The sequence below is a fragment of the Talpa occidentalis genome, unplaced genomic scaffold, assembly GCF_014898055.3.
Source record: "Talpa occidentalis isolate TD23 unplaced genomic scaffold, MPIMG_talOcc4v2.1 talOcc4.12, whole genome shotgun sequence".
Classification (NCBI taxonomy): Eukaryota; Metazoa; Chordata; class Mammalia; order Eulipotyphla; family Talpidae; genus Talpa; species Talpa occidentalis.
This window is the reverse complement of record NW_023601212.1, coordinates 43672533-43744621: the sequence shown is the minus strand read 5'-3', so window position 1 is coordinate 43744621 and position 72089 is coordinate 43672533. Positions and strand designations below refer to the sequence as shown.

Here is a 72089-nt window from a genome sequence, read left to right as displayed (position 1 = left end):
TGTAGCTAAATGTGTTTCCTGGAGAGAGTGAAAGGTTGGGTTTTGTTTCTGAAATCTAGCATGCAACTCTGTGTCTTTTTATTGAAAAGTTTAGTCCATTTACATTTAGAGTTAATATTGATATCTTAGCATCTGTATTTGCCATTGTGTTTGTCTTTCCTTTGATTTTATTTATTCTTTTAATAACTTTTTTTTTTTTGGCCTTCTTTCGCTGTTATTCATCCCTCTGAGGTTCTGGCTTTAGGATTCCTTGTAGTATTTTTTGGAGTGGGGGTTTAGTCGTAATGAAACTCCAGAGTTTCTGTTTGTCTGGAAAGGTCCTTATTCTTTCTTCATAGAGGAAGGAGAGCTTTGCGGGATAGAGTATTCTTGGTTGGCATCTGTTTTCTTCGAGTCTGTTGACTATGTCCCTCTACTTTCTCCTTGCCCGTAGTATTTCTTCAGAGAAGTCTGATGTCAGTCTGATTGGTTTTCCTTTGAATGTTATCTGTTTCTTCCCTCTTGTCAGCTTCATTATTTTTTCCTTGTCCTGGATTCTTGGGAGCTTTACTATTATGTGTCTTGCTCTGTTTTTCCTTTCATCGTGGAAGTTTGGTGTTCTTCTTGCTTCTTGTATATCAATTTTCAGCTCCTTCTTCACATTTGGGAAGTTCTCTTCAATTATCTCTTTGAATATTTTCTCTGTTCCTACATCTCTCTCCTCTCCTTCTGGTATTCCTATAACTCTTATATTTCCTTTCCTCATGGAGTCAGATAGTTCCCGAAGTCTTTCTTCGTTCTTTTTCCTTCGTACTTCTCATTCCTTTTCTGTTTTGGTTCTTTTTATTTTTGTGTCTTCAAGATTACTTATTCATTCTTCCATTTCATCTATTCTGCTTTCATTGCTTTTCCCAGAGTTCTTTAGTTCCTCCATTAATTCTTTGATCTCCTGCGTTTCTTTTGCTTCCCTCTTTAGGGACTCAATTTCATTCTTCTGACCATTGTTTTCCCTCTTTAGGGACTCAATTTCCTTCTTCTGATCATTGTTTTCCTTTATGAGTTCTGTCATTTTTTTAATCACGGCAATTTTAAATTCTCTTTCTGTAAGGCTCAGAAGTTCTTCGATGTTACTGTCATTGCAGTCTGGGGGGTGGTTTTCTTTTTGTGGTGTGATTTTTTCCTGAGGAGTCGTTAGGTTGCATGTGGTTCTTCTACTCCCTACTGTCTGTTTTCTAATTTGTCGTATGCATTGGGACACTGTGTTGCTGGGACTGGCTGGCATCTTGGGTGAGCTTCTCTGCTCTCCTCTGGCTCCTCCAGGGGCCATCTGTCTGTTTCAAGCAGACTTTACTGAAGAAAGGTCCCTGTTCTAAAATGCCGATGTGGGGACACACTCCCCTGTGTGCTTGGTCTGCCCCGGCTGTGGGTTCCCGCTCCCCCTCTGGGTTTGGACTGCAGGCCAGAAGGGCCTGGCGTGGGCTAGCTTCCCCGCTCACCTCTGGCTCCTGAGGGAGCCTTCTGCAGGCAGTCTTTACTGAAGAAATGTCCCTGTTCTAAAATGGCAATGTGGGGCGCACTCCCTGCGTGTCCGGTCTAAGGCACACTCTTCTGCGCGTCCAGTCTGCCCCGGCCGTGGGTGCCCGCTCCCCCTGTGGGCTGAGACTACTGGTCGGAAGGGGCCTGGTGTGGGCTAACTTCCCAACTGGCCACTGGCTCCTGCTGGTTTCAAGTCGCTAGGTGGTGTCAGAGATCTCTCCTAGAGCCCTTGGGGAACTGATTTTTCCACCCCGTGGGACAGGGAATAGAGCTGGAATGCTAGGGTAAACCTCAACAGCTTTGGGGTGCTGTGTCTGCCTTGTGCCCCACCGTCGTGGAGAACCCATGCCCCAAATTTTGTGCCCCGGGTCTCAGTTCCAAAGCCCTCAGGTCCAGGACGTGGGCTGTAGCTCAGTTCAGTGTCCACAAAATGGAGTCTTTTGCACCCAGCTCCCGTGCCTGGTTGCCTGGTTCCTGATTACTCAGTGAGGGGCTTTCACCTCAGTGAGGGTCCCCACGCGTCTCCCAGCAAGCCTAAGTCACAGGAGCGGGGACCTGGGCAGCCGCGATCCAGATCCGCGTTTGCTTTTCAAGCATGCCGTGCTGCTTTTCAGCACAAGTTTACCGGCTGGCCCGGGGCTGTGTGCAGGTCTCCAGAGTCTCTGTTGTTCTCTAATGTCACCCGGAGCTGTTCGTTCACTGCCGCAGTGAATCCTGCAGGGTTCTCCACAGCTCCAGTTCATGGGGTGTGGTGGCTGAGATAGTTCCTTTCCACTCACAGTCCCGCTTGCTGCATAGTTTGTTCTTGTTGGTTGTTTTAGTTTGTTGTTTTCCTCCTTTCTGTTGGTCGCAGAGTGCCACTCTGTGGGTGGGGGAGGGGAGCAGGTTTCTGCACTTTCCTCCCTTCTAGTCCTCTTTTATGGCAACTTTCTTCTTCGGGTAGTTTGCTGGAGTCGTCCGTTTATCTTCCGTGTCCCAGTTCTCACTGGGACCTGCCGCTTTTCCTCCCTATTAACTTTTTTTAATGGGAGATCTTACTCACAGCGCCTCCTCGCAGCCATGTTGCTCCGCCCAACCATTAAGTTTTGAACTAGGTTTTGATTACCAAAATTTTAGATCATAATTTCAAAATTTGGGATTTTTTATTAGAATTTATATAGGCACTATTTATAATTAACCATCTGGAGACATAAGAAAATGATAGACACAGATTTTTTTTTTTTTGAAATTCATCAGAAATCTGAGGTTTGGAATTTAACTGATGAAAGCTGCATTTTTACTCTATACATTTTTAAAAAAAGATTTATTGTTTATGCATACAAGAGCTGGGGTACAGGTCAGAGATGTGGGGGGTGAGAGGATTCACCAGAGACAGAGCTGGAAACAAAACAGGCAGACTGACCTAAGTACACTGCTGAGGGGGCAGCAGGTGAGACAGGAGAGGTCTGCTGTGCCATTTGTGCTGCTTCCTGGCTGGCCTGGGATTGAACTCATGCTGCAGAGGCCATGGACCACCTCACATTGCGGTGCTCAAACACTTTGTGCCACCAGGGAGGTCCTTTACTCTATAGTTTTTAACAGGTTAATTAGTTTTAACTTTTTACAGACCCAATAAATTTAGAAGTTTATTTTCTTCCAACAATTAAGTGTTCAGTATAGTATATTAGCAAGTTCAAAGTAACTTAGCAATTTTTACCTTAAACAGTCAGATTATAAGATTAGGAAAACATAAGAAAATAGAATATTTTACCCACAGAACAGACCAAAACAGTATTGCAAGGTGGACAAAAGAAAGGTCCATTGTTTGTAGAGACCAGAAGCATCTCCCTCACCAGCCAACTGTAGTGGGTATTTTTTTTTTTTAATTGTGGTGAAATATCCTGAAGCCAGACACTATACTGAGCAGGGGTCAGTACTGTTTTGATAAGGACTTTTAATCCCACGCAGTCATTTCATACCCATTTGTTATAGCTTTAACACTTTTTTTTTAAATGAACTTTGAATACCATTGTCAGAAATACTTTTTCTAATTTTTTTAAAAACAGCAAGTGGCAATTTTTTATGTTGGAGATGCTGGCCTCCTCCTTGAATAATATTTTACCCTCTCATTGTCATCTTATTTTTATGAGGGGCTCAAAATTTTCTGGAGATAGCTGAGGAGGGAAAGGAGGATGAGGATGTGTTGGGGCAGAAAGCCCTGGGCCATTTGGATGCGCTATCTTTCTTCCTGAATGGGTCTTGGTGCTAATCGACAGAGTCCATGTGTTAAGGTGAGACACTTTTACAGGTCCAGCTGATCATCTTAGCCATTGCCCTACCTTTTCACAGTCTTCCAGATCTAAACTCCCTTCTTTTGGGTACTGAGGACAGTGTTGTCTAATGATTAGAAGTAATTTATTGAGTAGTCGCCCAGTTACTTTGCATCTTCCCACTTTTAAAAGATTTTGTAATTGTAATTTATACTGTTTCTTTTTTATGTGTCAGTATATTTCCCATAGTTTAAAAGCAAAAGCAAAACTCAATTAAACAAACAGAGAAAAGAAAAAGAAATCTCTAAGCGAAAGTACCTAACTTGGCCTCCCCACAGAAGTGCAAGGCTAGTCCTTTGCCTCCTGTGTTCCTTAACAGAATGAAGTCAGAGTCCTTCCCTTTGGACAGGCTTCCCTTTTGTTGGGGTCGAGCATGGAGAGGTCGTCTCTGTCGCCACACTGGGTTCCTCACACGGGGCACCATAAATAAGTTAATTATGAAACAAAACAAAACCATCCCCAAAAACAATAGCCCAGGACAAGATGGCTTCATAAATGAATTTTACCAAACATTCAGAAATGAACTAGTGCCTATCCTACACAAATTGTTTCAAAGAATTGAGAAGCTTCATTTTAGAAGCCAGTATTACGTTAATACCAACACTGACTAAGGACAACACCAAAACAGAAAACTACAGGACAATCTTTCTAATGAACACTGATGCAAAAATCCTAGCCAACAGTTCCATCAATGCATCAAAAAGATGATTGACCATGACCAGCTGGGAGTTATTGCAGGGGCACAAGGATGGTTCAACATTGGAAATTCAATTAATGCAATCCAGCACATCAACAAAAAGAACAATAAAACCCATATGATCATATCAATAGATACTGAGAAAACATTCAACAAAGTTTAACACCCATTTATGATGAAGACCCTCGAAATTCTTGGGATTCAAGGAACATACCTTAACATGATAAAAAATCATATATTGTGGCAGCTCCTGCCTCCATGGTTGGCAATGCCACTGTTGCCACCATTGCTCGCCAGTAATTGGATGAAATAAAGAGTGGCTATACTGTGGATGCTCACAAATAGAGTACGTAAGACCCTCTTCCCCTGTGCACTGGACTGGACAGTCAATGACGGGTAAGATCGGGGACAGACTAAAGAAGGCACTGGCCAGCCTCATGTCTGTGACTCCTGATGACCTAAGACAGGCACAGTCCCCGAGGGGCTTCATCATAATAAACTTTGGCGTTCAGATCAAACAAGGCCTACAAGCCTATAAGCCCAATCTAGGCAATAAGCCTGCAGTAAAAAACCCCTTCTTTGCTTGAAAACAAGGCTGCTAAGAGCATTGCCTACAAACAAGCCTGATGGAATTACCTACAAAGCAGTTTAACCATTAACCAGTTAATCATTGTTTCTGAATAAGTAGTAACTTAGCAACTTGTCCATAATTAATTTTCTTACCTGACTTTTTCTATATATGTAAAAATCAGTTTCAGGAAATGTAACCACATATGCTTAGCAACTTGTAAACTATTAGCTAGAAAATTGTATTCTATGCCTAGCTAACAAGAAACATTGTTATGCTGGGAAAATAGATTTTGTGTGACCTAATGCCTTTTGAAAATGTATAAATATGCGTAATGATTTGAGCAAATTACACTCAGATTTTCACTCTCCCTTGAGTGTGTCTGTGTGTCATTCTTTCTTGTCCCCCGCCCTAATTCCTTCGACCACCTTTTGCTCGTTCTCACTCAACCATGAGACTGTCTCGATCTCCCGCCACCACTGAGCTGGTCTGCGGCAATATATGACAAACCCATAGCTGATATCATTCTCAATGGTGAAGAGCTGAAATCTTTCCCTTAAGATCTGGACTAATACAAGGATGTCCACTCTCACCACTGCTTTTCAGTATAATACTAGAAGTCCTAGCCAGAGCAATAAAACAAGCAAAAGACATACAAGGAATCAAAATAGGGAAAGAAGAGGTTTTTAAAACTATCACTATTTGCAGATGATATGATAATATACTTGTAGAATGCTAAAATAATGCCACAGAAAATGAATCAAAATAATCAACCATTTTAGTAAAGTAGCAGCATGCAAAATTAACACACAAAAATCAGTAGCCTTCCTATATCCTACAATCAATCTGAAGAAGAAATCAAGAAAACCATCCCTTTTGTAATTGAAACCAAAAAAAAAGCAAATACCTGGGAATAAACCTAACAAAAGAGGTGAAAGACTTATGTAAAGTAAATTTAAAACATTGTTAAAGGAAATGGAAGAAGACAGAAAGAAATGGAGGGACATTCTCTGCTCATGGATTGGAAGAATTAACATTATATAAATGTCCATCCTACCAAAAGCAATATACAGATTCAATGCTTTTCCAATAAAAATGTCAACGACATTCTTCAAAGAAATAGAACAAATATTGATGAAATTCACATGGAATCACAAAAAACCTCGAATAGCCAAAGCATTCCTGACTAAAAAAAAAAAAGGAGAATGGAGGTAACATATGTCCAGACTTCAAACTGTACTACTAAACCATAATAATTAAAACAGGGGGGGCGGAGCAACATGGCGGCGAGGAGACGCTGCGAGTAAGATCTCCCATTAAAAAAAGTTAATAGGGAGGAAAAGCGGCAGGTCCCAGTGAGAAGTGGGACACGGAAGATAAACGGACGACTCCAGCAAACTGCCCAAAGAAGAAAGTTGCCATAAAAGAGGACTAGAAGGGAGGGAAGCGCAGAACCCTGCTCCCCTCCTCCGCCCACAGAGGCGGCACTCTCCGACCTGCAGAGAGGAGGAAAACAACAAACAAAAACGACCAACAAGAACAAACGACACAGCAAGCGGGACTGTGAGTGGAAAGGAACTATTGCAGCCACCACACCCCGTGAACGGGAGCTGTGGAGAACCCTGCATGATTCGCCGCGGCAGTGAGGGAACGGCTCAGGGCGCCATTAGAGAAGAACAAAGACCCCGGGAGACGCGCACACAGCCCGGGCTGCCGGTAAGCTTGCGCGGGAAAGCAGCGCACTTGGCGCGCTTGAAAAACAAAGGCAGACCGGGATCGCGCCTGCCCAGGTCTCCGCGCCTGCGACCTAGGCTTGCGGGGAGATGCGCGGAGACCCTCACGGGGGTGAAAGCCCCTCACTGAGTAAGCAGGAACCAGGCGCCCAGGCACGGGAGCCGGGTGCAAAAGGCGCCATTCCCGCGCCACTGAACTGGGCTACAGCCCGCGTCCTGGACCTGAGGGCTTTGAACTGAGACCCGGGGCACGAAATTCTGGGCATGGGTTCTCCACGACGGTGGGGCACAAGGCAGACACAGCACCCCAAAGCCGTTGAGATTTACCCTACCATTCTCGCTCTCTGTTCCCTGTCTCACGGGGGTGGGGGGGTTGAAAAACAGCCCCCCAAGGACAATAGGAGAGATCTCTGGCGCCACCTAGCGACCAGAAAAAAAGTCACTAACACCCCATTGAACAGGGAAATTTCTTAAGACTTCTTGAAAAGAGCAGAAGGCTCCTGGAGGACCCAGTGGCCAGCTGGGAAGTTAGCCCACGCAAGGCCCCTTCCAACCAGCAGTCTGAGCCCACAGAGGGAGCAGGCACCCACGTCCGGGGCAGACCGGGCACGCAGAAGTGTGTGCCTGAGACCGGATGTGCAGGGACTGCGTCCCGCTTCGCCAGTTTAGAAAAGGGACATTTCTTCAGTAAAGACTTCCTGAAACCAGCAGAAAGCACCCCCAGAAGCCAGAGATGGTTCCTGGAGGAGCCAGAGGGGAGCGGAGAAGTTCACCCAAGATGACGGCCAGTCCGAGCAACACAGTGTCCCAATGCATACGACAAATTAGAAAACAGACAGTAGGGAGTAGAAGAACCACACGCAACCTAACAACTCCTCAGGAAAGAAGCACACCACAAAAAGAAAACCACCCTCCAGATTGCAACGACAGTAACTTGGAAGAACTTCTGAGCCTTCCAGAAAGAGAATTTAAAATTGCCCTGATTAAAAAAGTGGCAGAAGTCATAAAGGAAAACAATGATCAGAAGAAGGAAATTGAGTCCCTAAAGAGGGAAAACAATGATCAGAAGAATGAAATTGAGTCCCTAAAAAGGGAAAACAATGGTCAGAAGAATGAAATTGAGTCCCTAAAGAGGGAAGTAAAAGAAATGCAAGAGATCAAAGAATTAATGGAGGAACTAAAGAACTCTGGGAAAAGCAATGAAAGCAGAATAGATGAATGGAAGAACGAATAAGTACTCTTGAAGACACAGAAATAAAAAGAACGAAAACAGAAAAGGAAAGAGAAGTACGAAGAAAAAAGAACGAAGAAAGACTTCGGGAACTATCTGACTCCATGAGGAAAGGAAATATAAGAGTTATAGGAATTCCAGAAGGAGAGGAGAGAGATGTAGGAACAGAGAAAATATTCCAGGAGATAATTGAAGAGAACTTCCCAAATGCGAAGAAGGAGCTGAAAATTGATATACAAGAAGCAAGAAGAACACCAAACTTCCACGACGAAAGGAAAAACAGAGCAAGACACATAATAGTAAAGCTCCCAAGAATCCAGGACAAGCAAAAATAATGAAGCTGACAAGAGGGAAGAAACAGATAACAGATAAATTGGTTTTCAAAGGAAAACCAATCAGGCTGACATCAGACTTCTCTGAAGAAACACTACGGCAAGGAGAGAGTGGAGGGACATAGTCAACAGACTCCAAGAAAACAGATGCCAACCAAGAATACTCTATCCCGCAAAGCTCTCCTTCCTCTTTGAAGAAAGAATATGGACCTTCCCAGACAAAGAGATACTCCGGAATTTCATTACGACTAAACCCCCACTCCAAAAAATACTACAAGGAATCCTAAAGCCAGAACCTCAGAGGGATGAATAACAACGAAAGAAGACCAAAAAAAAAAAAGATATTAAAAGAATAAATAAATAAAATCAAAGGAAAGACAAACACAATGGCAAATACAGATGCTAACATATCAATATTAACTCTAAATGTAAATGGACTAAACTCTTCAATAAAAAGACACAGAGTTGCAGCCTGGATTAAGAAACAAAACCCAACCTTTTGCTGTCTCCAGGAAACACATTTAGCTACAAAAGATAAAAATAGGCTTAAAGATAAAGGATGGAAAACAATCCTACAAGCAAATGGACCAAAAAAGAAAGCAGGAACAGCTATACTTATATCAGATAAAACAGACTTCAAACTCAAAAAAATAAAAAGAGACCCCAGTGGTCACTACATTATGATCAAGGGGACAATACTTCAAGAAGAAATAACACTCATTAACATATACTCACCAAACGAAGGAGCACCAAAATATATCAGACAACTGTTGTCCTCTTTGAAAACAGACATCAGAGAAAACACATACGTAGTGGGAGACTTCAACACACCACTATCAATAATGGATAGATCAACAACACAAAAAATAAGTAAAGAAACTAAAGCTCTAAATAAGGACCTAGAGCATTTGGGCTTAACAGACATCTATAGAACACTAAACCCAAAAAAAAACGGAGTACACATTTTTCTCAAGCGCACATGGATCATTCTCCAGGATCGATCACATACTGGGCCACAACACAAACATCAACAGATACACCAAGATTGAAATCATACCAACCATTTTTTCTGACCATGAAGGCATCAAACTAGAAATAAACCATAAAAGAAGGCAAGGAAATATCCTACCTCATTGAGATTAAAAACCACACTACTGGAATACCACTGGACTAACGAGGAGATCAAAGAAGAAATTAAAAAATTCTTTGAATTGAATGACAAGGAGGACACTAATATCCTAAATGTATGGGATGCAGCAAAAGCAGTAATAAGAGGAAAATATATAGCAATAGAAGCTCACATCAAAAAACAAGAAAGAACTCAAAGAAACAACCTAATCTCGAAGCTCAGAGATCTAGAAAAAGAACAACAAAAAAACCCCAAAACCAGTAGAAGAAAAGAAATAATAAAAACCGAAGCAGAAATAAATGAAACTGAAACTAAAAAAACAATCCAAAAGATCAATGAAACCAAGAGCTGGTTCTTTGAAAAAATCAATAAAATAGACAAACCCCTAGCCAGGCTCACAAAGGAAAAAAGGGAGAAAGCACAAATAAACAGGATCATAAATGAAAGAGGAGAAATCACAATGGACACAGCAGAAATCAAAAGAATAATCAGTAACTACTATGAACAGTTATATGGAAACAAGTTCAACAATCTAGAGGAGATGGACAAATTCCTACAACTCTACAATCACCCAAAGCTAGATAAAGAAGAAATAGAACACCTAAACAGACCAATTACAAGCAGCAAAATTGAAATGGTAATCAAAAACCTTCCCAAAAACAAAAGCCCAGGACCTGATGGATTTACAAATGAATTCTACCAAAGATTCAGAGACGAATTAGTGCCTATCCTTCACAAACTCTTCCAAAATTGAGAAGGAAGGGACAATACCAAACACGTTCTATGAAGCCAACATTACACTAATACCAAAACCGAATAAGGACAACACAAAAAAGGAAAACTACAGGCCAATCTCCCTAATGAACACTGATGCAAAAATCCTCAATAAAATTTTAGCTATCAGAATCCAACAATGTATCCATAAGATAATTCACCACGACCAAGTAGGATTCATTCCAGGGACACAAGGATGGTTTAACATCCGAAAATCAATCAACGTTATCCAACACATCAACAAAAAGAAATATAAAAACCATATGATAATATCAATAGATGCTGAGAAAGCTTTCGACAAAGTGCAACATCCATTCATGATAAAAGCCCTTGAAATTCTTGGGATACAAGGAACATACCTCAACATCATAAAGGCCATCTATGACAAGCCAACAGCCAGTATCATCCTCAATGGTGAGAAGCTGAAAGCAATTCCATTAAGATCTGGAACAAGACAAGGAAGTCCACTCTCACCACTGCTTTTCAATATAATACTGGAAGTCCTAGCCAGAGCAATAAGACAAGAGAAAGACATCCAAGGAATCCAAATAGGAAAAGAAGAAGTCAAACTATCACTATTTGCAGATGATATGATAATATACATAGAGAACCCCAAAAACTCCACAGAAAAACTAATTCAACTTATCAATCAATTCAGTAAAGTGGCAGGATACAAAACCAACACGCAAAAGTCAGTAGCCTTCCTATACACAAACAATAAATCTGAAGAAGAAGAAATAAAAAAACCCATCCCTTTTATTATCAAAACAAAAAAAATCAAATATTTGGGAATAAATCTAACAAAAGAGGTAAAGGACCTATACAAAGAAAATTATAAAACACTGTTAAAGGAAATAGAAGAAGACACAAAGAAATGGAAAGACATCCCCTGCTCATGGATTGCAAGAATAAACATTATTAAAATGGCCATCCTACCAAAAGCAATATACTGATTCAATGCTATTCCAATCAAAATTTCAATGTCATTCTTCAAAGAAATAGAACAATTACTGATGAAATTCATATGGTATCACCAAAAACCCCGAATAGCCAAAGCTCTACTGAAAAAAAAAGAAGGGAATGGAGGCATCACACTCCCAGACTTCAAACTGTACTACAAAGCCATAATCATCAAAACTGCATGTTATTGGAACAAGAACAGACATACCGACCAATGGAATCAAATAGAAAATCCAGAAATAAACCCACAGATTTATGGTCAACTAATCTTTGACACAGGAGCAACGACTATGCATTGGAGCAAAGAAAGTTTGTTCAATAAATGGTGCTGGGAAAACTGGGTCGCCACATGCAAAAGAATGAAGTTTGACCACTACCTCACACCATACACAAATATCAACTCAAAATGGATTAAAGAACTAGACATAAGACCTGAAACCATAAAATATATAGAAGGAAATATAGGCAAAACACTACGTGATTTGCACATCAAAGACATCTTTACAGACACATCACCCAAAACAGTGATAGTGAAGGCAAAGATAAACAGCTGGGACTACATCAAATTAAAGAGCTTCTGCACAGCAAAAGAGACAATAACAAAAACAAAGAGAAACCCCACCAACTGGGAGAACATTTTTGCACCCAACACTAATGATAAAGGGCTGATCACAAAAATCTGCAAAGAGCTGATGAGACTCAACAACAACAAAGAAAATAATCCAGTCAAAAAATGGGCAGAAGAGCTAAAAATAAACTTCTCTGAAGAGGAAATGCAAATGGCCAACAGGCATATGAAAAAATGTTCAACATCACTTGTCATCAGGGAAATGCAAATCAAAACTACCATGAGATACCATCTTACACCATTGAGAATGGCACATATTAAAAAAACTAGCAACAACAAATGTTGGCGAGGGTGTGGAGAAAAAGGAACTCTTCTGCACTGTTGGTGGGAGTGCAAACTGGTCCAACCTCTGTGGAGAGCTGTGTGGAGATTTCTGGACCTACTAAACATAGAGCTTCCATATGATCCAGCAATTCCACTCCTAGGTATTTACCCAAAGGACACAGAAACATCAATTCCAAAGAACTCCTGCACCCCTATGTTTATAGCAGCACTGTTTACAATAGCTAAGCTATGGAAACAGCCCAAATGCCCAAAAATAGATGACTGGATCAAGAAGATGTGGTCCATATACACCATGGAATATTACTCAGCATTCAAAAAAGATAAACACATGCAATTTGCAGTAACATGGATGGCGCTGGAAGGGATCATGCTCAGCGAAATAAGCCAGAAAGAAAAAGAAAAATACCGGATGGTTTCACTCATAGCAGGAATCTAGAAAACTTAAATAAGGGTCCAGGAAAATGAATAACTATAAGAAAGTGAAAATCAAAATCAACAAAAAACTATGAACCAGAGACATTTTTAGGGGGGCGGGGGCGGGAGGGGAGGGATTGGGGTCAGAATGGGGGGGGGGCTGCAATTGTATGGGGAATATAAAAATAAAATTTATTATTTAAAAAAATATATTAATTAAAACAGTATGGTACTGGAACAAAAACATACAAACTGACACACAGCCAATGGAATTGAATAGAAAATCTAGGAATAAGCCCACATATTTATGGACAACTAATCTTTAATGAAGGATCAAATAATATGCAATGGAAAAAAGGGCAGTTTTTTCAATAAATGGTGCTGGGAAAACTGGACTACTACAGGCAAAATAACAAAGGTAGATTACCTCCTCACACTATGCACAAAAAACAACTCAAAGTGGATAAAAGAATTGGACATAAGATCTGAAACTATAAAATATATAGAGCAAAATACAGGTAAAACATTACATGGCATACATCTCAGTAACATTTTTATTTTTTAATTAAAATCTTTTTTTACATATTTTTTTTCATTTTTCATTTTTCCACAATGTATGCATTTTCATCTTGGTTATAGTCCCCATACAATTCCCACCCCCTTTATTTTGACCGTAATCCTCCTATCCCTTCCCCCATAGTGTGTCTCTGGTTTATAGTTGCTTGTTGCTTTTGATTTTTACTTTATTGTAATTAGTCTTTTTCCTGGTCCCTTATTTAGGTTTTCTAAATTCCTGCTATGAGTGAGACCATCTGGTATTTTTCTTTTTCTTTCTGGCTTATTTTGCTGAGCATGATCCCTTCCAGCTCCATCCATGTTGCTGCAAATGGCATGAATTTATCTTTTTTGATTGTTGAGTAATATTCCACTGTGTATATGCACCACATCTTCTTGATCCAGTCATCTATTTTTGGGCATTTGGGTTGTTTCCATAGCTTAGCTATTGTAAATAGTGCTGCTATAAACATAGGGGTGCAGGTGCCCTTTTGAATTAATGTTTCTGTGTCCATTGGGTAAATTACCAAGGAGTGGAATTGCCAGGTCCTATGGTAGCTCCATTTTTAATAGACTGAGGAACCCCCAGACAGCTTTCCATAGTGGTTGGACCAGTTTGCACTCCCACCAACAGTGCAGGAGAGTTCCTTTCTCTCCACATCCTCGCCAACATTTGTTGTTGCAAGTTTTTTTTCATTTGTGCCATTCTCAGTGGTGTAAGATGATATCTCACTGTAGTTATGAGAGAACACCGGAGAGCCCAGAAAGAGTTAAGAATTCCTGGGGGCTGCTCTCTGGCACTCTCTTGTGGCCTCTACTTCTCTTTGGTTCTCTTTCCGGCACCTTGCCTGTCATATTCCTGGTAAATCCCAATAAGAGCCTGCAAAAGGCACTGAGGGCTCCAGGACTCTTCTTTTACCCCGTCTGCTCGAGTCATAGAAAACCTGCCCTATGGCCTCCTGCCCGTATATGCTGTCTTTGTTACAGGGCAGGGAGAGTGGCACCCCAGACCCCGCAAACCTGCCTGCTGTAAATGGGTTCTGCCATCCACCACGTCAACACAAAACATATGAGACTTTAATAGGAAGGAAATTTAATACAACTAGGAAACAATACAGGAAAAACAAAGAATCTAGGTTCTAAACCAGGCACCCAAAGTTACCTGTCCCCTCGTGGATAAAAGTCCATCCAAACAGGACTGGCCCAGAGCAAAGCCCCAAAGCCTGCCCCAAGTCCAAAGCACCTTCCAGTGGGAACCCACAGAAAAGGGTCAGAAACAACCAGACAAGTCCGGAAGGAAAAGAGCAAAATCAAAATCAAGATAAAAGCTGCCATTGTCCCCTCCCCACACGTCTCTCACCCACATCTGTGTCACCCCGTCCATGAACAAAAGCCAAGCACAGTTTCTCCATGTGCCTCCTCCAGGTCTCTGGCTCCATCCTGCTCCTTCCTTCTCAGTCTCCTCTGCAGCTTCTTGCCCTGCTCAGCTCCACCCACCCTTGGATGGGGCAGGAAACTTGGAAGCTCCCCCTTTCCAGGAGCCCACCCTGTTGCATATTCATGAGTTGGATCCTGGCCTATAGTCTGGCTGCCATGTGCTCTGTCTCCTGTGTCGGGTCAATGCAATGTTGGAAGCATTTGTATTTAGGACTTTAAAACTCTCGACACTGTTTCAGGTGAGGTAAGCGGCCATTTTTGGCCTCAATAAATCTATTTTTTCCTGGTTTGTTAAATCAGTCTTGGAATTGTGCATGTGAGGGTGGAGAACTCAAGACGGTGACCGTTGAGCTATTTGGGCACCATCCTTGGCCAATTTCATGCCCCCTGCTGCCCTGTATCTGTAACACCTACAAAACTGTATCTTCTCCATAGTACATCATTTTGGCAGTTGCTCTAGAAAATATTGGAGTTAGCCTTCATAATTCTTTTTCACTTTCCATATCCAGTCAGCCAGTAAACCCTGCTCTTCCAAACTATATTCAGTGTGGAAATACTCTTCATTGCTTTACCCCTACCAGTTATTTCTTTCAATGAGTGCTGCATAGTTGCTTTGCCTTTGCAAAATCTGTCTTCAACTTGGTGTAGAACTTGGCTGGTTCTTTAATATGAAGTCAGCTGTCATTTCTCTGCTATAATGCAAGCATGCACAGGGCAGCATCACTGTCAATTCGGACAGATGGAAAGGAGAACCCTGGAGCCCTCGATAGACTTTTCAGGCCTTTAATGCGCTCAGGTACACAGGCAGGGAGTCTGGCATGGAAGGAGGCAAGCACAGGCTGGGCAGGGGGCTGGGAGGCAGGAAACTGAGTTTCCCCACTCCCCCAGCTCTTTCTCTGGCCCTCTGTGGTGTTCTTAGTTTGAGCTGCCTCATGGTTTCGCCTCAGAGTGGTCCTCCTGCTGGGCTGCTGCCGTTACTTTATCCCCTTCCTGTAGACACAGACATTTACACATGCATTTACACATGTGCACTTGCTCTTTGGGTCCAGGTGTCCATAATTACAGGTTTGTGCATCCCATCCTCACTCTCCCAAGCACTTTTTGCATAGGCTGCAGCTGGTGGCTGTAGCCGTTAGCCATGGGAAGTGAAAAATAGCCTGACGCTACCATTTACCCTACATCTGCTCAAAACTCTCCAGTAGTTTTTCATTTTGTAATAAAATCCAAAGTTCCTTATAAATCCAAAGTTCCTTACATCATTGGTTCTCAAACTTAGGCATCCTCTAGAGGGCAAGATTACTGGGCCCATGTCGAGTTTTATGATTCAGTAGGTCTGAGGTGGGGCTGGATACTTTGTATCTGTGCCTTTCTAATCAGTTTTAACCAGTTTCCATATGATGTGGATGCACAGGGAACCCCATTTGGAGAATCACACCTCTCCATGTAAAAGGAACAGTGAGTAGCAAACTCTGAGCTAGTGGGTGGAGTCAGCAATTTCTTGACTTGAAGGAAGGTAGAGCATTCTGGACCACACTCCCTATGTGGGGGCTGATGGGAAACCGGGGTGGAGCTGAGTTAACGTAGTTAAGGCTACTTGGGCTTTTGCAGTTGAGCTGCTGGTCTTCTGACAGTTGAACCACAGGTGAGGGGGGCTATCTGTGGAGAAACTTCCAGCTTGCCGCATACAGCTTCAGTTTGGACCTTAGTCTCTGTGAAACTGCAAAGCTGGGGAGGTATTATGTCATGGTTGGTGGGTCCTCACCTGTGTGCTTACAATGGCAATTGCAGGATACGACTCAGGCTTAGGGTACAACAACAGGGTATACTTACAAAGGGAAAAAAAAAGAAATTTGGAAAAAGGAGGGCCTCCCTGGTGGCACAAGGGGTTAAGATGTAACCTATGAAACTATCCACAGCCACTGCAGCATGAGTTTGATCCCTGGCCAGGGAGCTACCCACATGGCACAGCAGAACTCTCCTGACTCGCCCGCTGCACCCCTCAGCAGTGTATTTCAGTCGATATGCCTGTTCTGCTCCCCACTCTGTCTCTGGTGAATCCTGTCACCCCCCACACCTCTGGCCTGTACCCCAGTTCTTATATGCATAAATACATCTTTTTTTTTTACTATTTCTTTTTTTTTCTATTTATTTATTTATACAAGCACTGGGTACAGTCAGAAGCACGGGAGGGTAAGAGAATTCACCAGAGCCAGAGCAGGGAGCAGAGCAGGCAGAAGGACTGAAGTACACTGCTGAGGGGAGCAGCGGGTGGCTGGAGAGGTCTCCACGCCATGTGGGACCCTCCTCCAGTGGCTGGGGAGCAGCCGGGGATCGAACCAGCGCTGCAGAGGCTGCGGGCAGCTTTGCAACCCAGCGCTCAACCGCTGTGCCACTGGGGAGGTCCCTGCATAAAATAAATCTTCAAAAAATATTTGGAGAAAGAGTTAGAGGCAGCGGCAATAGTCAGACAGCAATTTGAAGCAGAGATCAGACACAAAAGTCTTAAAGATCAAAGTTCTGTAAAGGTCTCTGAGAAGGTCTACAGTGGTCTACAGTAGGTGGTACCACAGCAGTCAGTAGCAGGAATCCAAAGCCAGGCTGGGCAGCACTGGATGCTGGACTGGTCAGTGCCAGAGGCAACAGTACCAAATGGGTGGTGCCAGACATTTCAGAGACAGGGACCAATGTTTCAGCTCTTAGAGAGGCTGGCCATAAGCCAATAGTAAACAGTTCTTTAGAGTCACCAAACACATGGCTAATGGTGTCATTCAGCAGGCTATGTTGGAGGCAGAGTAGGAGGTCATATCTTCAAAGGAATGCTGCTAGGGACAGGGGCCAGTATTATAGCTCTAGGAAGGTCTTTCCAAGAGAGAGGCCAGATGAATCTGAATGACTGTTGAAGCTGGCTGGAGACTGACTTATACACCCCATCATGGTTCACACCTTTCCAACCTGATTGGTCCATATTGATTAGCACCCTCGGGAACTCCATTGGATTGGTCTGTTTACGATCCCAGTTTTTTGATGTCGTTCATTTTCAATCCCATGCTGGTTCCGTAATTGCCTGAAACTGCACCAGTGTCAAATCTGACTATACTGAGGTTGGGCTTCAAAATTAAACAGGAGGAGTAGTGAAGGCAATGAGCTTGAGATAAGAAAATTGATGTTCAGATGTGATATTGGGGTACAGAGAGTGGGGTCCTTGAATTACCTCCTTGATAATTTTCCACAGATTCCCTTTCAGTGGACGTGGTGAGTTTACTAAGGAAACGACATTTGCAGAGACTCAAGCAAAATACATGTTTATTAGAAAAAAGGACAAACAAGCCTTGCATAGGCACAGGTGGGCAGAGAGCTGCTGTTGCTGCTGCAGTTTTTGAACGGAACAAATTTGTTAAAAGAGACATCCGTGTAGACACAGGTGGGCAGTCTTAGGAAAAGAACAGTAATTTGCCAGGGCACACAGATTTTGTATAGTGTTCTTTTGGGGAGCTCATTCCTTTGTGGACTGACCTAATTTTTATAGCCGTCTGCACCTGGTATTGGTAGCTTAAAGATCACTTTTGCGACAACTTGTCCTTTTTTTTGTTTTATTTTTTTCATAGAAGATGTGGGATATAGGCCAGAGGTGTGGGGTGAGAGGGTTCACCAAAGACAAGAGTGGGGAGCAAGAAGGCAGATTGCTGACATACACTGCCAAGGGGGAGCAGCATGCCAAACAGGAGAGGTCTGCTGTGCTATATGTGGGATAGCTCCCTGGCGGGGCATTGAACTCAGGCTATAGTGTTGATAGCACTGAAACTTAAACCCTAGACCACCAGAGAGGCCCAGTTTGCCTTTCTTAATAATGATATGGCACACAGCCCAATCATTTGTGCAGCTCAGTAGTTTCCTTGTCTGTTGTGTCTACTTGATGTTTTTGCAGGCTCCTGATGGCCACATTTTCTTAGAAGCCTTCCATCCAGTTTATAAATATGCTCAAGACTTCCTCGTGGCTATTGCTGAGCCAGTGTGCTGACCAACCCATGTGCATGAGTACAAACTAAATGCCTACTCCCTGTAGGCAGCTGTGAGCATTGGGCTGCAAACTAGTGGCATCACTGAGTACCTCAGGAAACTCAGCAAGACAGGAGTCCCTGATGGAATTATGCAGTTTATTAAGGTAAGAGGGATTAAACCCAGGTCTTTTACCCTCCTTGTTAATGTGGTAATAGAGGGGAGCAGGTGTTACGTGTTGTTAACCTGTGGCAGTCCTAAAAGTGCCATTTAGATCTAGTATAGGGAGCATAACTGATTACTCCAACTGCAGCTCCTCTGTATTCCAGCATTGTGTTCTTGCTGAGCACATACCTCTGTCACCTTCTGTTAACCAGTGGTTGCTAACACAGTGGGGGTTCCTAATTCAGGCCTTCTCTGGTCAGGGTTATTTGGGAATGTAGCCCAAAGTGAATGGTGCTGTGAACTGAATTGTGTTCCTTTAAATATCCATGTGTTGAAGCTCTTGCCCCTTTTGTGATTGTATTTGGCATAAGGAAGTTATTAGGGCAGTTGAGAGTGGGACCCTGATCATGTGGGATTGGTTTTCTTATAAGAAGACATACCAGAAAGTGCATGCATGCACTCTTTCTTAGCACATGCACAAGGAAGAGGTCCTGTGATGATACAACAAGAAGGTAGCTTATAAAACTACCTTTATGGGTCACCCCCTGGTGGTGCAGTGGTTGAGCACTGGGCTGTGAAGCTGCCCGCAGCCTCTGCAGCGCCGGTTCGATCTCTGGCCACCGGTGAGGGTCCCACATGGCGCGCTGACCTCTCCTGTTGCGCCCACTGCTCCCCTCAGCAGTGCATTATTTCATCAGTCTGCCTGTTCTGTTCCCCACTCTGGCTCTGGTGAATCTTCTCACCCTCCCGTGCTTCTGACTGTACCCAGTGCTTGTATAAATAAATAAATAAATCTTTAAAAAAAACAAAAAAAAAAACTACCTTTATGGACTTCTAGAAATGTTTCTAGTAAACCACCCAGTTTCTGGTGTGTTTTATGGCTGCTTCAGCAGATTAATGTAGACTAAGTATACTTAACTGAGACCATTAGTCAACAATTTGCATTAGGAACAATCAAAAAGAACTTCAAGTGTTGAAGTGGATGGGGTTCCATATGAAGAGCACTTGGATATGCTTGTGGTTGTTCTGAGGTAGGTGGATGCCATCCCAAAGAGATGGCAGTGGCTTTCATTGGCCTTAGGTGATGGAAAGGGAGTTAGATTCAAACCCCCAAATTTGGAGTGGCAGAAGATGAGTGTCACAGGGATCTAATACAGTAATGCATAAGGTCTCAGAGGAGCTGGTAAGAGCTCTGGGGAGAGTTTTCTTGTGATCTGGAAGGTGGCCTATAGAGAAAAACCTGGCCCTCACTGGAATGAACCTGCATCATACCTGCAGCTCCTTCTTGTCCAGGAGCTGCCTGCAGGGATGAAGGCAGTTTTGCATAGTACAGTGATGGATCTGAAGGGCAGCACTGGGAGTAGACAACAACCAAGAGTTGAGTAGCACATTTTTGTGGCCAGCATACAACCTGTGTTGCCTTCTACTCCCAAGATTCTTGGGAACCTGACAGGATTTAAACTGTACTTCTGAGCTCAGAGCCTTGCTTATGTGACTTAAAAGTGGGGCTTTGTCAACAATCCTCACGTTACATCATATGCCCAACATTCAGGTCAAGAAGCTTATATCAAAGGGGAGTAAAGAACATTGGTGAGGATGCTAGGAAGCTGTGCATTTTAATATGCAGCAAACAATTACTGAAAACTCTGCCATCTTTGTGCTGGGATCTTTAGTAATGCTGATGTGGCAGGATGAACCTCTGGATCAGGAAGGGGCCTGTGGGAATGGCAGAGAAAGAGAGAGGAAAAATTACAAAGTTTTTAAAGCAACATTTTAGATATTAAGTGGTAATACATCAGAATTAACCTGGCAGGAGGTAGGTTTTGCCCTCAAAGGATAGAAGCTAATAGCGACAACTCAATTTAGGCAGATCTAACCCTTTTAGGATTGCACACTGGGTTTTCCTAAAGTAAAATGAACACCTAGCTGGGTGGGTAAGTAGTCAGTGTCCCTGCTAACAGATGTGTCCTGAGTGAGCTGTGTATTGCTGATTTTGCCTTTTTGTTGTCACTTCTTGCAGTTGTGTACTGTCAGCTATGGAAAAGTCAAGCTGGTCTTGAAGCATAACAGGTAAGGGATTCTGTGGCAGGTCCATCCAAGGTACTTTGCCTCCTCTGCACATCAGGTTAGCAAGGATTATGCTCTGCAACAACACCTCCTGAGGGGATGAAAGAAGAAGTGAAGGGAGATAACTAAAACTGGAAATTCCTTCACTGGCCAGTGTTCTGCTGGTGGTGGAGCTGGGGTTCAGTGGCCTGCTTATGTGACTTAAAAGTGGGACTTTGCCCATAATCCTCATGTGTTATGTCATGGCCAGTAGCTCAACACTCAGGTTTTGCAAAGGGTTATGAAGAGAGAATGAGGATAGGCATGCAGCCACAATTTTCAGACCTCTAACTGAATGAGTGATGGAACCTTTTGGAAATGATGTACTGCTCTGTATGCACCTCCTTCCTCCCCTGCTTGTAGGTACTTCGTTGAAAGCTCCCATCCTTATGTCATCTAGCACCTTCTCCAGGATCCTGTGATCCGGGAGTGCCGCCTGAGGAACTCTGAAGGGAAGGCAACTGAGCTTATCACAGAGACTTTCACGAGCAGGTCTGCTGTATGTGGGCTCCTGGTCATTCTGGGGGTAGGATAATTTAGACTTTCAGTTCTCTCAGGTACTGTTAGTCCAGCATTTGCAACCTAGTGGCCCTGCACCTATCTTACAACACTAAATTCCCCCTTGCACTTTGGTGACTGCTTGGTAATAGTAGGGTAATATGTTGCCTGCAGGTCCAGACCCTGCCTTTCTCTTATAGATCGCTAAGACTGCTGAAGGCAGTGGTGGCCCCTCCACTTCCCAGGTAGCAGACACACAGGGTAAATCTGACATCCCCACCCACCTTTTTGACATTTATGAGCAAATGGACAAGGATGAGGAAAAAGAGGAAGAGACACAGAGTATCTTTTGAAGTCAAGCAGGTTAGTGAATGTACCCCCTCCTGGTTTCTTCTCTGAGTTGGTATCAAAACTATTCCAGCCTTTCATCAGTTAACTATCAACAGTGTGAAAAGATGGAATCCTTCTTTTTCTGGTTGGGGGGTGGGGAAGTGGGAACATCAGTTCTCTTAATGGAGTTAACCTGAGTGTCCTATTCCCCAGATTCACAAGTCCCTGGGAAAACAGAGGAAATGGGACCTGAAGGGCATTTTTGGTGGCTGACTGAATTTAATTTTGTCTCTGCCTCTTGGGTTACTTTTCTAACCTTTAACCTAGCTGTTAACAAGCAACATCTGAAATTGCAAACATCTAGATAAATGGCTATATTGGGGGGGGGGGCATCATGCCCTGTGGCGGCTCCTGAGAGCAATGTGACTATTGCCACAATTTCTCATTAAAACAGAGTGGCTGTGCTGTTATGGTACATAAGTCCCTCTTCCCCTGTGTGCTGGACTGGACAGTCAATGACGGGTAAGATCAGAAAGGAGTTTCTGACAACCTAAGACAGACGCAGTCCCCAAGGGGATTTTAATGGTTCCCACCTTTCACTTATGGAAAATAACTAGGAAAACAGGCCTGGAAGATGTTGAGGCACAACCAAGTCATGTTGTTAATCATTACTAGGCAGTAGTTTCACAATAAAGGAATGCAATCATGGCCAAGGAAACTGGTTCTATTGTTTTCAGTAAACGTGTAACCAAGTAGAATTATAGGAATAATAAGTAGAAATGGGAGCTATAAAAGTAAGATTATGATAGGTATATATAATCATAACAGTGAATCGCAAGACCTAGAACAGACCTCCACTGAGGGGGGTAATATATGAAATGTTCTTGATTTGTTCCTGATTTCTTGGTAAATAATAAACAAGATGTTATGTTGTTCATGTTTCACTGAATTTACGAACAATCTGATAAATGATTAACCACATACTGTGAAAAACATAATGAAGTAATCACTGTGAAAATGTATAAATAGAGATGGCTGATCCTAATAAATTGCACTCAGATTTTCACTCTCCCTTGAGTATGTCTGTGTGTCATTCTTGTTCCTCGTCCTAATTCCTTCGACCACCCTTTGCTCATTCTCGCTCAAACCCTGAGATTGTCTCAATCTCCCACCGCCGCTGGGCTGGTCCGCGGCAATGCCCCTTAGAATATATACTGTTTTTTTTGAGCACATTATGGAGGTAATGAGATTCTGAAATCCTCATGCTCATTTCTCAGGAAATGATTGAGGAACTCCAGAAATGTTGCATCCACCTGGAGTACCCTCTGTTGGCAGAATATGACTTCTGGAATGATTCTGTTAACCCTAATATCAACAGTGACCTGAAACCCACAGCTGTGCTTAGACCTTATCAGGAGAAGAGCTTGTGAAAGATGTTTGGGAATGGGCGTGCACGCTCTGGAGTCATTGTTCTTCCTTGTGGTAAGTGCTGCTTGATGGAGATAGCCAGGCTCTTCTGTCTGGGTCTGCCAGCTGCTTGCCACTTGTCCTGTGCACCCTTCTCTAACTCACACCTTGCTGAGGGACTGCCAGTCAGATGACTCTTGATTCATAATTTGACAAATATTTGTGTGCTTGCTGTTGGCAGGGCCCTGGCATAGGCACTGGGGATCTACTGTGAACTGAGCAACATCATGGACATGTTTTGGTGGGGTAGGGAGAGACAGTAAACAAATCAATAACATTGGGCAATGAAGAAAAATAGGATGGGAAGTTAGGCAGTGATGTAGGGAGGGGTCTGTTTTATATGCTAAGGTTAGGTTCTTGTTCTTTTCAGTCTTGTGAGTTAGGTATTTTGGGAGGTTCCCCAGTGCAGAAACAGCTTGTTTCTGGAAGGCTTATTATAGAGAGCATGTCCCAAGAATGCCCCATTGATGCATGTCTGATAGATTTGTCTCTATATCATGTCAGGTTTTGGTCTAGGACAGACCAGAGGTCACAGAAGACTCACCGAGACCCTGCTCCATACTTCAGGAGGCAGTCTCCAGGGGAATGGCCTGTAACCTCGGGTTCTTGTTATTACGTTGAGACACATCTCTTGTTGAGGAAGAATTGCTCTTGAAAGGAATGGCTTGATTTTTAATTTTGATCTTCAGATAGCAGATGGTAGTAAAGAGATGCTCTGGGAGTTTCACTTCTGTCTTTGCCAGTGGTACACGCGCATGTGTGCCCCAGTTCTCAGGCTGCTTTGTGGGTGTGATAATAACAGGCATCTTGTACCGAGCCCCTCTCTGCAGGCTGTGCCACAAGTCCTCTGCCCCAGCAACTCCACTTTCCTCTGGTCTTTGGCAAATTACGTGTGGGCTTTGGTTTTCCCATCTTTAAAATAGTGCTGAAAGGAGTGTCTCTGGTCTCTGGTTTGTTTTGCGGTCTCAGCATGGATAGGAGAGGCTGGCATGTGAAGTGGGCATGTCTCCTTTTTATAAGTAAAAGAGCCTCAGAGCAACCAGTGCCTCAAATGTCATTTGGGAGAATTAGTAAAATTAATCTGCCTAGACTCATGTGCTAATGAGTCATTTCTGTTAATCCTTGTCCTTTATTTCAACCTGGCCTTGGATAATATCTCCTTTTAGTTTCTTGTAGGTGCTGAGAAGTCCCTGGTTGGCGTGACGGCAACATGCAAAGTCAGAAAACGCTGTCTGATACTGGGCAACTCAGCAGTGTCTGTGGAGCAGTGGAAAGCCCAGTTCAAGATGTGATCTACCATAGATGACAGCCAGATCTGCTGCTTTACCTCTGATACCAAGGACAAGCCCATTGGCTGCTCCATTCCCTTTAGCACCTATTCCATGTTGGGCCATACCACCAGAAGGTCCTGGGAGGCTGAACGAGTCATGGAGTGGCTCAGAACTCAGGAATGTGGCCTCATGATTCTAGATGAAGTTCACACCATCCCAGGTAAACAGACTGAGAGCTGAGCTGCTCACTCATTGTACACACAGGATTGTCTTCCAGCTGTTGTGCTGAGGGAGGAATTACTGTGTGGTCTATCCATCTTGCTAGAAAGGCATGTTGGGTGGACCTTTTAGATCATTAGTACCTGTGGGGTGAGGGTGACTAGTAGAAGGGTGTCCATATTCACAGCCTCCTTAGCCACTGACTGATAGTCATTTAGGAAATGATATTTAATCCCTTTCTCCAGCTTGCTTCTTATTACAGGTCAAACTAACCCTCAGTCCATTTTTTGATGACCCTGTGAAAACTGGGCTAGGAGCACTGAAAAGTCTTTGAAATACAAATCATTTCTACCTCTTGTTCTTTTCATCCTTCTGTATGGGTCTAAAGCAGTAGTTAAGCATTGTAATCTAGTCAGCCTTATCTAGAGCCAGGTTTCTGTGGGCCAGAAACTTGGGGCTTAGTCCATGTGCTGTGAAGCGAGAGTGAAGTTCCAAGACTGTATGTGTTACTCGAGCATTTAAAATGTAATAGTGTGATTATTTGCCCAGCCAAGATGTTCCGGCAAGTGCTCACCATTGTGCAGGCCCACTGCAAGCTGGGTTTGACTGCAACCCTCGTCCGGGAAGATGACAAAATTGTGGATTTAAATTTTCTGATTGGGCCCAAGCTCTATGAGGCCAACTGGATGGAACTACAAAACAACTGCTACGTCGCCAAAGTCCTTTGTGCTGAGGTAACTGTCCCCTTCCAAGCACAGTCTCTAAGGGTTAAGGGGAAATGGACCAGGTCACTTCCTCTGGGACAGGTACACTGGTCAGGGCCAGAGCAGACTGCTGCCCCTTCACGCAGTTCCCAGGGGCCTCCCCACCTCACAGACTTGTGAGCCAGAGTTGCTTGTCCAGGGGCACCAGTCAGTGAGTGCAAGTCAGTATGCTAATCCAGGCTGGCCCAACTGCAAAGTGCATTTGTCTCCTCATCCTCTTCTCCTGGAGTGAGTGCCTCAGGGTGTTCTCGCCCACCCTCTCTGCTGTGAGGTTCTTGGTTGGTCTTGTGTGGGTGACCATCCAAGCTATCTCTAGTGTCAAAGCCTGTTGGTTTTGATGCCCCTCAGTGATTACTTGCGGGTGTCAAGAATAGGTTACTTCTAAGAATACATTTTCCCAATTTTGTTCTGTAATGATTGCCTGTACAGGTATATGTTAAAAATATATGTTCAAAGGTAAGTCTTCTCAGAAGGAACAATTAAAACCATTTCTAGAGGCTGAAGTAGGTTGGCCTCTGTTTTGAATGGATGGAAAGGAGCCTGTTGGTGAAATATAAACTTTCTTTGTTGAAAAAAAATCCTTAGCCTTCAGTTCCGGCTTTGTAAACAGTGGGCATCTTATGAAAGAGCCTGTCAGAATCATTGAGGCTCCTTGTTCCATCCAGAACACCTTCCCTCCCACCCCTCCAACCACTGTCTTAGAACTTAGTTTGTCATTCTATTGCCTTTTTGCTATTTTGCCTCCTTTGTGTATTTCCTGACCTAACATTGTTTCACATTAGCTGTTTTTTTTAGAATCTTTACATATATGTAAATAGAATCAGGTTTTATATGTTCTTGTATGACTTCTGTCTTTTGTGAAATATTTTTATTTTTTGCATAGTATGTTGTTTTTTTACTGATGCATGTAGCTGTAGTCTATTCCTTTGATTTGCTCTGCATTGTCCCATTGTACAAATACACCACAGTTTAAATTACAATGGAATATTATACAACAGTTAAAAACACCATTTCTAATGGTAGACATTTGGGTTGCAGTGTTGTTCTGTTAACACTGTTATCAACATTTAGTTTAAATTTCATAATATTCCCCTGTTGTAAGTGAATTCTCTGCTTTCAGTTAATAGAAACAGTCGTGCAGCTGCCCTGCAATCAAGTTTTAGAGCATTCCCACCCCTTTTCCTTATGTTCATTTACAATGAATCAAATTTCTGACTCCCAGCCCTTGGCAGTCACTAATTCTGTCCCTGAACTTAGATCTTATTTTGCTTTTACTATCATGATAATGTTGCTACAAATATTTTTGTATCTGTTTTTTTGTGTCAGAGTTTTTGTAAAGTCCTGTTGTTCACTGTGAACTGTGACCCCATAGTAGTGTGTCATGAACAGGACAGAGAATCTGCCAGCATGCATATATATTATTTTTTTTTTTTTTTTTTTTTGAACATTTTTTTTTTTTTTTTAATTTTTCTAGAGGCATGTCTTATTTATTTATTTATTTATTATTTGTTTGTTTGGTTTATACATGCACTGGGTACAGTCAGAAGCGTGGGAGGGTGAGAGAATTCACCAGAGCCAGAGCGGGGAGCAGAGCAGGCAGAAGGACCGAAGTACACTGCTGAGGGGAGCAGCGGGCGGCAGGAGAGGTCTGCACGCCATGTGGGACCCTCCTCCGATGGCCGGGGAGCAGCCGGGGATCGAACCGGCTGCAGAGGCTGCAGGCAGCCTCGCAACCCAGCGCTCAACCGCTGCGCCACCGGGGAGGCCCCCATGCATATATATTATTAAGGGAATAGTGTTTCAGAAAAATTGGTAAGTGTCATATTGTATTCCTTTTGTCTTAATTGGTATCTTTTTGTTTACTAATGTTAAGTATTTTTCCTATATTTGGGCCATTTATGTTTCGGATCTATGAGATACAAGATTTTAAATATTGTGAAAAAATTGCTTTTGTTATGAAGAATTAAAAACTATAGTCATATGATTTACAGGAAACTAGAAAATATAACAACAGCAAAACCTGTGGATTTCAGCTCAGCATAGGTTATGTGTAGGGTCAGGAATGGCCACGGAGCAGGTTTTCTGATCCAGCAGATCGGGTAAAGGAGGAGTCAGAGTCCTCTGTGGCTTTTGCAGGTCTTTTATTTAAATTTATCAGGCACATGGCAGGCAGGTGTGCTGGGGGGCTTGGAGGCATGCCAGCAAGTCTTCACTCCATCTGGGCTCTCAGGCGTTCTCTGCTTCTCTCTCAGCTTCCATTCATTCTTGGCTTCTCAGCTTCTGCTGGCCTCCCCATGACACCACCTTATAAGCCCAGTCTTAGCCCAGGTGAATCCCATCTACCTGTGCCCGCACCCTATTCCAGGTGCCCACCATCAGGCATACATTCAGGACTGCAAGGATCCATCATCTATCCTGATGGTGGGAGGGCAGAAAAGCCTGACTTTTTCCTTAACTTACATTATGGTATTAGGTGTCACTAATAACTTAAGCTAATTCCACATTGAAGAAATGGTCTGGGATGATGTAAGGAGCAGGAATGACCACTGAGCAGGTTTTCTAGGATCCCATGCAGACCGGTTAAAGAGAAGTCAGAGTCCTCAGTGGTTTTTGCAGGTATTTTATTGGGATTTACCTGGTACACAGCAGGCAAGTGTGCTGGGGGGCCGGGAGGCTGGCAGTCCTCCCAGCCCCCAGCAAATCTTTACTCTATCTGGGTTCTCTATTGATCTCTACTTCTGCTTCTTTGCTTCTCTCTCGGCTTCTCTTTTGGCTTCTACTGCTTCTCGGCTTCTACTGGCATCCCCGTGACACTGCCCTTGAAAGCACAGTGTTAGCCCAGGTGAATCCTATCCACCCATGCCCACATCCCATTCCAGGTGCCCGCCACCAGGCATGCATTCAGGACTGCAAGGATCCATCATCTATCCCGATGGCGGGAGGGCAGAAAAGCCTGACACTTTTCCTCACCCTACAGATGATCACACAGAAATTGCACTGGTCACAATCAAAACCCAGAGCCTGTCAGGGTAGATTTTTATGGCCTGTTTCAGTCCTTTCTGGATCCTTTTTGTTTGTCCACAGCATTGAGACTTTTATAACTCATGGCACTTTTATATATTTACCCAAAAATTCTTCAACTTCTCAGCAACCCTGGCACAGAGAAAGTCCTATGGAGTGTTACTGTCACTCTTTTATGTATGCTCAGATAGTCTCAGATGTGACCAGTGGGATCACCTCAAGCTGGCTTCTCTGTTCATTGGGCATTTCCCAATCATTTCTTGAGTACTTCCTTGCTTTCTGGCACAGCAATATATTTCTGGCTCACCTGGTACTTTTTCTGGCCCTGGAATTAGCCATTTCTCCACAGAGCCCTTTTAATTGAGAATGGAATTTAAAAACCAACACCTGGGTATTAGGTTAGTTCATCACAACTAAGATGGCATTGCAAGACTGACTCAACAGGCAGCTGGGCAGTGTGTGCACGTGCATGTGCACAGAAGTTCTCTGCAACAGTGCTGTGTATGTACTTAGGTGTGCAGATGTGATCTACACACATGGGATTGCTTGCATGACTGGTTGAGAATGTGATATTCTTCACTTGGAACTTATGTGAAAATAATTCCCTGAACATTAGTGAATTAAATCTTTATTAAGTGAATAATATGTAAGAGTGTCTGTAGGGTAAAGAAAATGTCAGGCTTTTCTGCCCTCCCGCCATCAGGATAGATGATGGATCCTTGAGGTCCTGAATGCATGCCTGATGGCGGGCACCTGGAGTAGGGTGTGGGCATAGGTAGATGAGATTCACCTGGGCTGAGACTGTGCTTTTAAGGGCGGCGTCACGGGAACGCCAGGAGCAGCAGAAGCCAAGAAGCAGAAGCAGAGACTGCCAGAGCCCAGAGAGAGTGCGGATTTGCTGGGGGCTGGGAGAACTGCCAGCCTCCCGGCCCCCCAGCACCCCTGCCTGCCACATACCCGCTGAACCCCAATAAAAATCTGCAAAACCACTGAGGTCTCTGACTCCTCCTTTACCCGGTCTGCATGGGATCAGAAAACCTGCACTGTGTCCATTCCTGCCTCTGCAATTGGTGTAAGTTGGCAAGATGGTCCATGCAGACAGGTATATGGAGCCCTCCGAAGACCTGGAGGGACTAAGGAGTAACAGTGTTTGCCTGTGACGACACTGGAGGCGTCATGGCGCCACAGGAGATGCACAACGTACACGAGCTACAGGACGAGAGCTGGCGTTAAGGAGACGCCTGAGAGAACCAGACAACGACACCTGAAAGGACCAGACAACGACCCCTGAGGCAACAGAATCGTCGGGGAGGAGAGGACCACGATTCAGAGCTTGTCAGTGCTGATGCAGGGAGAGGCCAATAGACTTCGACTGCTGGACATGGACTGATGAACTTGGACTGACAATCCCGCCAGAAGGCAGAGGACCTTGCAGGTTGATATGTTTTGGGACCCTAGGCGTGGAACAGTTTTGTTTGTAAACCCCAGAAGATGAGAATCTGGGGGTGGCCAGTGGGCCTTGATGGCCAAAAGCAGCCTGTGCATGCCCAGCAGCCAGGTGGAGGAGAAAAAGCCAACTGAGAAGGCAAAAGCTGGTACTGATGCTAAGTTGAGAAGCCCTAAGTGTCTGTTAAGCAGCCTGGGTATGCTGAAGCCCTGTGAGTCTCGTAAAATCACCTGTGGGTGATGCCCTGCTCATTCTTGAGTGAGGGTGAGGAGCTGAGGAACCCGTCCTTGGGGGACGGGTGGGAAATGTGGCTTGGGGTGGAGCCCAAGTCAAATGTAGCGTTTGGATCCCCGACCCATGTGCTTGTGCAGTGGGTTGGCTTGAGTGCAGGGGTCTGCGAGTCGCATGGGTGGCTATGAAGGCCGAGTGTTGGAGCGACTGCAGACAGAAACCCTGAGGGTTGGCAATTACCCCCAACAGAATAAAATTGCCAATCCCAGAGCTAGTGCATCCTGGGGGTGGATGCTGTGTGTGGCTTGTAGCCGAGACTACAGCCAGAGAAGGCCAGGAAGCCTGACGGCTCCTCGCGTGTTGCAATAGATGCCGTGAGTGATTCTCCTCCCTCGTATGAGCAGCGCCTTCGGCAGCAGATTTGGTGGCTCATCTGCTGGTACCAATAATTGTCTTTTGCACTAGGTTGGGGCCCTGCCTGGACTTATTTGTGTTCTGTTGTATTTTGTTATATTGTGATGTATTTGCTTTTGTGGGCCATGGCTGCAGTGTTTGTTTGCTTAGAAAATTGTATATATATATATATAGACTGTATGGCAGAAAACCCTGAGGGGGTAGACTGTAGGGTAAAGAAAATATCAGGCTTTTCTGCCCTCCCGCCATCAGGATAGATGATGGATCCTTGAGGTCCTGAATGCATGCCTGATGGCGGGCACCTGGAATAGGGTGTGGGCATAGGTAGATGAGATTCACCTGGGCTGAGACTGTGCTTTTAAGGGCGGCGTCATGGGAACGCCAGGAGCAGCAGAAGCCAAGAAGCAGAAGCAGAGAATGCCAGAGCCCAGAGAGAGTGCGGATTTGCTGGGGGCTGGGAGAACTGCCAGCCTCCCGGCCCCCCAGTACCCCTGCCTGCCACGTACCCGCTGAACCCCAATAAAAACCTGCAAAACCACTGAGGACTCTGACTCCTCCTTTACCCAGTCTGCATGGGATCAGAAAACCTGCACTGTGTCCGTTCCTGACCCTACAGTGTCTGAGTTCAACATTAGGGTTGTGGTGTTTGTGTCTACAGTTTTATTGAGATATAGTTCACATGCATTTGTTTGGATTTTTTTAAGGCTAATTCTGTTAAATAATAGTCTTCAGAAGTTTCTAATAGTGTCATGTTTAAAATTGCAGGCTGACTCCTGACTTTTATTGATCACATGTCTGGTGTCCTATGTCTCCTGAGTTTTACCGGGAGTATGTAGCAATCAAAACTGAGTATGTAGCAATCAAAACTGAGTTTTGTAGCAATCAAAACTCAGCAATCAAAACTGAGCAATCAAAATCGAATCTTGCTGTACACCACGAACCCCAACAAATTTAGAGCTTGCCAGTTCCTGATCAAGTTTCATGAAAGAAGGAATGACAAGATTGTTGTCTTAGCTGATAATGTGGGTTTGCCCTGAAGGAATAAGCCATTCGGCTGAACAAGTAAGTAATTGACAAGTTGCACTTGTTTTCCAGCTGATTTATTGATCCCACGTGAGTGCAGAGGGTGCCTCTTTATCAAACCTCTCTGGACCTTCTTAGGATCTAAAGGTCTGATTTCCTAAAATCTAAAGGCGAGTGAGTGTCCTCACTCGCAGGAACCAGGCAAGACAGGCATAGGTGGTTGGATTCAGAGATTAGCACATACAGAAAAGGGAGCCTGGTCAATCCAGTCCTGGGGACCAGGGGCTGGAGTTGTGCTGTTCTGGTGGGGAGCTGTAGAGGCAGGAATGGACACAGGGCAGGTTTTCTATGACCCAGCAGGCTGGGTAAAGGAGGAGTCCTGGAACCCTCAGTGCAGGCTCTTATTGGAATTTACCAGGCACATGGCAGGCAGGAGTGCTGGGGGGCCGGGAGGCTGGCTCTCCCAGCCCCCAGCAAATCCTCACTCTATCTGGGCTCTCTGGTTGTAGGGTAAGGAATGTCAGGCTTTTCTGCCCTCCCGCCATCAGGATAGATGAGGGAACCCTGTGATCCTGAATGCATGCCTGATGGCGGGTACCTGAAGTGGGTACACCTGAGCTAAGACTGTGCTTTTTTAAGGGCGGCGTCACGGGGAGGCCAGCACCAGCAGCAGAAGCCGAAAGAGAAGAAGCCTGAAACAGAAGCAGAGAACGCCAGAGAGCCCAGATAGAGTGAGGGTTTGCTGGGGCCTGGGAGGACTGCCAGCCTCCCAGCCCCCCAGCACCCCTGCCTGCCATATGCCTGGTGAACCCCAATAAAAGACCTGCAAAAAACAACTGAGGACTCTGACTCCTCCTTTACCTGGTCTGCATGGGATCAGAAAACCTGCCCCGTGTCCAGTCCTGCCTTTACACTGGTGTTCTCTCTGCTTCTCTTCTTCTCTCGGCTTCTGTTCATTCTTGGCTTCTGCTGGCGTCCCATGACGCCGCCCCTAAAAGCCCAGTTTTAGCCCAGGTGAATCCCGTCTACATATGCCCACAGTCTACTCCAGGTGCAGCCATCAGGCATGCAGTCAGGACAGCAGGGTTCGGTCATCTATCCTAATAGTGGGAGGACAGAAAAGCCTGATACTTTTTACCTTACCCTACAGGAACCAAGGTGGATATGAGAGGGTGTTTGAAGTTTTAGGCTGAGTGAATGCTTCAGGTTAAGTTGGGGTTAGACTGTATGGGTCGAGGACTAGGAAGGCAAGGGAGACTAAGCCAGCATCTCACATATCGTCGAGCATCTAGAAAGCTTTTCAGGAACACCCATCTGAATCCTCACCAGCTCATAGCTCCACCCAGTACTTGTTGTTTAAGACCTGGCTATTGTAAATTCTCTGTCAAGTAAGAAGCTTGTGTTTACTCCTGGTAATGCAGGGCTGTAGGTACTGTGAGTTAGCAGATGGTAAGGACCTTTTTTTTTTTTTAAAGATTTATTTATTTATGCATACAAGAGCTAGGGAACAGGCCAGAGATGTGGAGGGTGAGAGGATCCACCAGAGACAGAGGGGGAACAGAACAGGCAGACTGACTGAAATACACTGCTGAGGGGAGCAGCAGGCGAGACAGGAGAGGTCTGCCATGCCATGTGGGTTGCTACCTGGCCAGCCGGGGATTGAACTTATGCTGCAGAGGCTGCGGACTGCTTCATAGTGCAGTGCTTAACCCCTTGCACCACCAGGGAGGCCCTAAAGGCAGACACTTTTGATTCTTTTCTATATTTACTTTCATATTTCTAAGTAGTAATAGTAATTTATATAGTAATTTCTTGGTTAATAATTGGAGAAATTGCCTATTAACTTTCTACTATGGGAATCGAGGATTTAGGTCTCTTGTGTATGCTGTCCCCACCCCCTTCCCCATCTTATTTTGAATCTATATATGTATATGTAGATTCACACCACATAGTGTACACATAATGTATGCTTAGTTTTTTTTTTTTTTTTTTTTTTGTAAACAGCTTTTTTTGCTGGTGCTAATCATTGCCTTCTCGCTGCTATTGCTGAGTTTTCAGTACACTTACTTACTCCTCTCCACAGTTGCGCCACTGTAGTCTCCCTCTCAGTTGCCTCGGCCCTGTCAGGTAATTTTTCAGTTCTCTTTTTTCTTACTTTTCCTAGTGGGATCCCTACCAGTACCTCATCCTCCTGCTCTGGCCTGCATGCTCTTGAGGATGAGAGCTACCCAGCTGTCATCTTTGGGCTTCCCTCTGATATCATCCTGTGTATTCCCTGTGCCTCTCCCCGGAATTACAGCCCATTCCATATTTCAAGTTTCCGTTTCTTTGTTACTCCTTTCAGTGGTACATATCCTTTTCCTGCGAGAACATAAGTGGGAGGAACATTTTGTAAGACTTTGCTTACAGATGTCTTTATTAAACTTACTCTTGATACTCTTCACATCATATACATCTTCTACCCTTTACAAACTCACCCTTGACTACTACTTTGCACCTGAGAACATTTGAGGAGTCAGTTCGGGACTTCCAGCGCAGCTGTTGGAGACTAGTGCCCTCCTGAGTCCTCTTGCTGTGATCTGTTGTGGTGGTGATCTGTTTTCCTTCTCTCAGGAAGCTTTTAGGATCCTTTTTTTGAAATTTCAAAACAGTATGTTTAGTGTGATCTTTTTTCTTTCATTATGTTGGGCACTTAATAAACCCTTTTCATCTAGAAATTCATGTCCTTCATTTTTGAGAACTTTCATATTTCCTGTTACTCAGCTTTTGTTTTCTCTGTTCTCTTTTGCATCCTTGCTGGGCAGGTGTTAGATCTTCTGCACAGCATTCTGATTTTCTTTCTCCCCCCCTTTTTTATTCCTTTGTCTTCCGATCTGTCTGTTAAAGCTTTTGCTACTTTCCAAGCGTTCTTTGTTGATAGTTATACTTATTTCATGAGTACATTGTCTTCTCTGAGGCTAAAAAAGCTTTTGATGCTTTTTTGGTTCCTGAAGAGTTTCTTTTCAAGTTTTTCTGTTTTGATTGTTTCTCCTCTGTATTCAGAGCACTTCTTCTGATGTTCAGTATTAGCTGTATCTTCTTGTTCAAAAGTCTGTCACTAAAAAAACTGATTAGGTTCTCTGAATAGCTTGATGGGTTTGCTGACCTCTGGACCTCACCATAGCATGACTGGGCGGGTGCCCAGCTACTTTGTTAGAGGTGACTGAATGCCTGATATTTCTAGGTCTTTTCTCTTGAGCTTGACAGTTTCTCTAGAGAGGAACCTTCTGGTATCCTGGCTACCAGTATGTAGTACAGGAGGGAGAAGTGAATCTCCTTTACCCTTCACTTGTAGCGTTAGCTTTTGCTCTCAGCTAGAATCTAGAGTCTTATGACAGGTGGGAGGAGAGACTGCCTGGTCATCTTGCAACTCCTATTGTCTTCACTCTTGTGAGTTTGTGTCCTTTGTCACATTAGTGTCTAGTTGAGAGGGGCAGCAAAACAATGCATGTATTTACTCTGCTAGTTTAACAGCCATCTTCCCTCTCTGTTCATCTGCCCATTCTAGTACTCCTTCCAGATTCTCCCTGGTGCCTGCCTTGAGTGGCCTCATTGACACCTACATGCAAACACACTTGGGGCTTGTGGTTGTGGCTTTCTGAGCATCTGCCTGTTTTGGACTTTGATGTTCTGGCTCAGTAGGGGGGCAAGGCTGTGTTTCCTCGTGGATGATAGAATTATGGCTACAACTTTTAATTATTAGTACTTCTGGCCTCTAAATGCTCAAAGTGCTTTTGTCTGTCTTGATTTCTTGCTGTAAAATGTGTCTCCGGCATTGCTCTATTCCATAACTTGGGACTGTTGCGGGAAGTCTTTGAGTCTGCATGAGGAGAGTAGGCGTCACTAAGCATTTTGCAGGAGATACTATGAGTAATTTGTTAGTCCATCAGACTTGGAGCCAGACACACTGTATTTGAGTCCCAGTTCCTCTCTTTTGCTGTGTGGCCCAGAGAAAGTTGTTTACTGCTTTGGACCTCATTTTGTTGTTCTATCGCTTGAAGCTCTTACCACCTCAGAGAATTCTTGTGTCTGGCATCTGGTAGGTGTTCATCAGATACTAGGTTCTCTTTCTGAAGGATGGTTATACTTCTATTTTGTTTTCTGCATGTGGGGAGCTTTCAGAAACAGAGAGCTTACCATTGCGTGAGGACTTTTTCTTGTTGTTGGAGGAGGCGGGAAGGACCCACCTAAGACCTGGGTGTTGGAAGAAAGGCTGCTCTGGGCCTTCCCGGCCATTTTTACAGCATGATGCACAGAAAGGGTCACACTCGTGCTGTGCCCTGGAATGGCTAGATGACAAGTAAGGCAGCTGGTGGTTGGTGTGACCAGAGACCTTCAGTACGGGGTGTCCAACTGACCCAGGCTTCACTCCCCCATAGGCAGGGGCTTTGCTTTCTCTGGCACACCCATCACCATTCCGTAGTTACTTGCTGGTAGCGCTGTGTTGCAAAGTGCCATGTGGAGTGTCCAGAGTGGTGCTTCCTGATTCCCCTGGGCATGGCCTTGGGGCAGCTTGGGACAGTCACACTCAGGGGCAGCCTCCTCGGGTTCCTGACCCGCAGCTCCCTGTGCATTAAATGGGAACAAGAAACTACCTTTTACCCTTCTAAGGAACATTGACGGGAATGGGTGTTTTTTTTTTTTTTAAACCCCCAATATAATATCAGCTCGTTATTTCATGTGGGTGGTTCCTGTGTACCTGGGAGCTGTCCTCATTCTTATTCTTGTCACTTATACTACTGATCCTTGGGAAGACATGGAAACCACTCACCAGATCACTTGAGAAGAGTAGAGGAGTGACATGGCCAGATGCCAACAGCTTACAATCAGTGAGATAGATAGGGTGGTGCTCCTTGGCAGAGAAGCGGAAGTTAAAGAGAAGTTTTTGGAGCATAGTGTGACAGTAGGTCAGTGGAAAAAGACTGAAAGGGGCTCTTCTCCTTCCTGCCCTTTTCTTCGAGAATGCCTTTGTCATTAGGAAATAATTGCTTCTGAACTTCTGTTCGCATATAGCATTGTTTGCTTCACCACTACCAAGGGGCTTCAAGGAATCCTTGAAGGGGGTCCTCCTTATGTGCAGACTAAGCTTTGAGCAGGAGATCTTGAGGCAGAAATGAGTTAGGTTCAGAAACAAAGACAAAAGTAGAGGAGGAATCCCAAAGGGACTACTCACCTGAAGTAGATCCTGGGAAAGGGGTGGCATGTGTGTTTTGGCAGGGGCTGGGGGAGAGTCTGTAGCCACTCATTTTTACAGGTCTCCTCCTGATATTCTTGCCTGACAGAGAAAAATCTTGCAGGAGCTCTCTTCCCCTCTGACATGATTTCTGGATATTTACAGAGTAACACTGTGGTTTTCCTATCACTGCTTTGTTCCTTTCTAGACCCTCTATCTATGGCCCTACATCTCAGGGAGAAAGGATGCATATTCTCCAGAATTTTAAGCACAATCCCAAAATCAACACCATCTTCATATCCAAGGTATGTGTGGCATGCACGGTATGGTGAGGCCCTCGGAAGCCCATGGCCTGGGGCACACTGCATGATTCTGGACAGTGAGTTGGTATTTTGTTGTAGGAATGCCACACATCAGTTTTTATTCCCACATCTTATGTCTGGGGGCACAGGGAAGCTGCCTATTGGGTGGTAGAAGCAGCAGATACTGGTTTTTAATGTCTTATGGGTAATATATAAAGTCTGCTTTTGGAATTTAGGAATTTTAAGTTGTGAGTCTTTATACAGTGGGAAAAAAATCCATTACCTACTCTGGCAAGGTGCTCTTTGTGGGCTTGGAGAATCCTTTGGTCACAGGCAGCCTTTGTTCTGCTCCTGGTGTGCTTAGTGGTGGGTGGTGTGAGCAAAGTGTAAACTCCTGTAGGTCACTCAGTAAAGATTTTTTAAAATTTATTTTATTTATACAAGAACTGGGGTACAGGCCCGATGTGCAGGGGGGTTAGAGGATTCACCAGAGACAGAGTGGGGAACATAACAGGCAGAATGACCGAAAAACACTGCTGAGGGTAGCAGCGGGTGCGACAGGAGAGGCCTAACGCGCCATGTGGGTTGCTCTGCGGCCGGCGGGGATCCAACCAGCACTGCAGAAGCTGCGGGCAGCTTCACAGCGCTGTGCTCAACCGCCTGTGCCACCCGGGAGGCCCACTCAGTGATGATTTTGATCTGCACTTAGAAGCGATGGCCCAGCAATTGAGAACATTCATATTTGTATAAACCCAAAGTCCAGTAGAAGATTTACCTATGCCGTGACATAAAGCACTAAATTTGGTGTCTGTGACTGGGAACCTTGATGGTAGGAACTCACCAGGCCAAATTGCTTTTCTGAGGCAGAATCCAGCGCCAGGCAGTCTCTCCACCAGACCATGTGTCCCTCATGTGCCGCTGTTCTTAGTAACCACCACTTAAGAGTATGGGTGATTTTGTACAGACCTATATCTGTAACAAGAAATGAGAATCTCTCATAAAGAGGCTCTGTTGATAGGATCACTGGCTGTGGGTTGCTGACCTGGGGTCCTAGGGCTTCCTTAGGACAGATCTCAGGAGAGGTCATTACAGGTTCTGCAGGCCTCCCTGCATCCAAAGTACCCAAAGAGAGGAGGGTAGTCATTGTTTTCCTGTATTATTTATTTAAACTTGAGGCCCGCTGATTTTTTTTTTCCATATATGAAAACCTTCCCGTACTCACAATGCTGTATTTATGTAGGTGGGTGACACGTTGTTTGATCTACCAGAAGCAAATATACTCATTCAGATATCATCTCATGGTGGCTCCAAGCGGCAGGAGGCGCAGAGGCATGGGCGAGTGCACCAAGCCAAAAAAGGTAATGGTGGTCATCTCCCTTCGGCCTGGGAGGTCTCCTTTCAGACAGGCTGCTTGTGTTCTTATGATGAGCTTGTGTTCCTGGGTGAGGTGGACTGCAAGGAGCAAGGTCTTCCTGCACCTGTTTACTTCTCATGCCCTCCGGGTGACTCTATGAGTGGTTATTCTGGCAGCTGTTTGGAATTCACACAGATGTCCTTTAACCTGAACAGTTGTGTCGGTCGACAGGAGGAGCCAGGAATCAGTGCTTAATGTTGTAGAAATAGAAGGGTGGACAAAACTGTCTCCTGGCCTCGACTCAGGAGTAAGGGATGGTTTTGGTAGGCATAGCGTAGGGAGCCAGCACACTTACACCTCACTTGGAACCTTGCAGAATGCTGCCCTGGATGGTGGCCTGCAGCAGTATGAGCTCAGTGATTGAGAACACAACAGGGAAGGCATCTGCTTGTCACCTGTGGTAAAAGGGCTTGAGCCCCTATCATGGGGATGTGGTAGGAACTGGCATTGTTGCTGAGATGGCCATGGCTCTTTTGAACCCCTCAGGTCCTATGACAGGGACACAGGCCCTGTCCTCAAGGAATTCGCTTACCTTAGCACATGGATTACTAGGGTGTTTGAAGAGGACAAGGTTAGTGGACATCTGTTGGACTTATGCTATATTCAAATATGCTTAAGAGGCAACTGATTGGTTGTTAGAGACCAGGCATTTTGATAGAAATAGCATGGACTTGGGCACCAGATCAACCATGCCACCTTGGGCAATTGAATCTCCCTGCTGAACATTTGCTTTGCCATCCAGAGTAGGAACAACAGTACTATCTTGCAGGAAAAAGACTTACACAACAGAATATAGTAGGCTGTTGGGGAAATTGTAGCTTTTCTAAACTGACAAGAATATAATCTGATAAGCGTATGTGATGCTATTCATTACTTATTCTATACGCTTCATCATAAGAAAAAACCTAATTTGAAAGCTTCTTTGGATTTAATTAAAGTTTTGTCTTTATTATAAACTTTTTTATTGCTTTCTTTGCATCTCTGAGATCCTATAAGACTAAGAAACAGTTGGATCCAGAGGTAGTACACAGATACTTAACCTACTAACATTTGAACTGTGAAACAGAACTATTCAGATTTTCCAGAAGGATTAGGTTTTACAGGTATATTTCCTGTCCTAGTTTCTGTGATAATGCTCTTCTAGAATTCTCTTATTCTACAATTTCTTGGGGATTTTTTTTTCTGTAAGCCCCTTTATTGAGATATAATTCACATACCATACAACTGATCCATTTAAAGTATATAATTTAGTAGTTTTTAGTATATTCACTAATTTGTATAACCATAACCAAATCTGTGTTTAGAATATTGTCATTACCCCAATAAAGAAAACCTTACCCATTAACAGTAACTCTCATTTTTCTGTTGCCTCCCAATCTGCAACTCCAGGTGGACACAAATCTACTTTTGTTGTTATAAACATGACTGTTTTAGACATTTCATGGGTATCAAATTATGTAATTTGGGCATTTTATGAGTGGCTTTTTTCACTTAGTGTACATGTTTTCAAAAGGATTATACAAAAGGATTGTTGTTCTTTTTTAATGATGAATAATAATTCTACTGCATGGACATAACACTTTATCCATTCATGTGTTGATGGACATTTAATTATTTCCATTTTTAGGGCTCTTGGGATAATGCTGTTATGAAAATTTTGTATGGATATATGCTTTCAGTTCTCTTGGGTATGTGTCTAGGAGTGGAATTGTTAGCTCACATGGTAACTTTACATTTTTCATTTAGAGAATCTGCCAGACTGTTTTTAAAGCTGCTGCACCATTTCACATGCTCACCAGTAATGTATTATGAGACTTCCAATTTTTCCACATTCTTGACACTTATAGTAATCTGTCTTTATTCTAGCCATCCTAGTGCATGCCAAGTGGTGTCTTGTCGTGGTTTTGGTTTATATTTCCCTGGTTATTGATGTTGAACTCTTTGTTCTTATTGTTGATTTTTATATTTTCTTTGGAGAAACATCTGCTCAGATCCTTTGGTCATTTTATGTTTGTGTTATTTGTCTTCATTAGTTGAAATATACAGGTTTATTAAGCTGCAGGGCTAGGATTTAAACCCAAATTTCCTGGATGTCAGAGCTAGTGACCATTTTGTTCCATTTTTCCTGGGACTGTAATATTTTTTTTTGCAAATACACATCCCTTATCAGAAGTATGCTTTGTATATTTTTCTCCAATCTATGGTCTTTTCATTTTCATGATGGTGTCCTTTGAAGCACTGAAGTCCTTAATTTTGATGATGTCCTCATGAAGGATTAGGATGATCACTCCCTGACACAAAACTCTCCAACTGCAAGACTTGTCTTTTGCCTTTACTTTCTACCTTAACAATAGCTGATACCCTGTTTCCTGCATCTTCTCCAGTGATGGTTGCAGAGGAATACAATGCCTTCTTTTACTCACTGGTGTCCCAGGATACACAGGATATGACTTACTCAACTAAGCGTCAGAGATTCTTGGTAGATCAGGGGTATAGCTTTAAGGTATGTATCCATTTTGGTCTCTTGTCAGAGTGAAGCCAAGGCTTATTTTGTACTCAGGCCTCCAGAAGTGGGGGCCACCGGCATGGGACAGAGCTCAGGCAGGCACTGGAGACTTTGCAAAAACTGATGTGTGGTGGTGCCGGTAGCGGGGAGGTTTGAGGGACAGTATCATGCAGGACCCCTGCCTGCCCCCAGCTTCTCAGAGTGAATAGTCAGAGAATGGGACCTTAGAAACACAAGGCGTGGAATTTCTGCTTATTGACTTTTTACCTTTGTGAAAAGATGGTTGGTTAGATGTTGGTGGAAAGTGTGCCTGCCTTAAGCAAAATAATTTAGGAGAAATACAAACACCACTTGATTCTACTCATATGTGAAAGAAACAAAGCAAAGGAACAAGCCAAGCTGAACCGAAACAAACCCTTGGATTCTGATTGTAGAATTGATTCTTAGATTTTGACCTCATAACTGAGGTTTCTAGAGGGGACCTGGGAGGTAAAAGCAAAGGAGGGAGGGAGTTAAATGGCCTGCAGTGGAGGGTTTTTGCGACTTTGGTGGTGGGTGAGGTTTGATTACACACATGAGGAGGTAAGAATTTGTATTGGTAAAACATACATGTAAGCCTATGTTACCTCAATTTAAATTTAAATAAAGGTGCTTGCCTCAGAGGGCTTGAAATGATAAGGAGCTGTGGCTGTCACTATACTTTTTTAGGGCCATTCCAGGTGCATCAAGAGTTGGTGTTAGTGGGCCTCTAATAACACCAGATCCTCCATATCCAAGTCAGGTGTTTGTATATTTTGGGAGATTCTAAAGTTTTCAACCGACTTTCATTTTCTTTCACATTTGATTTATTTCCTGTTGACTCATATAGTAAGTTTGTGTCAGGATTTAGTGTCCCAAAGGGTTTTTGATTGTGAAACTGGGTGGAGGGTGCCAGAAGCAGGAAACTGCTTTTAGCCAGAAACAGTAACACTTTTCATACTTTTTGTGGTAGGATGGATTTATGAAAGATTTGCATTGTGACCTTTTTATCTCTTTATGAAAGGCACATGCTGACAGCAGCATCAGAGCTCAGGCAGGCACTGGAGCTCTGATGCTGACCTCCTGACTCCTGGGACAGTCAGTGCAAGAGAAGCACTGAGTTAGCAATAGCTCTGGATTCTCCAAAATGTGTACTTGACATAAACAGCACCCAGGCATGTACTCTCCTTTTTCTTCCATGCCTCCAGTGCTGATTGCTGAAAGTGGCAGGACTGGAGTTCCCAGAATCATCATCCTGGCATTCCAGGGGGTGATCAAGCCAAGACAGCAGTGTCCTATATTTGTCCTTCTGAATGTGGCCACCTGGAGAACTCTGCCCAGTTCCATACTGCTAGAAGCTTTCTTTAATGAAAATTATGAGGGGAGGCTGGTAAGAGGGTGGCAGAGTGAATGTGTTGGGCTTGTCTTCTTCAAATGAGGACAGCAAAACTGATGTAAAACAAACCCAGAAGACCTCTGAGAGAAAAACTGACTAGCATCATACACAATAAGAGCATCGGCCCAACGACAAGGGGTAGGAGAAACCTCATGTGACCCCTGTTTAGAGTAATAACAGGGTGGGACAATCCTCAAGAGACAGAAGTAGCTCCTGTGCAGCACCCTACAATTGTTGATTCAGATACTTGCCAACATTGGGGCTCCTAATGTCTGGTACTGCATTGAACAAGGGTGTGTGTGAATGGCAGTCAGGATGGATGGTGCATTGCAGGAGAGCTGGGGATGAGGGAACAGAGTGAGGACTCCTGACTTGAGTCTAAGGCTCATACAGAGCACTGTAGCCTGACTCAGGTCAGAGCACCTGCATTCCCTATGAAGAGGCTAATGAAGCCCGTTCTGTGATATCTAGATCACCTGTGGCCCCCACAAAGGAACGTATCACCCCTGGAGGTGATCATTTGATGCCTGTTGCCCCACTGCTCTTCTGTACCTACTGCCCCTCACTGGTGCCAGTCTCCTGACTACCCCAGCAGTTGGAAAACAGCAGCGGGAAGTTTGTTCCTACTGAAACCCATACAAAATCAAAAATAAGGAGGAAGAAGAACACAGTACAAATGCCAGAACGAAAGATCCCTGACAAGAGCCTTGATTCAGCGGAGTTGCACAGCATGACGGAAAGAGAATTCAAGGTAAGAGTCCTGGCAATGCAGATGGGACTTTAAAAACAAACAAACAAACAAACAAACAAACAAACAAACAAACAAACAAACAAAAACCCAGAGTACAAAACAACAACAGAATAAAGATAATGAAAATAGGAGGCAGCTCCATTCAGAAGTAATGGAATTAAGAAACACAATAGCTGATTTTAAAAATACAGAACTGGAAGGGATCATGCTTAGCAAAATAAGCCAGAAAGAAAAAGAAAAATACCAGATGGTCTCACTCATAGCAGGAATCTAGAAAATTAAATAAGGGACCAGGAAAATGAATAACTATAAGAAAGAAAATATCAAAATCAACAAACAACTATGAACCGGAGACACTCTATGGGGGTTGGGGGGCGGGGAAAGGAGGGTGTGGGGTCAAAATAAGGGGTTGTAATTGTATGGGGAATATAAAAATAAAATTTAAATTAAAAATACAATGCAAGGCCTCACCAGCCAACAGAAGGAACAGAAAGAATTGATGAGCTTGAAAACACAGTGTTGGAGGATACAAGAACTCGATAGAGTAAAAAAAGAGTGAGGAAATGAAAACAGTGTAAGCTTTCTGGGACAACTTAAAAAGAAATAGCATCTGTGTGGCAGGGTTCCCTGAAGGAGAAGTGAAAGAGAAAGGCATAGAAAACCTGTCCCGAGGAGATGTGGTGCACACACCACGCAGTAGTGCATTGCCGTAAGAAAGGATGGAGGGAATTTGAGAGAGTTCTGTGCAGCATAGTAAATCATAAGGGTAAAAACAAATTATTAGACATTCACAAAACAAATTTCAACTGTGAAATACTTAAAGAAATAATAGACATCTGTAAACATTCTGAAGTTGAGAGGGAGGGAAAGGGACAAGAGGACACAAGGGATGGGGGGAGGGGGTGGTGGTAAAATCTTGAGGAAAAACTAGAGGGAAAAGAAGTCCACCTTAAGCATTCCATTCCAGTTTTCTGCAGGGATAGGTAGGCTTTCTTCTAAATTGTCTCCAGAGAAGCCTCTGTTGTGTTGTATCTTGCTCTTGTGACTCCATTCTTGACAGCTTGTCCTGTGCGAGTGCTCCCTGCTGCTTGAAGCTCTGGGCACCAAACTCAGGAGGTTGAAAGTCCTCAGAGAGCGGAAACTGCCCTTGAGTATTTGCTCCCTTCCTTTACCTAATACAAGATGGGGGACTACCAGGATGGGTGTTTTAAAATTGCTAATATTTTTCTTTGTCTTCTGTAAGTGATTATTTGGCTGCTCTGTGTTGGAAGCCAATTTCTCTCTATTTGCTTTGCAGTTACCACTTAAGCTCCCTGTTAATGGAAATTGCTGGAGCTGGTCTCTGGAATGCCCAGTCAGAGCTCTCCCTTGCTAGCCATCTGTCCAGGTTTGTCTATAGGAAGGAAGTGATCCTAGCATGCCAACCCAGGAGAAGGCTGAGCTAAAAGAGTGCAAACAAAAGTGGACTCAGCCTGCTGGTTTTGACTTTGTAGGTGATCACAAAGCTTGCTGGCATGGAGGAGGAAGAACTAGCATTTTCAACAAAAGAAGAGCAACAGCAGCTTTTACAAAAAGTCTTGGCAGCCACAGACCTGGATGCTGAGGAAGAGGTGGTGGCAGGAGAATTTAGTTCCAGATCCAGCCAGGTGAGTGAGTGGGTGAGGCGCCTGTGTCTGACTCCTAAGGGACAGAATTCTTAGACATACACACACAGGCACATTACCTTGTATGTGCTTGTGCAGTCTTTTGAATAGCAAATAATGGGAGCAAATATGACCCCAGGCTTTCATAAGGGTGGCTTTGGGTTGGAATATGATGGGACTGAGGCCTTCAGCAAGTTGGTTCGTTGAACTCTGATTTTGTCCTCAGTAATAGAAATGAAATTTCCAACTTGTAATGGAGATCTGAGGCTCAAGTTATATTGCAGATTCAACACTTTTGGGGGAAAATTTAGAGTTCTCACTAAGTATTCTTTAGATACTTAGTGAATGCCTACTGTGTGCTGGTGTTAGGTCACAACCTTGGGAGAATTCCAGGCATGATGTGAAACCAGCCACTGTACAAGGAGGGTAGGGAGAGACTGATGAAAAGGGCCAGCCTCTCCAGAGTGTTAGTGGTAGTTTTCATAACCAAGGAAACTGACTTAAGTGATTTGTTTTGGATGGCTGCAAAACACGTTTTCCACCCCCACCTCCCAAATCTTCAAGGCTTACATAGAGACTTTAACTGGGTTTAGTCAAGTACAACACCTGGATGGTCTCAGCATCACTACCTCAAGGCTGTGTCCTGGGAGGAGTTTCTTGGAGAGGGGAAGGCAAATTAATGTACATTGTAAAGACAGTGGGGACAAAGGAGACTCCACTTGCCTGCTTCTAGCTCCTGGTCAAAGACATTCCATTCTCTCAATTGCCTTTTCCAATGTACCGGCAAATACAACATGTAACATGTAATAATTAAAACTCATAGGCAGTTATCATCAGATCCATTCAGAGAGACAAGCACAGTTTAGGCAGGTCCTTTTGAAACTAAATCGATGTTTGAGCCAAAAAGGGGGCAATGACTGTAACAGGGAGAGAAGGAAGGCGTGTCACCAGGACAGGTCCTCTCTCTCCAGCTGGAGGCTTTTCTTCCCCTGAGTGGGTGGGCCGCTGGATCACCCTCTGGACAATCTTCAAAGAAATCCCAGGGAAACTTTCTGTCTCTTACTGACTTCTGGTCAATCCCTCTGCTGGGGCCAAGCTATTAAAGTCCTTTCCCAGTGCCTGCTCCATCCTTCCTTGTAACCAGTGCACTGTAATGCCTGGCTCCAAGTCAGAACCTGATGTGTGCACTGTGGGCAACCTATGTTGGGGGATAACCCTTTTACAGATGAGTTCATTAAGGTACAGGCAGACCGTATTTACCAAGGTCACCCAGTGAGAGGCAGGGTCAAGATCCACATCCAGGACTTTCTGCTCTCCAGTTGATTCAAAGCCTTATGATAGAGTTCAGGGACATTTTGAGAGACTATTAAAAATGCTGTTCAGAAATTGTGGAGAGGCCGGTAGTTAAAAATGGAATCTGAAACCCTACTGCCTGGGTTCAAGGCCCAGCTCTTTAAGAGCTTTGTGCTCTTGCATTAGTTACTTAATCTTTCTGTGCCTCAGTTTCCTCCTCTTTAAGATGAGAATTATTGTGAGGATTAGAAGAGTCAATATGTGTAGACTGCTTAATGTGATACCTGGAACATAGTGAAAGGTCAGTAAATGTTCTTAAAATGTAGTTCATTAAACTTGTAAATGTTATAAAACTTATAAATATTATAAAAAGAGTTTCTTTCCTCTTGGATACTAACAGTGGGCTGGGTCCTCCCACAGGTGTCTCGGCGCTTTGGCACCATGAGCTCCATGTCGGGGGCTGATGACACAGTGTACGTGGAGTACCACTCATCACAGAACAAGGCTTCCACTAAGCATGTGCACCCACTTTTCAAGAGCTTCAGGAAATGAAACACATGAGGCCAGGTAGGTGAAGGCATGGTTGTGGGCACCAACTTGGGATAGGGATTTTCAATTCCCACATCCAAGTTCTTCCTTTGAGCACTGCCTAGACAGGTCTAGATTCAGTATCTGGTGTCTGTAGTGAAGAAAGTACATCCAGAGTTTGAGTCTGTCTTTATGGGTAATCTAGATTTAAAAAAGGTAAGGGGGTAAGGGACTATTTTTTCTGGTCTTTTCACACTTGTTGAAGAAGGGGTTATTTCTGTATATAAAAATTTATAGTATTTGTATATAAATGTTCTCCTGAATAAATAGAAATAGAACATTGAACTGCTCTGCATTTTGTTTTATTTTTTTTAACTTTTTTTTAGATTTATTTATTTATTTATACAAGCACTGGGTACAGTCAGAAGCACGGGAGGGTGAGAGAATTCACCAGAGCCAGAGCAGGGAGCAGAGCAGGCAGAAGGACCAAAGTACACTGCTGAAGATAGCAGAGGGCTGCAGGAGAGGTCTGCACACCATGAGGGACCCTCACCCGGCAGCCGGGGATTGAACCAGTGCTGCAGAGGCTACAGGCAGCTTCGCAATGCAGTGCTCAACCACTGCACCACCGGGAGGGCCCGCTCTGCATTTTAGATCTTAGGTCTTGTCATTGGCATGAGTTAGGTGTAGATGACAAAGCTTCATCAAGGCCCCACTTTGTAGCAGGCACAAAAGTGTAAGATGGGGCCACACACTCAGATTAGAGAAAATGTGCCCAATGGTAATCCAGTGTTGTGGTAATGGCTGGGAGCTTAGGGAGGGTGGCCCAGCTCTGGGGAAGAGCCTGTGCAGTTTGTAGAGCTGCGTAGTCACTGTTTAGTGCAGGTGGATTCCATTGCAGCACCCACAGCATAGAAGTCCTCTAGGTCACCTATAGGCTGTCACCTGCTTAGGAAGCCATGGCACATGCAGCTCCTTGATAGTTCATCTGCTCTGAGAGAACATGGTCCCTTATTTATCTTTGAAAGTACATTTTAGATATTGCTGATAGACGAGATTCCCCTTCTACGAACAGCATAGAGGTCTTGGGTCATTTGTAACTAGTTCTTTTATTCTAAAAATGCCCTTGGGCTTCTTTTTCTCTTGTTGCTGGTATGAAAGGAAGAGAGTTAAGCAGGTAGGATTTCTCCATATAAGAAAGGCATACACAGGCAGAGGTCATGAATAAGACCTTGCTCTCTGGGTAGGCGGCTTTATTCTAAAAGGCAGCAGTGTTCACACTTGGGGAGTGTTAAAAGCCTGTGCTAACTCAGGTCTCTAAATCTGGACTCCCAACTAGCCCCCCCAACCCCAGCAGCTCAGAATCAGCATTCCATATTATAATATCATTGTACCTATGTGGCTGATCCATGCGACAGCCACAAACCAGTCCTGGGGAGAAGACTGTCCCTTTTGTTAGGGGTGCTTAGAAGCAAGAGCCACCTTCCCTAACCTTCTGATCAGTGATTGGTACAGATAGGCAGCTCACTGCATTGTCCCTATAAACCCTGCAGATGTACCTGAGAACCCAAACCCGAGGCCTGTGCTTAGACACACATGTCCTAAAGTTTGCAGACCTGCCTAACACTTACCCTAATGGGCTGGCACCCAGATATCTCAAAATTGGTTATGGCCATTATTTCCAGATTCACATCTCATGTACTTTATGCTTAAGATTCTCAAACAACACCAAAGGTTATTTGTGTTTTCACATTTCTGTCTCTGGTGCTCACTGTTTTCTTGTTCCCTAACCTGTTGAACAGTGTTGAATTTTACCCAACCCCGGTGATCCTGGAAAACTTGGATTATTTAAGAAATTCCCTATTTGCTGTGTTCAGGAAAACAGCTTACTGCAGTGATCCCCCTTATACACATGGCTGAGCTAAGACTCATAGCCCTTTGTTTACCTCTGATAAGGCCAGACAAAAACATTCCAAATTCACATTTTTCCCTGAAAGGATTAGCAGGATTGCTTTTCCTCACTGATCAGTTAGAACAAAGTAATTGTTAACCAAATCCTGAACTTTGATCTACTCTCTTATTTCATAACTCCTCTTGAGAACAGGCTGGGCTCAGGGTAGAAATATTTTCTAATGGCCACACTGACCATGTCACGTCCTTTTATAGAATGTCCTGATACCCTCTTTCCACTTGCTTCTTCCTCCCTATAAAAGGAAAACTTGCCTAACCCTTTAGACATCATTGGTAAAGATTTAGGGCACCATTGTCCCACAGACCTACTGGGTAAGAGCCCAGAACCAGCATGGAGGGCAGAGCAAGCCCCAATTGAAGCTGCACCCACAGCGGTGTAGCCCTGAAAACAAAGAATGGGGAGACAGAAAAACTCCAAATGGCCACATGATTCCTCAGGGGGACACTACACTACAGAAAGGGAAGAAATATCCAAAACCCAATCACAAAGGCATGGAAGACTTGTCATCCCTTCAGATACATAGCTCAAAATTACCATAATAAAGAAATTGAAATAAATGGAAGAAAACACAGTGTATGAAAGACAGAAAATTCTGAAAAGTGAATGTCCTGAGAAATAAAATGAACAGATCAAAGTTGAAGCCTTAAATAAGAAACAGGACATAAAATCAATAGAGAAGATTAAAGTTTAGAGAAAATCTATGGAAATAGAATAGACCAAATGGAAGAATGAATCAGTGAACTTGAAGACGCTAATGCACAATGAATCAAGATAGAAGATGAAAAATTGAGATGAAGTTTAAAAAAAAAAAAAAGACAGAATTATCCAACTCCATGAGAAAAGGTTAAAAAAAAACCACAAAAAACAAACTGCCAGCCAAAACCTGTAAGGCTCTCATTAGATATGTGGGAGAAATAAATTTCTGTTTTCTTTTCTTTTTTTTTTTTTAAGATTTATTTATTTATACAAGCACTGGGTACAGTCAGAAGCGCGGGAGGGTGAGAGAATTCACCAGAGCCAGAGCGGGGAGCAGAGCAGGCAGAAGGACCGAAGTACACTGCTGAGGGGAGCAGCGGGCGGCAGGAGAGGTCTGCGCGCCATGTGGGACCCTCCTCTGGTGGCTGGGGAGCAGCCGGGTATCGAACCCGCGCTGCAGAGGCTTCGGGCCGCTTCGCAACCCAGTGCTCAACCGCTGCGCCACCGGGGAGGCCCCTAAATTTCTGTTTTCAAACAGAAACTGAAGGTGTTTGCAAAATCTAGAATCTTCCCTCTACCCCAAGAAATATTAAAAGGAGTCTCATCTCTAAACTGAAGAGAGGCACATGCATAAATAAATATAACCATAAAATTAAGGTCAAAATGGCAGCAACAGACTTTCACATACCAATAATTATTCTAAATGTAAGTGTACTGAACTCAGCCATTAAAAGACACTGTATATCTGGTTGGATTAGGAAACAGAATCCAACTTCTTCTGTCCCCAGGAGACACCTGAGCTCCAAAGATAAAGTAAAGGTTGGAAAGCAAACCTATAAGGGAATAGGACCCAAAGGAAGGCAGGCCCAGACACCTATATCAGACAAAATAGACTTTCATCTAAAAACAGCTAATGAGACAGGAATAAACACTATGTAATGATTAAAGAAAAAAATACACCATCAATATGTACTCATCTAATGAAGGCATACCAAAATATATTAGGCAACTACTATTAACTAAAAACAAACGTTGATAGAAATATCTGTGGTAGGGGACCAAAGTACCTCACTCTCACCAATGAACAGATCAATGGCACAGAAGATGAATAGGAACACAACAGTCCAAAACATAAGTAGACCACATGGGTCTAATATAAATCTGTAGGGCACTGCACCTCCCCCAGATGCAGAATACATATTTTTCTAAAATGCATATGGAACATTCTCCAGGATTGACCACACAGGGGGTCACAAGACAAGTATCAAAAAATTAATGAAGAGCAGAAACGTCATCAACCTGGCAGCGAGGAAATGCTGCCAGTAAGACCTCCCATTAAAAAAAAAAAAAAGGTTAATAGGGAGGAAAAGCAGCAGGTCTCTGAGAGAACTGGGACACAGAAGATAAACGGGCAACTCTGGTAAACTGCCTGAAGAAGAAAGTTGCCATGAAAGGGGACTAGAAGGGAAGAAAGCTCAGAACCCTGCTACCCTCGCCCACCCACAAAGTCGGCACTCTCCGACCAACAGAAAGGAGGGAAAAAAAAAAAAAACGGAGGGGAGGGATTGGGGTCAGAATGGGGGGGCTGCAATTGTATGGGGAATATAACAATAAAATTTATTATTAAAAAAAACAAACAACAAGAATAAATTATGCAAGTGGGACTGTGATTGGAAAGGAAATATTTCAGTCACCACACCCTGGGAACTGGAACTGTGGAGAACCCTGCAGGTTCGCCATGGGGGTGAGCAAACTGCTCCGGGCACCATTGGAGAAAAATAAAGACTCTCAGGAGACATACAAATAGCCCAAGGCCAGCTGGTAAGCTTGTGCGGAAAAGCCAATTGCTTGAAAAGCATACCCAGATTGGGGCTGCCCTGGCCCGCTCGCCTACAACCTAGGCTTGTGGGGAGACACAAGGGGGCCCTCATTGAGGTGAATGTCCTTCACTGAGTAATCAGAAACCAGGCACCCGGATATGGGAGCAGGGTGCAAAAGGCACCATTTCTGCGGACACTGAACTGGGCTACAGCCCACGTCCTGGACCTGAGGGCTTTGGGAACTGGGACGCGGTGCACAAAATTCGGAGTGTGGGATCCACACGACGGTGGGGCATAAGGCAGACACAGCACCCTCACGCCCTTGGGGCTCTCCACACCACTCCCACTCTGTTCCCCTGGACCCACAGGCTTAAAAACAGTTCCCAGAGGACACTAGGAAAGATCTCTGGCGCCAACTAGCAGCCAGAAAAAAAAAAAAAATCACCAACACCCTATAGGGAAACCAGGGATCACAAAATCACTCTCAGGCACTGAGAGAGGGTGGGCCACAAAAACGGGGGTAAGGAGGGAAATAAGGCGTGGAGCAAGACCCCATCCTGGAACTGAGAGCTAGGCACAGGATCTGGGGTGTGGGACACGCCCTGGCAGCAGGCACTGCACAGGGTGACAACCAGTTTTAGATCTGATAGCCCTGGAACTGAGACCTAGAGTACAGATTTCAGGGTGTGGGATCCACACAGCTGCGGGCACAACACCTGGTGAACACAGGATAGACACAGCACTTGGCTGGAATAAGAGCCCCTGTGTTGAGGTGCTCCCCTCAGCACCCCCTCCGCTACTCAGAGGACCACTGGGAAAAAGCACAGGTCAGCAAGTATGGGTCTCTGGCGCCACCTCGTGACCAGAACTAAACCACCAACTAGCTGATTCCCTGTTGGAACTGAGTAAATACAGAGGGAGGGAACTGTAAGGGACAGAGCCCAGCAACACAGCATCAACACCCTGGTGGAGTTTTGGCTTACCAGTGCTGGTCTCAGTCTGGTAAACAGTTTCCAACACCCCTAAAGGAGCACTCCAAAGAGATGCCCACCAACACCAGTGGCACAACGTCCCAACGCATAGAACTAATTAGAAAGCAAACAACAGGGAGAAGCAAAAATATAAATAACCAAGCGAGCTAGCAGGAGGACACACCACAAAAAAAAAACACAGTCACCAGGGCTCAACGATGACATGGAAGAACTTCTCGGTCTATCAGATAGAGAATTAATAATCATACTGATTAAAGAGCAGAAAGAAAATGAAAAGGAAAAAAAAATGATTTGAGACAAATAATCACTGAACTGAAGAATGAAATTGAGACCTTAAGAAAGGAAAGAAAAGAAACGCAGGAGATAAGATTACTAGAAGAGATAAAGAACTCTGGGGAAAGCAATGAAAACAGGATTGATGAAATGGAAGAATGGATCAGTACTATAGAAGATACGGAAATAAAAAGAGCCAAAAGAGAAAAGGAGAGAGAAGTGCAAATGAAGCAATATGAGGAGACTCTCAGACAATTATCAGACTCCATGAAGAGAGGAAATGTAGAGTTATAGGCATTCCAGAAGGTGAGGAGAGAGACAAATGCACTGAGAAATTATTCAAGGAGATAATTGAAGAAAACTTCCTAAGCATGATAAGGGAGATGAATATAGACCACAGGAAGCAAGAAGAACTCCCAATTACCATAATGAAAAGAAAACTATGGCAAGACACCTAATATTAAAGCTTGCAAGAGTCCAAGACAAGGAAAAATAATGAATCTGGCAAGGGGGAAGAAACAGATAACTTAAAAGAGAAAACCAATCAGGTTAACTTCTGATTTCTCTGAAGAAACATTACAGGCAAAAAGAGAATGGAGTAACATATTCAGCAAACTTCAAGACAACAAATGCGAACCAAGAATTTTTTACCTTCAAAGCTCTCCTTCCTCTATGAAGAAAAAATATGGACCTTCTCAGACAAACAGAAACTCCAGAAATTCATTACAACTAAACCCCCATTCCAAAAAATTCTACAAGAAGTCCTAAAGCCAAAACCAACAGAGGAATGAACAGGAAGAACAGAATAAAGCAAGGAATAAAATCACAAAAAAGACAAACAAAATGGCAAACACAGATGCCAACATATCAATATTAACTCTAAATGTAAATGGATTAAACTCATCAGTAAAAAGACACAGATTAGCAGGCTGGATTAAAAAACAAAATACAAACTTCTGCTGTCTCCAGGAAACACATTTAACCACAAAAGAGAAACACAGACTGAAAGTAAAAGGGTTGAAAATAATCCTACAAGCAAATGGACCAAAAAAAAAAAAAAAAGGCAGGAACAGCCATACTTTATATCAGATGAAATAGACTTCAAATTAAAAAAAGTAAAAAGAGACATAGATGGACACTACATTATGATCAAGGGGACAATACATCAGGCAGATATAATGCTCAACAACATATACTCACCAAATGAAGGGACACCAAAATATATTAGAAAATTACTATCAACTCTGAAAACAGATATTAAAGAAAATACATATATAGCGGGAGACTTCAACACCCCACTCTCACCAATGGACAGATCAACGAGACAAAAAAGAAGACACTAGAGTCCTAAATAAAGACATAGAACTCATGGCTTCACAGACATCTGTAGGACACTGAACCCCAAAAAATCTGAGTACACATTTTTCTCAAATGTGCATGGATCATTTTCCAGAATCGATCCCATACTGGGCCACAAGACAAACATCAACAGGTACATGAAAGTCAGAATCATTCCAACTATCTTCTCCAATCATAAATGCATTAAGCTAGAAATAAATCATAAAAAGAAAACAAGGAAACTTCCCACTTCATGGATATTGAAATCCACACTACTGGAAGACCACTGGACTAATGAGGAGATCAAAGAAGAAATTAAAAAATACTTTGAGTTGAATGACAAGGAGGACACCACTTTCCAGAATGTATGGGATGCAGCAAAAGCAGTAATAGGAGGAAAATATATAGCAATACAGGCTCACATCAACAAGCAAGAAAGAACTCAAACAACCTAACCTCACATCTCAAAGAACTAGAAAAAGAACAACAAAAAAACCCTAAAGTCAGTAGAAGAAAGTAAATAATAAAAATCAAAGCAGAAATAAAAGAATTAGAAATTTAAAAAGCAATGCAAAAGATCAATGAAACCAAAAGTTGGTTCTTTGAAAAAATAAACAAAATAGACTAACCTCTAGCAAGGCTCACAAAGAAAAAATGGGAGAAAACATGCATAAATAGGATTATAAATGAAAGAGGATAAATCACAACAGACTCAGTAGAAATCCAAAGAATAATAAGAGATTACTATGAACACTTATACGCAAACAAGTTTAACAACCTAGAAGAGATGGACAAATTCCTAGAATGATATAATCATCTGAAGCTGGACAAATAAGAACTATAACAACTAAACAGACCAATTACAAGCAGGGAAATTGAAGCAGTAATCAAAGCACTCCCCAAAAACAAAAACCCAGGCCCAAACGGCTTCACAAATGAATTCTACCAAACGTTCAGCAGTGAATCAGTGCCTATCCACACAAACTCTTTCAAAAAATTGAAAAAGAAGGAATACTACCAAATGTGTTCTACAAAGCCAACATTAACACTAATACCAAAACTCAACAAAGACAGCACAAAAAAAGAAAATTACAAGCCAATCTCCTTAATGAACACTGATGCAAAAATCCTCAACAAAATCCTTGCCAAGAGAATCCAACAATGCATCCACAAGATAATTCACCACGACCAAGTAGGATTTATTTCAGGGACACAAGGACGGTTCAACATCTGAAAATCAATCAATGTAATCCTACACATCAACAAAAAGAAATATAAAAACCATATGATAATAACCATAGATGCTGAGAAACATTCGACAAAGTACAACACCCATTTGTGATAAAGGCCCTTGGAATTCTCGGGATACAAGGAACATACCTCAACATCATAAAGGCCATCTATGACAAGCCCACAGCCAATATCATTCTCAATGGTGAAAAGCTGAAAGAATTCCCATTAAGATCTGGAACAAGACAAGGATGTCCACTCTCACCACTGCTTTTCAACATAATACTGGAAGTCCTAGCCAGAGCAATAAGACAAGACAAAGATATACAAGGAAACCAAATAGGCAAGGAAGAAGTCAAACTAACACTATTTGTGGATGATATGATAATATACATAGAGAACCCCAAACTCCACAGAAAAACTAATTCAACTCATCAGTTTAGTAAAGTGGCAGGATACAAAATCAACACACAAAAACCAGTAGCCTTCCTATACACAAACAATAAATCTGAAGAAGAAGAAATCAAGAAAACCATCCCTTTTATTATTGAAACAAAATCAAATACTTGGGAATAAACCTAGCAAAATAAGTAAAGGACCTATACAAAGAAAACTATAAAACACTGTTAAAAGAAATAGAAGACACAAAGAAATGGAAAGACATCCCCTGCTCATCGATAGGAAGAATTAACATTATCAAAATGGCCATCCTACCAAAAGCAATTTACAGATTCAGTGCTATTCCAATTAAAATTTCAATGTCATTCTTCAAAGAAATAGAAAAAAATATTGATGAAATTCATATGGAGCCACCAAAAACCCCGAATATCTAAAACCCAACTGAAAAAAAAGAAGGGAATGGAGGCATCACTCTCCCAGATTTCAAACTACACTACAAAGCCATAATAATCAAAACTGCATGGTATTGGAACAAGAACAGACACACAGACCACACAGACCAATGCAATCGAATAGAAAATCCAGAAATAAACCCACAGATTTATGGCCACCTAATCTTTGACAAAGGAGCAAATAATATCATTGGAGCAAAGAAAGATTGTTCAATAAATGGTGCTGGGAAAACTGGGTCGCTACATGCAAAAGAATGAAGCTTGACCACTACCTCACACCATACACAAAAATCAACTCAAAATGGATTAAAGAACTAGACATAAGACCTGAAACCATAAAATGCATAGAAGGAAATATAGGCAAAACACTACGTGATTTGCACATCAAAGACATCTTTACAGACACATCACCCAAAGCAGTGATAGTGAAGGCAAAGATAAACAGCTGGGACTACATCAAATTAAAGAGCTTCTGCACAGCAAAAGAGACAATAACAAAAACAAAGAGAAACCCCACCGACTGGGAGAACATTTTTGCACCCAACACTAATGATAAAGGACTGATCACAAAAATCTGCAAAGAGCTGATGAGACTCAAAAACAACAAAGAAAATAATCCAGTCAAAAAATGGGCAGAAGAGCTAAAAAGAAACTTCTCTGAAGAAGAAATGCAAATGGCCAACAGGCATATGAAAAAATGTTCAACATCACATGTAATCAGGGAAATGCAAATCAAAACTACCATGAGATACCATCTTACACCAGTGAGAATGGCACATATTAAAAAAACTAGCAACAACAAATGTTGGCGAGGGTGTGGAGAAAAAGGAACTCTTCTGCACTGTTGGTGGGAGTGCAAACTGGTCCAACCACTATGGAGAGCTGTGTGGAGATTTCTGGACCTACTAAACATAGAGCTTCCATATGATCCAGCAATTCCACTCCTAGGTATTTACCCAAAGGACACAGAAACATCAATTCCAAAGAACACCTGCACCCCTATGTTTATAGCAGCACTGTTTACAATAGCTAAGCTTTGGAAACAACCCAAATGCCCAAAAATAGATGACTGGATCAAGAAGATGTGGTCCATATACACCATGGAATATTACTCAGCATTCAAAAAAGATAAACACATGCAATTTGCAGCCACATGGATGGCGCTGGAAGGGATCATGCTCAGCGAAATAAGCCAAAAAGAAAAAGAAAAATACCGGATGGTCTCACTCATAGCAGGAATCTAGAAAACTTAAATAAGGGACCAGGAAAATGAATAACTATAAGAAAGTGAAAATCAGAATCAACAAAAAACTATGAAACAGAGACACCTTTGGGGCGGTGGGGGGTGGGAGGGTAGGGATTGGGATCAGAATGGGGGGTTTGCAATTGTATGGGGAATATAAAAATAAAATTTATTATTTAAAAATAAATAAATAAATAATAAGAAGTCCTGTCACATTGGGGAAAGTGTACTGAGTGATAAGTGAATTCAATACAGAATACTTGATGCTAAGAAACCAGAGTCACTGCAGTTCACTGATGTGAAGGAAATAAGCAAATACCAAGAGCATATACATTATCTAATGTTGACAGGTGGTGATGGTGCATGGGTGCATTGGTGAAGGAAACTCTATGGAGATTACACCTGAGTGGGTGGGGGAAAGTTAACATTGTTTAAAAATGAACAAGGATGTAAAAAACAAATAAAAAAAGAAATCATATCTAAAGAAGAGAGTGGATGGTGATCTTATTTTATACTGAGTGTTCAGGTGATCAGCAAATATTTGAACAAATAATTTAATGAAGAGAATGCAGGAAAGGGCCTCTCTGGTGGCTCAGCAGTTAAAATCTCAACATCATCAAGTTATCTCCAGCCACTGAGACATGAGTTAATCCCTGCCCAGGGAGTTAACACACATGGTGCAGCTGACCTCTTCTGTATTTTCCTCTGCTCCCCTCAACAGTTTATTTCAGTAGATCCACCGGACCTGCTCCCTGCTCTGTCTCTGGTGAATCTCTCACCTCCTGCACCTCTGGACTAGACCCCATTATGAAATAAATCTTTAAAAAAAAGAGAAGGGGTCTCCCCTGTGGTGCAGCGGTTGAGCGCTGGGTTGCAAAGCTGCCTGCAGCCTTTGCAGCACCTGTTCAGTCCCCAGCCACTGGCGAGGGTCCCACATGGCAAAACAGACCTCTCCTGCCGCCCGCTGCTCCCCTCAGCAGTGTATTTCATCAGTCTGCCTGCTCTGCTCTCCCCTCTGGCTCTGGTGAATTCTCTCACCCTCCCGTGCTACTGACTGTACCCAGTGCTTGTATAAATAAATAAATCCTTTAAAAAATAAGAAAAAATATATAAAAAAAGAGGAGGCAGGAGACCTGAGTTGTGGTGAGTAATATACTGGATAGATGGAAAAGCTATGGAAATGGCCCTGAGAAAGGTACGTGTCTCAGAAATTCAGGGGTCAATAGGAAGCCAAAGTGATGGGAATGAGTAAGAGGGAGAGTTATGAAGGATGTAGTGAGAAAATGTGGAGGAATGAGGTGCCCTCCTTACTGCTGCATAAATTTCAAATCACATGGAGTCCATAACTTGTGTTTTTTCTACACATTATTTCATTTCCAAGGAATCTTGTAATTGGAAATGGTTTCCACCCCCTTTTTATCTCATAAATCATATGTGATTTAATATTATGGCACCTTTATATTAAAGTTCATATTTTGGGGTATCAGAAATCAGATACCCCTGTCCAAATAACTGATCATGTCCTGTATAGTGTGCATTTACACACAAACACACAGAAACACACACACTAAGAGGCTTAGGACCACCTGGGGCCATGTTGCTACCAGACTCTTTTTGTTATAGGACAGGGAGAGGGGCAGCCCAAACCCCGCAAACCTGCCTATTCTAAATGGGTTCTGCCATCCGCCGCATCAACACAAAACATATGACACTTTAATGGGAAGGATCTTTAATAAAAACTAGGAAACAATACAGGTGAGGCAAAGAGTCTAGTTTCTAAATGAAGCGCCCAAAGTTACCCATCCCCTCGTGGGTAAAACTCCATCCATATGGGGTCGGCCCAGAGCAATGCCCCAAAGCCTGCCACAAGTCTAAAACATCTTCCAGTGGGGACCCACAGAAAAGGGTCACAAACAACCGGACAAGCCCAGAAGGAAAAGAGCAAAATCAACATCAAGATAAAAGCTGCCATTGTCACCTCCCCACAGGTCTCACCCACATCTGTGTCACCCAGTCCATGACCAAAAGATAAGCGCAGTTTCTTCACGTGTCTCTAGGCTCCATGCGCCTCCTCCAGGTCTCCTTGCTCCATCCTGCTTCCTTCCTCCGTCTCTTCCTGCAGCTTCTTCTCTTGCTGCTCAGCTCCACCCTCCCTTGGGTGGGGCAGGGAACCTCCCCCTTTCCTGGGGACCACCCTGTTGCAATCCCCCCTTTTAATTTTTATTCCACCATATCTATGGTGGCACAGATCTCATGGTGCAATCTTAGGAGACAGTCTTTTTTCAGGGTTACAATGTGTGTAAGAGAAGCAACAATTAGTCAGCAGCATTGTCCATGAATGTCCAGTATGAGTTTCATTACTTAAAAATAGTCCATTATCCAAGCCAAAAGAAAAAATTTGGAGCATTGGCTAAAACAAGATAGTAAATATATCAAAATCACAGGGAAAAATGTTAAAATGGTTCAACTTATGTAAAACACAAATTTCCTCAACCTTGATCCCAAACTTTTAACAGCATAGCAAAAGTTTGCAAACTAAATCTACTTTTAAACCATTTTCCCTATTTTTGCATAAAATCACAGGGCAGAAATAACTAACAGCAATTTTTAGCTGGCTTTGTTGAAATACTCCACACAGGATCAGAGCGAACCGGTGGCATGCAGTCGATGTAGGCTTCAGGTATAAAGTTGGTCTCATCAGACTCCACCTGGGCTTTCCTCTTCTCGAGGGTACCAGGGCATTTTCGTTGGCCGGGTTGTCCAGTCCTGCCAATGGAGGCAAGCTTCCTCACCTTCTTTGGAGGTCTCTGGAACCCTACAAACAAGGGAAACAGGTTCTCCTCTTCTTGGTTCAGCTCTTTTTCAACTTTCTGGAAGAACTCCACACAAAGCCACACAATCAAACTCACGTCCAATTTTTGTTAAAACAGACAAAATCCCTATGGAAGTTATGCAAAAACAGACTCTAAGATAAGTAGCAAAAATTACTACCACTATTTGTATGCTGTGTTGGTATCAAGGGGAGAGAAAATGTGACAAGTTAGTTTTGCTGGAAAAAAAAATTACAACCTTTCTGCAGATCCTGGTTACTCAAAACAAAACAAAACAAAACAAAAACTTCGTGGATTCAGGACAGAATGCATAAAAAAAATTTCCAGTATGTCAAAGAAACCTTAGTAAATGTCAGGTGTATTTCCAGGTCTATTCAGTCCTTTGTAGGAAAGTTTTTTTTTCTCTCAACAGTTCCATCAATAGGAATCTGTTGAGACCTTTTCTCCCTATATTTCCGGAAACAATTTCTGTAGGTGTGAAACAATTGAATTATACAATATTACAAGGTGACAATCACCATTGACAATTTACACACATACCAGATACTACTGTTAACATTTTGTACATACCAAAGTTTTACCATTTTCCCAAGTGACAATGCTTCCCTTCCAGTTTTACTTCATTAGGTAAAAGCCAAATAAAACAAATTCATGTAATGCCTTCCCAGGAGGAAAAGGAGAAACTTCGTGGAGTGTCTCAGGAGCTCTACTGAGGTTCCACAAAATTTCCTTGCATCAGTCAAATGACAGGCTACCAAATTTGTACTTGAATTTAGATTTCTGGGAAGCTTTGCCATAGATATCAGAAAATTAACAGAAACAACAATATTCAATCTCTATGAAGGCACCGGCTTAGTTCAGTAGCACAACGTTGACAATCAAACCATAACTTTTTGTTTTTCTCATAACTGGAGACTCTTTTTTTTTTCAATGTCTGTGGGCACCATGTATACCAATTTGTCAATCACTAGAGGTCAAGACGGTTAGACACAAGGACATACAGACATACAACGTATAGACAAAGACAGTTTTTTTTTTTTTTTTGTTATGCCACTCAGAATATGTTATGTAACTGCAGTTTTACTCCATAGGCTCAGAAAAAAAATGTCAAAGTCCAAAAAAAATGTGGAGTGTTGCTGGCAGAAAAATTTCCAGTTGTCATCCTGCAAACCTAAGACTTTGGAAATAGGAAGGAAAAGTTTTATTAATCACAAGAGTTACATGACCTTGTTTATCACCTTAGGGTTTTCAGTGTTGAAGACTTTTTATTAGAAGTCAATCCTGGGGTATTCTGTACAGCAACTGAAAGAATAAAAGTACAGTTAACTTTCAAGCAAAAGGAGTCATCTCTTGTTAGCCACCAAGCAGGTACTCCTTGGGTTTCCTGGAATAGAACCCGAAAAAGCAAAATCAAAATATCAGTAATTAACTTTCAATTAAAAGGAATCATCTCCTTACTTCTGTTAGCCACTCTGGGACAGAAGCTGAAAGAGCAGATTAAACATCTAAGCACAGATTACACCTCCCCCACACTAGGGAGGGACAACAACAACACAGGTATGAAAACCTGGTATAGTTACATGATGCACCCTAAAGAGTGCTTTCCATAACAGACCTTCCTCAGTAGGAAGCAGAAACTTAGAATCTTGTCTTACACCAGCAATTGAACAAATTCAGGATTCAAAATGGCAAACATGCCCAAAACAAATTGTATAGACAAAATTCACAGCAGCAAATCCTTTCAGACTCAGACAAAATCTTGTTAGTTAATTTTTCTGATCCAGACTTTGCAAAAATTCAAGTTATCTCCAAGAATCCATCAAGGATACCAGCGATTACCAGTTACTGCTTAAGGCTACTCTTTCCTTAACACCCAGGCATACATTTGCTAATTAAAACACCACCTCTCCACAGTTGGCTTGCAAAACCGGTCAGACACAGGGCAGGAAGTAGTCAAAGACAAAGCAACATACCACTGAAGAACCATTATTGCCTTTAGAAATGCTAATGAGACAGCAGAGATTACAAAAAGAAAGAAAAAAAAAGTTCCAAGTGGCCTCATGACGCCATCTTTGATCTGGCCACATGGTCCAATGTACTGCCTAATCTTTTGAGTAAAACTGGCACAGAACAATTTCCACAAAATCAAAATCTCTTAGCAAGTCACTACAAACAAATTACACACAAACACACAGAATCTTCACAAAGCCCAAGCCAGTTTTTCAACAGCAAATCTGTTATATGAAACAAACACACCGGAGAAACCAAAAATCACATTTGCACTTGTGGTAGCCAGTGCCATAGGGAAGCCCAATTTCCCATGGGGCTGACTAACCACGGATGGCTCTGTCCTAAATCACGTTGGACGCCAAATCTGTTATAGGACAGGGAGAGGGGCAGCCCAAACCCCGCAAACCTGCCTATTCTAAATGGGTTCTGCCATCCGCCGCATCAACACAAAACATATGACACTTTAATGGGAAGGATCTTTAATAAAAACTAGGAAACAATACAGGTGAGGCAAAGAGTCTAGTTTCTAAATGAAGCACCCAAAGTTACCCATCCCCTCGTGGGTAAAACTCCATCCATATGGGGTCAGCCCAGAGCAATGCCCCAAAGCCTGCCACAAGTCTAAAACATCTTCCAGTGGGGACCCACAGAAAAGGGTCACAAACAACCGGACAAGCCCAGAAGGAAAAGAGCAAAATCAACATCAAGATAAAAGCTGCCATTGTCACCTCCCCACAGGTCTCACCCACATCTGTGTCACCCAGCCCACGACCAAAAGATAAGCGCAGTTTCTTCACGTGTCTCTAGGCTCCATGCGCCTCCTCCAGGTCTCCTTGCTCCATCCTGCTTCCTTCCTCCGTCTCTTCCTGCAGCTTCTTCTCTTGCTGCTCAGCTCCACCCTCCCTTGGGTGGGGCAGGGAACCTCCCCCTTTCCTGGGGACCACCCTGTTGCATTTTCACCCTCAGTCATAATAACTAGGAATACCATATCTGAGCCATGCTATCAATAGCAGATCATCATCCCCATAGAGTGTAGCAAGGACATCCAGTTTTGAGACATTGCCTATAGAAATGCAAAACCAGGATTCTGTTTTAATATGACATCTTGTGTCTTGTATTTTAAAAACCTAAAGAGCAACAAACAATAAAACAACAACAAAACTGAGAAGATATAAATGGATAGACGGGGAAAGGAAACTAATAGCCACAGGTGGCCCCTGTAAACTCTGATAAGAAGAAATCATCCTTGGTTTTGGAAATATTCCAATACCAGCTATAGCCCCTCGATGCCCAGAAAAACTAATAAATCTGTATAAAGCTACTTATCTAAAAATCAGTGCTATCTTTATAATATCCCAAAGATTAAACATGCCACTAGAATATGAACAAAGGGAGTAAACCCAATCTATGAAGGGAACAAAGATGCAACTAAAGGGAGAAAAGTGTTTTTTTTTTTTTAATTTGTTTTTGGGTTTTGTTTTTGTTTTGTTGGATTGTTTTGCTTATTTTTATTGACACATCATTGGTTTACATTGTTGTTTGTAATTTGGATGTACAGCATGTCCCCCTTACAGTGCCATTACTATATCGCTCCTACCACCAAAGCACCAACAGTCCACTGTGCTCCTTCCCCACTTTGTTGTGCCCCTACCTCTTACTCTCCCCCTCTGAATGACTCAGTTCTAAGATGTGATTTCAAGTCCTAGTTTTCAAGTTTGTCTTCATGTGATCCTTTGTCTGGTTTTGCTACATTCCACATACAAGTGACACCCATCTTGTGTGTGTCTTTCTCCTTTTAACTTATTTTGTTTAGCATAAACCCTTTCAGCTCCATTCATGTTGCCACAAATGCCATGAGTTTGTCTTTCACTCACTATGTAGTATTCCATTGTGTATATATACCATATCTTGGTGCATTCAACTGTTTTTGGGCACTTAGGTTGTTTCCATAGTGGGGCTATTGGAAATAAAGGGGCAATGAACTTAAGGTGCAAGTTTAATTTTCTATTAGTGTATTTGTGTTCTTGCATTGATATCTAGGAGTGGAATTGCTAGGTTGTATACATTATAATCTTTTGAGATATAGCCATACTGCTGTCCATAAGAGCTGGACCAGTTCACATTTCAACCAAGAGTATAAAAGGGTTCCCCCTTTTTAAGATTTATTTATTTATTTATACAAGAACTGGGGAACACGCCAGATGCATGAGAGGGTGAGAGGACTCAACAGAGACAGAGTGGGGAACAGAACAGGCAGGATGATGAAATACACTGCTGAGGGGAACAGTGGGCAAGACAGGAGAGGCCTGCCCTGCCATGTGGGACCCTCGCCACCTGGCTAGGATCAAATCAGCCCTGCAGAGGCTACAGACAGCTTCACAGTGCTGCGCTCAACTGCCTGTGCCCACAGGGGAGGCCCTAAAAGGATTCCTTTTTATCCACATCCTCACCAACACTTCTTGTTTTGGTCTTTTTGATATGGGCCATTCTCAAAGTGGTGAGATGTTACCTCATTGAGGCATTGATTTGCATTCCTCGGATAATAAGTAATGATGAACATATTTTCATGTGCCTGTATTATGTTCAGAATTACTTATTTAGCTAATCTGTCCAATTTGTCATTGTGTTATTTGTTCCTTTCTGTTGAGTTGAATATGTTTTTGAGGATCTTGGATATTAGCCCCTTGTCAGATGCATGAGGGATGTGCAAATATTTTCACACAGCTAGCAGGGTATGTTTTGACTTAAGTTATAGTTTCTTGTGCTTGGCAGAAGCTTTATAGTTTGATTTTTGCCCTAGTTGTTTATGTTTTTCTTTTTGTTTTCCTTGTTGTTGGAATTGTGTCCCTGAAGACACTACTGAAGTCAATGTTATGGAATATTTTGACCCTTTTCTTCTATGAATTTTATGGTTCCAGAGCTGACATCCTAGTCTTGGCTCCACTACCAATAATTTTTGTGTATGGTTGAGGCAGTGGTCTGGTTTCATTCTTTTGCATATGGTAGACCAATTTCCCCAACATCATTTGTTGAAGAGATTGCTCAGAACCCATTGTGCATTTTTGGCCCCTTTGTGATTAATGAACTGTCAATATGAGTGTGGGGTTATTTCTCAGACTTTAATTCCATTCTATTGATTTGTAAGGCTATTTTTATTCAATACCACACTATTTCAATTGTTATAGTTTGGAACATATTTTGATGTCTGGGAGTGCAATATCCCCATCTTTGTTTTAGTTTTTACTTTCCAAAATTGTTTTTCATATTTGTGGTCTTTTGTGGTTCCACATGAATTTCAGTAACATTTATCTATTCTTTGAAGAATATTATTGAAATTTTTTTAAGGATTGTATTGAACCTATTTGTTTCATTGTGTGAGGTGGTCATTTTAACAATGTTGGTTCTTTCAATTCATGAATTTGGACATATTTCCATTTCTTTTTGCTTCCATTTTCTTTTAATGATGTCTTAGGATTTTCATTATAAGGGTCCTTTAATGCCACCAATTTTTTATACCAAAACTGATTATTATGTTATCTGTGGGTTTGTCATATATGATCTTTATTTTGTTGAGGTAACTTCCTTCTACCCCCATTTTATTTTATTTTATTCATTTATTTTTTAAAGATTTATTTATTTATTTATACATACAAACACTGGGTACAGTCAGAAGCATGGAAGGGTGAGAGAATACACCAGAGCCAGAGCAGGGAGCAGAGCAGGTAGAAGGACCGAAATACACTGCTGAGGGGAGCAGCGGGCGGCAGAAGAGGTCTGCGCGCCATGTGGGACCCTCCTCCAGTGGCTGGGGAGCAGCCGGGGATCGAACCGGTGCTGCAGAGGCTGTGGGCAGCTTTGCAACCCAGTGCTCAACCGCTGCACCACTGGGGAGGCCCCTTCTATCCCCACTTTAAAAGAATTTTTATTATGGAAATTTAATCTTGGTAAATAATTTCTGTTTCTATCATATGATCTTGTTATATTTACCTTTCCTTTTATTGATGTGGTGAAGTAAATTGATCAATTTGCAGATGTTGACCCATCCTGTATCCATAGAATTAATCCCTCTTGTCCAAATGGATGAGTTTCTCAATGTATTGTTGAATTTCTTTTGCTAATATTTTGTTAAGGATTTCTGTATCAATGTTCATCCAAGTGATTGGTTTGAGTTTTCTCTTTTTGTGACACCTCTTTTGCATTTGGTATCAGGGTAATCTTGGCATTTTGGAAAAGTCCTTCTTTTTCAGTTTTATTTTGCTATAGTTTGGGAAGAATAAATAATCATCTTTGAAGGTTTGATAAAACTCAATAATGGTCTCACTCATAGCAGGAATCTAGAAAACTTAAATAAGGGACCGGGAAAATGAATAACTATAAGAAAGTGAAAATCAAAATCAACAAAAAACTATGAACCAGAGACACTTTTTGGGGGGTGGGGGGCGGAAGGGGAAGGATTGGGGTCAGAATGGGGCGTTTGCAATTGTATGGGGGAATATAAAAATAAAATTTATTATTTAAAAAAATAAATTAAAAAAAAATAAAATGAGGAAAAAAAAAAAAAACAAAATTGATGCATCGACTTACATTTCAGCCCAAAATGGTAAGGGTTCCTCTTTTTTCACATCTTCATCAACACTTGTTGGCAATAGTCTTTTTGATGTAAGCCATTCCACAGGTTTTGATTTGCATTTTCCTAATAAAAAGTGATAATAAAAAAAAAAAACTCAATAATGAAACCATCTGTGTCTGAATATATGTTCTTTGGGAGACATTTGATAACTGTTTTATTTTGTTGCAATTGGTCTGTTAATATTTTCTTTTGCTTCCCAGTTCAGTCTTGGTAGATTGCATTCTTCTAAGGAATTTTCCATCTATTCCATGTTGTCCATCATTGTTGTATAGATGTTCATAGCAGTCTCTTAGGATACTCTGCATTCTGAGATATCTGTTATAAATTCTTTTTCATTACTTATTCTGTTTATTCAAGTTGTCTCCCTTTTTTCCTTAGTTAAAGTAGGAACTTGTATGTTTTCTTTATTTTTTTCAAAGAATCAACTTCATGTCATACTTTCTTTCTATTTTTCACTCCAGCTTAATTTTCTTATTTACTTTTCTGGTGGTTTTGGTTTTGGTTGCTATTTTTGTTTTTCCTTTTGGAATATGTAAGATTATTTATCTGAGATATTTCTTGCTTCTTGATGTGGATCTATATTGTTACATATGTGTTGTTTAGTACTGCTTTTGCTGCATCCAACAGATTCTGGTAGCTCTTTATTCATTATTGTCTTTCTCAAGGCATTTAAATTTTTTTCCTTTGACTTCCTCACTAAACAAAAAAGTTATTTCTTAGTATGTTTTTCAGGCTTCACAGGTTGGATGTTTTCCTGTTTTCTTTTTGTTGTTGATGTCTACTTTAATACCATTGTTTTTAGAGAAGGTATTGGTATGATTTTACTCTATTTCTTTGATTGGCGAGTTCAATTCATTTACAATTAGGTGATAATTAAAAAAACAGGATTTGCTACTGCCATTTTGTTCTTAGTTTCCAGTTCTATCTATTTCATTGTTCAATTTTTAGTGGGTCTTCATCTTTTCTGTATATAGAGAACTCCATTCAACATGTTCTATAGGGAGCTCTAGTGTTTATAATCTTCTTCAGTTTCTGTTTGCTGTAGAAGGTTTTTATAGCTCTCTTATCTGAAAGAAATTATTGCACAAATTAGTATTTTGGGTAGGAATTTTTTTCATTGAGTTTTTGAATATTTCATTCTATTCTCTCTTTGTTTTTAAAGTTGCCTCAGAGACATTTGATTTAAGCCTGATGGATATACATTTAGAGGTTACCTGTTTTTTATCTTAGCAACTTTCAGTATTCAGTATTTTCTTCAACTTGTGTACTTTCCTCAACTGCATTTAGGGTAGCTTTCATTACATTTGGATACCCATTGTTCTTTAACTTCTTAAACTTTCTTTTTCTTTTTCTTTTTCTTTTTCTTTTTTAAGATTTATTTATTTATTTATTTATTTATTTATTTATTTATTTATTTATTTATTTATTTATTTATTTATTTATACAAGCACTGGGTATAGTCAGAAGTGCGGGAGGGTGAGAGAATTCACCAAAGCCAGAGCGGGGAACAGAACAGGCAGATAGACGAAGTACAATGTTGAGGGGAGCAGCTGGTGGCAAGAGAGGTCTGTCATGCCATGTGGGACCCTTGCCGGCGGCCGGGGATCGAACTGGCGCTGCAGAGGCTGCAGGCAGCTTCGCAACTCAGCGCTCAACTGCTGCGCCACTGGGGAGGCCCGATTCCACATTTTTTTAAATTTTATAATTATTTATCTTTTTCCACTCAGGTCCTTTGGGCATTATTATCAATGAGGTCACTGATTTGATATTCCATTTTGTCCATTCTGTTCCATAAATTTCTAGAATTTTCATTTTCATCCTTTGAGCATTTTATATGCTTAATCTTTGTTATTTTATTATTTACAGTTTTCATTCCTGTTTGTTGATTTTGTTTCTCAGGTCATTAAAGTGTTTTTCTGAGTTTTCTTGTGTCGTTTTGATCAACTTTCCTGACATTTCATCCACCAATTTATTCACCACATTAAGATAATTTTGAACTCTATCTGATAGGAAGAGGAAATCATCTATGTCTTTGCACTCCCAAGAGTCATTCTGTCCTGGTGAATCCATACTACCTTGACATATCAAATTGGAATGTGTTGTGTTAGCTGCCCATTTTGAAGTTTTATATTTCCTTATTTTTAAAAGCATCTGAAGCAGTAACTTAGAGTTTGAATTACTCCTTTCCCCCTGTTTTTTGGCCTTTCTCAGTCTCCATAAATACAGGATACTTGATCTTGCAGCTGCTACATCAGGAGATGTGAGAAGTGCATGTGTCGGTTCAGGTGCTTTTTTGAATTCTCCGAGGGGGTACTGGGCCCCATTATGGAACCACCAATATTTCTCCTCTCTACGGTTCCAGAACTAAGTATTTGCATTCTGCTTATTGTCAGTGAGTTTCATAAGTTCCATACCAGCCATGAGGAGCAGGAGAGAGTAAGAACTAGCCAGTTACTATACTTGTTCCTTTTACTGGAGACCCATCCTCCTCGTCATACTCCTAGCTTCTCTTCATGTATTTTTCCTCAATCAAGCGTGTGTGCCTCCACAGCACTCATCTCACCCCTTCAAAGATAAACAGCCAAATGACAACATCAAGTTTGCTTAGCATCCTCCCCATCCCAGACCACAGTCTTTGGTCCTTTTTCTCCACCTTTCTCTTGTTCACTGAAATATGACTCCTTTCTGTCCCATCTGGCACTGTGTTGGTTTCTGATATGCATTAGACATTCCAATCTCCTCCAAAATGCTGGGTTTCTCTGGGTGTGGTGTCCAAAGTGTTAACTTAGATAATACTTTCAGGAGCAACAAACCTATCCTGAATCTATATTGGTCAGTCATTTTATTATCACAATTTTGAGTTCTCTATCCAGAAGGGAAATATAATTTTCCACATCTCTGTGGCTTGATTCTGCAGAGTTGATTTCTTTTTGCCATATAATTTTCCTTGAGGGCTCAAGAAGCCATGTGTTATATTATTTTTGTGTTCTTGTTCTTTAAGTTTTCTCTTTTAAACATAATCTGTAGCATACATCTCATTAGCAGTTTTAAATACTCATCCCCAAAACAAACTGAAGGAAAAAAGAAATAGCTGGGATTACATCAAACGAAAAATCTTTTGTACATCAAAAAAGACATTAACCAAAACGAAGAGACACCCTACTGATTGGGAGAAAAAAATTTGCACTCCATACAACTTATAAGAGTTTGATCACAAAGATATACAAGCAACTTACACTACTCAATGAAAACAAAGTAAATAATTCAATTAAAATAAATGGGCAGGGCCTCCCCTGGTTGTGCAGAGGTTAAGCACTGGACTGCAAATCTGCCCGCAGCTTCTGCAGTGCCTATTCGATCCCTGGCTGCCAGTGAGGGTCCCACATGGCACGACAGACCTCTCCTGCCATGCCCGCTTCTCCCCTCAGCAGTGTATTTCATCAGTCTGCATGTTCTGTTCCCCGCTCTGGCTCTGGTGAATTCTCTCACCCTTCCGCTCTTCTGACTGTACCCAGTGCTTATATAAATAAATAAATAAATCTTTAAAAAAATGGCAGAAGAACTTAAGATACTTCTTCAAAGAGGAAATGCAAATGTACAACAGGCATATTAAAAAAAAAATGTTTGACATCCCTCATAATCAGGGAAGTACAAATCAAAACCACAATGAGATACTCCCTTATGTGGTTAAGATTGGCACATATTAGAAAAAAAAAAAACTAGGAACAAAAAATGTTGGTGAGGATGTGGTGAAAAGGGAACTCTCCCACACTGGGTTTGATTTCCAGCTGGCCAGGGAGATTCCCACATGGCACTGCAGACTGCTCCAGCCTTGCCTGCTGCTCCCCTCAGCAGTGCATTTCAGTCCTTATGCCTGTTCTGCTCCCTGCTCTGTCTCTGGTGAATTCTCTCACCCTCCCATACCTCTGGCCTACACCCCAGTGTTTATGTAAATAAATAAATCTTTAAAAAAAAATGAGGGCCAGAAAAGCACAAAGGACTGTGGTGATGATGGTGCACAGGTGAATTGGTGGTGGAAATTCTATGGGGACTACACCTGAGAAAAGAAAGCAAACATTGTCAAAAAATATACAATGATGTAAATATATATATATATATATATATATATATATATATATATACAAATTATCTGTAACAGTAACATGAGTTGAATTACTTATAATTTTCTAGAAGACTCTATTGTGATTTTATTTATAATTTTGAACTCTGTTAGTTTTACAGGTACTAAGGTATTTATATTTGCAATTTGTATGCTGGGGAAAGGTTGTGTAGGGTTCTGGCATTGCCGTGAAAGTGTTGTGGGTAGGGTCCATATACTTTTGTAGCACTTCCAATATCCCTCCTCTCTGTGTTCCTCTGTCTGACTCTCAGCAATCTCTCCACTGTTAATGCATCTCATGATGTCAATAACAGTATTTTGATGTGGAAAAGGGTGAGAATAGTCTAGAACCTCCCTTTTATCATCCTTACTAGGTCCTTGCTTGTGTGGAGAACCCCATTTCCATCACACGGACTTCACCCATATCAAAGATGTATATCTGCATACCTTTCATACTACTCCCTACCCCAAATCCTTGGTTGATCCAATAGGCCTACTGTGTATCCCCTGGCTTGGACCAGAGCCTCTGAATATTTTTCTTCACCCAAAACCTGTCTAATGAGGGAGGAATCTCCTTTGCATCCCACAAATGCCATCTGCCTTGGCTTCTGAATAATAAGGGCTGATTCAATCTTATCCTGAACTGTAGGACTTTCTTAGTTTGATATTCTCTGTTCAATTGTAAATGTTTCTCTTGGGTGCAAAGCAAAGAACACACTGTTACCATATGATTGATGCTGTGCCCTCCTAATAACTTTAAATAATATCACAAATTCCAAGATATAAAAATAAAAAAAAACATGTTACTCTCACCATAACAAGAAAAAACAGATATTTTACAAAATCAAACTTATTTTGAGCCAATCAGATAACAGAGATCACAATGTGTCTAACTCTCCTGTAATCTAAGCTAAGGCAGAGGTTTCTAATTGGGTACAGGGATTTGAGGATTATCTTGCCTGAGGAACAACATGAGATGAAGCCAGGATCAACATGTAAAGAAAAGATATTTCAGGAAATCTCTCAATTAATTTATAAAGGATATATGTATATTTCCTACGATGAAAATAACATGTATTCATTCTGTTACTATCAGATGAACATACAAGTGGCAGAGAGTTTGGTCATATAAAGCTGTTGGTCAATTAGCTATTGGTATTACTAAAATGGTATGTCTGTATAACTTATAATATAGCAACCCCATTGCTATGTACATAACATAGAGACATTACTGCTCATGTGTATTTAAGAATGTTTATAGCAACCTTGCTCTACACAGCTTAAAAATTGGAAAAAATTCAGATGGCTATAGGTAACAGATGAAAATAAAGAACATTAACTAATAAAATACAGGGAAAATGACATTGATTTATCCAAGGAACATAATCTTAGCGGAGAAAAAAATCATTGTGATTCAATTTCCATAATTATAAAATAGAAAAAAATATATATTCATATGTACATAAAGGTGGTGGCGCAAGGGGTAAAGACACAACCTATG

The 72089-nt window shown here is 42.3% G+C and overlaps 1 pseudogene; it reads left to right on the top strand.

The window, feature by feature from the left end:
• Window positions 1–18480: 18480 nt before the first annotated feature.
• On the top strand, window positions 18481–46606 carry LOC119242204 (general transcription and DNA repair factor IIH helicase subunit XPB-like; annotated as a pseudogene).
• Window positions 46607–72089: the final 25483 nt, after the last annotated feature.